The 72089-nt window shown below is 38.7% G+C and overlaps 2 protein-coding genes across 6 annotated transcripts; both read left to right on the top strand.

The window, feature by feature from the left end:
* The first annotated feature begins 13159 nt into the window (after positions 1-13159).
* On the top strand, positions 13160-46543 carry LOC133289018 (uncharacterized). Of its 5 annotated transcripts, none has more exons than XM_061486868.1 (7): positions 13171-13308; positions 13400-13583; positions 14884-14937; positions 15158-15238; positions 27930-27999; positions 28112-28200; positions 46236-46543. In XM_061486868.1, the coding sequence occupies exons 2-7, from the start codon at positions 13404-13406 to the stop codon at positions 46368-46370; spliced, it is 609 nt and encodes a 202-aa protein (XP_061342852.1). In that variant the 5' UTR covers positions 13171-13308; positions 13400-13403; the 3' UTR covers positions 46371-46543. The 5 variants fall into 5 exon arrangements, with proteins under 5 accessions (XP_061342853.1, XP_061342851.1, XP_061342852.1 ...); XM_061486871.1 differs by lacking the exons at positions 13171-13308; positions 13400-13583 and adding exons at positions 13677-13703; positions 14431-14536; XM_061486867.1 differs by having other exon boundaries at positions 13166-13583.
* An 11742-nt stretch (positions 46544-58285) lies between these two features.
* Positions 58286-71767, top strand: LOC133289019 (chloroplast envelope membrane protein). Its single transcript, XM_061486872.1, has 7 exons — positions 58286-59044; positions 59559-59644; positions 60897-61070; positions 61454-61568; positions 69233-69330; positions 70263-70398; positions 71458-71767. Exons 1-7 carry the CDS (start codon positions 58403-58405, stop codon positions 71524-71526), a joined length of 1320 nt encoding a protein of 439 aa, XP_061342856.1. The 5' UTR covers positions 58286-58402; the 3' UTR covers positions 71527-71767.
* Positions 71768-72089: the final 322 nt, after the last annotated feature.

Raw genomic sequence — 72089 nt, forward strand, 5'->3', positions numbered from 1 at the left:
TACATGCGACAAGAATTTGACCAAGGATTCAAAGTTGTTCTTCTTCCTTTGTTTCAAGCCACGTTAATCATCAACCAAAGTCCGGCTGAAGACTATAAAACAAGCGCTTTTGGGAGGCAGCCCAAATCAATTAGGAAATTTCTATACTTTTCTTTAGTTTTATTGCATTTAAATTTCTGAATTTCAATTTTTAGATTAGGATAAATGAGCAAACAGATTCTACACTCATTATTTTTTGTTGATGTAGTTGCAATTTATGGGCAATTAAGGTTCCACTGCTACAGCATTGCAGCAACACTGCTACAACACTGCTACATCATAGCTGTGGCAGAAGGAATAAGGTGCTGAGGGGAAGAAAGTCAAGTTTAATTCCTGAATGAAATCCTGAAAGCACTCAGCAAAAAGCTGAGTTTAGAGTCCCCCAAAGCATTTTTGCAAGAACCCTGTTCTAAAAATTGAGTTTGGAGTCCCAACAACAAAGGGACTCCATCATTCTGAAAATTCAATGATAACCCAAGTTGTCTTGTTTCTTTCTTGTCTATATCTTTTTGTACCTACTGGAAAATATTAGTAAGGAATCTGTATGCTATGTAGGTTTAAATTTTTGTTTTATTTTAGTTTGTTTCTATTTCAAATAAAAGAAGTTAGGCAAAACATAAAAGGAAAATAAGGGACTTAAGAAGCAAACTCAGTACTGATGCTGAGTTAAGAATGAGATGGAAACTCAGTACTGATGTTGAGTTAAGAGTGATAAAGGACTTAGCAAATCATTGAGAAAGTATTATTGTATCTCTGTCTATTCTGTTATGATCTGTATTGTTACAGGATTGCTACAGCATTGGGTAAGCATGAAAGTCAGTGGTTTAAAGCCAAAGTCTAAATGGAAACCTAAGTCAGACTTGAAAAGCAGAACCAACTCAGGGTGAAAGGCCAATGGATGAACCATTCAAGCACAAGGATCAATTCAAGGGAAGAGAAATTAAGGAATGAATAGCGGAAGAGGATTTAGGGTTCAACAATTTGTTAAGTTTGAATCTCATCACATGAAACGGATTTGAGGGCTATAAGGGTGAAAGAAGCCAAGCTACAAAGTGCCAATGCACAAAGAATTCTTCCTCAAGAAAATAGAGTCAAACGAAAGAGAAAAGAGGGGAAAACACCAAAAATAGACTAAGTGCAAAAGCACTAAAAAAAGAGGAAGGCAAAGCTAAAAATGCAAGGTGGATACTCGTTCCTTCAAATCTTGTGCACAAGGATGTGGATTCAATCCTGACAAAGCATGAATCAAGCAACTAGACTCGATGATTTTTAGTTTGAAGTTCCAAGATGGATCAACCTAAGAAGCAAGCTCCTAGCAAACACACATTGAATCACCCAAAAGCTATGAATCCCTGGGAAGATAAAGCCAACAAGAAATACTGAAGTTGAAGTAAGGATGATGGCTGAAGATCAATAATCAACTGCACAATGCTGTAGCAATGCTGCTGCAATCTGGAGAATATCAACAATGGCCTTTGATACAAAAGTTACTGAGTTGATGAATGTTAAACCTGAGGAGTGTTTTGTTGCTCGAGGACGAGCAACGTTTTGAGTTTGGAGTGTGATAACTCTCCAAAAGAGAGTTATTTTAGGGCTTAATTGTGATATTTTGGTGCTATGATTACATATAATTCTCTTGATTTTATATGATTAATGCATGAATTCTATGATTTCATGATTTAATTGAGAATTATGTTAATTATGTGTATTTGGAGATAAACTAAGGTATTGGAAACACTTAAATGCATTTGTTATTTTACTGCAGGTCAATGTTGTAGCATCGGGAAGTAGTGTTGTAGCAATGCAGATGAGGTTAGCAGTGCATATTGTTGACATCATCACCAGCAAGCTATGGATCCAAGCCCAATTTGATGGAAGAAGCTTTTGAACGTGTACACAAAGACCTGATCTGGATACACGCTCAAAAACGTCAAGAAATCACAAGCTAATCTCCATCAAATCAACGATTACAAATCCGATTCAAATCTGAATTACAAATCTGGAAAGAATCTTCAGCGCTGCAGCAATATAGAGCTATATCTTCAATCATATCTGCAGCAAATAAGGAAAGAATCTCCAATCAGCGCTGTAGCAAAACAGAGCTGCATTTTCAATTATAGCTGCAGCAAATAAGGAAAGAATCTTCAATGAAGCGCTGCAGCAAAACACAGCTGTATCTTCAATCATAGCTGCACAAATAAGGAAAGAATGCTCTGTCAGCATTACAGCAAAATAGAGTGTCATCCTTATCCACTCACACGGCAGATTTGAATGAAGATTTACATGGACCTGAAGAGCTGTTTGAGGCCCATAATATCTAGTATATAAAAGAACAAACCCTGCACACAGAAAGGAGGCAAGGAACGCTACACATGCTTTAGACATTCAATCAGATCCTAAAGAGAGAAAGTGGGGGAAACACATAGAGAGAATTTGAGGGTTCGTTGAGAGAGATCCAAGGAATCAAAGGGTGAGGCTAGGGTTTGGTAGAGAGATCATCAAATCCGGTGGATCCCTGCACTATTCCGGCGGCTGAAGCAAGGTTGATGGTGGTGGAGCCTACGGTAGCTGCGGGAACAGTGCTACAGCAACGTCCCTGTTTTCTTTACTTTAGTTTAATGGAATCTTATTCTTTCTTTGTTGTTTCTTCCCACCCAAGTATGGGCTAAATTGTTATGATTGGGTGATAGAGTACCCTTATTGTAATGTAGTCAGTATTGCTTTAACTTTGTTACATGATTTTCCTTTCAGTTGCTTAATAAAGTTCTTATTTTTATTCTTGTTGACTTATCGAGAGAGAGCTGCAAGATAATTAGGGTTTGGGCTATAGAGATATAGGTGAACTCAGAAAGTTATTAAGCATTGTGGTTTAACTAATTTAATTAGTTAATTGTGGGTAGAGAGATCATTCACACCACAAAATCAAATGGAACTTGCACTTAATGATTCATAACTATGTTGGCCATAGAGATGTGGGACTTAGTATACATGTAGAGTTGGTGAGAGTCCTTGCATGCATTAGTGTTCTGGTTACTGAATGGATAATTGTTGTAGCATGGTTACTGCATTCTGGTGAAGTTGCAATAATGGGAAAATTGATCCCAATATATCTTTAATACTTGGAAAACCTATTTTATTACTGCATTCTTTTAGTTAATTATTAGTTTTATTGTTTAATTAGTCATTAACCTCTTCCAAATTATCTTTGTTACCTTGATTACTTCACATTGATCCCTACTTTATAGTTTTCTTCGTGGGAACGATATCTGGACTCACACATCCACTTTATTACTTGTTGACATGTGCACTTGCGTAATGTGTGATTGATAAAGGGGTACACAATTGCACAACAAGCATCGGTCTTTTTTGTTAAGGTAGGATGCCTTACGCCATTACTTTGTCGTGATGGTGCCTTGCTGAGAATGCGAGTTTCTCTTCAGGGAATTTAAATGGGTAACACTTGAACTTTGTGGCAAGGCCACGCGCGATCTTGTATATGCGAGTTTTGTGCATGTACAAGTAGTTTGTGGGTTGAGTGGTCTCCATGACTCTAGGGTCTTATGTTGATTATTAATATGCTTCATAAGTAGTTGGCATGTTAACACCTGGAGTAGTGTAAAGCATGAAATAAGTACGATAAGTTGTAGTAATGTATCAATGTTATTTCACCTTTAGTTGACTCTCGATTTTGCAGATACCAGGGAGATTGAGGTATACCATTGCATTGAGTTTTGATTTAGTATATTATTGAGATTGACAATTTTGCAGGTGTACGTGAACTAAGGTACGTTACTAAGTGAATGAGCATGTAACTAACATGTATTAGTTGAAATGACATGATTATGATTTCGTACTGTAAAATGAATATGAATTTATGTTGAGGATTGTTGTTGCTTTAGCAAGTGTACTAGTCAAACAAGTAATAAAATGATGAGTAAAGATCGTTCCCACGAGGATTTGTGTGATTAACTATATGTACTTAAGTTGAATCAACCAAAAGTTCATTAATTGCATTGATTTCTTGTCACCAGAAATTTAATTTGAATTGCATAAAAACTAGATAAACAAATAGAATGTGATTATAATTTAAACAAGTAGTCAGATGTCAATTTCCCTCAAGCATGAATTTATGGATGAATCAATTTCCATAATGAATTACCTTCCTGAAGCACCACCACAAACGCTACCGCGCGTTCGTCTGCGGTGCGGTAAGGCACCTCCCTGTTGTGCCAGCAGCCAACTCCGGCGTGTCAGCTTAGTTATCCTCATCAAGCCACTTACTTGATGTCTAGCTTGCCAACTGGTAGACGGTTCCTTTTCCCCCAGATCAATGAAGAAGGGAGAAGTCAGTTGATTCTTCCGAAGAACCAGAAGCGAAGCGCTATGCCGGGGCGGGGGGACGGGAAAAGAAACGGCTCCGAAGAAAGAAATGGAGGTTACCAATGCTTCTCCACTATGTGATGTTGATCAACCTTTTTCTTATCATCAAGATGTAATGTCTTACTACCCTGATTGATACATTAATAAGAAACCCCAATGTCTTGGTGATTCCCTTCTTAATACATGCATTAATTACTAAGATCTTAAGATCACATCAGAATCCTAGCATCAATGTCTTGACTACTAGAACACTGATGATGAAGTTGTCAGAAATAGAAACAATGTAAACATGTCTGTTCTACACTATTCCTTTAACATGAAGAATTAATCAAGACAACTTCATACAATCACATAAGAGATAAACAAAATATCTAATTAACCATTCATAAATTCACACTTGAGTTCCATTGAATAAGACTACAAAGGACTCTACTCAGACATAATTGAAATACAAACAAGAGAAGAAGAAAGATCAAACTCCATTGTCATGATGGTTGAGTCTTCAATCTTCAAGTAAAATTACATAAGATGTACTAACTATTACAAAACTACTCCTAAGAATTTGGAAAGTAAGAGAGAGAAGTCAGATCAGAGGATCTGAGAGAGGAGAGATAGATAGGATGGATGATATGTCAGAATGTGAAGGCCCTTGCCTTTTATAGTGTTACAAATTACAATTGAAAACTAACATGGGCGCTAAAACGTTCATTAATGGGTGTTTTAACGTCCATGTTTGACGGATGTCCAACTGCTTTTAACTGATTCCAATGCTAAAACGTTTGACTTGGGCATTTTAGCGTTCGAGACCAGAGACTTTTTCTAACAGTAGAGCGCTAAAACGTTAATGTTGGACGTTTTAGCGCCCAAGACCAGCAACTTTTGTCCTCTGATTGCAGCAGCGCGCTAAAACGTTCTGTGTGAACGTTTTAGCGCTCAACACTTAGGCACTCTCCCTTTCTTCAGAATCTTCTTCCTTCTCTCTGCTGCTCCTTGAGCTTCATTTCCCTACAAGACAATGTAAATTTTCAACAAGGCTTTCAGAACTTGTACTTGAGGGATTTCCAGGAACTTTTTCATCCAATTAATCACACAAATTGATACTAATTCATGCTGAAAAACCTGATGAACTAGGGGTTTATCAAGGATGTTGATTATAAATTGTAAATCTTGTTGAGGCTAGAGTCATGGAATAGGACCAAACTCACTCAAGATTTTGTGGGGTTTAGAGTGTGTGGGGTCAGGTTACCTCTATTGATAGAGTGACCGGCGATCCCAGTGAATCGAATGATGATTCGATGTGATTACTTATGCATCGAGGCAGTTGAAGCCTCATGGAGAGAACTACCCGACTCATGATTTGGAGTTGGCTGCGATTGTTTTTGCTTTCAAGATTTGGAGGCATTACCTGTTTGGCATGAAGTTTGTTGTGTTCAGTGAACACAAGAGCTTGAAATATTTTTTTGATCAGAAAAAGCTGAACATGAGACATAGAAGATGGATGGAGTATCTGAAGGACTACGACTTTGAGTTGAAGTACCATCCTGGCAAGGCCAATGTGGTAGTTGAAGCTTTGAGTCAGAAATTCGTGAGTCTATCCAGTTTTGACCATGGGTGACTATGACATCATTGAGCAGTTTCGAGATCTGACGGTGACTTCCTTGTTTGGGGGTGCATTTCTCGAAATGGAAATCGTGCAAGTTGAGAATGAGCTCATGGAAAAGATCAAAGAGGCGCAGGTGCAGAGAGAGTGCCTAGATTATGTGAAGAACCAGGACGGTGTGTGCTGGAATGAGGATGGACTGTTGACCTTTCAGAAGAGGATTGTGGTTCCTCGAGGTCCGTTGACTGTTGAGGTGATGACAGAGGCTCACAAGGGCCAGTTTACTGTCCACCCTGGTGCTACAAAGATGTACCAAGACTTGAAAAGGAACGATTGGTGGCCGGGCATGAAGAAGGACATAGTTGTGTTTGTGTCTAAGTGCCTGATTTGCCGAAAGGTGAAGATAGAACACCAGAAGTCGTCTGGTAAGCTTCAACCTCTTGAGATTCCGGAATGGAAATGGGATAGCAATTCCATGGACTTCGTTGTGGGTTTGCCGAAGACTCAGGCTGGTTGCGACTCTATTTGGGTCATTGTGGACAGATTGACCAAGTCTGCCCACTTTCTTCCGGTGAAGGTTGAAAGAAAATGGCCTTGAAGGCCGTAGGCATGTGAGGATGAAAACAAAATTTTCAAAGCGAAATTACACATACCATATCAAGAGACATGCTTTAGGACATGGATGTTACCTTATTTGCTTTCCAAAACTTGAAGATGATCAAGGTGAGGCTTGAAGATACAAGCCCTCTAATGTTGATCCACACCACCCTTTGTCAAGACGGAAGAACTCTTCTTCAAGGCCACCAAGGGAGGCAAGCTAGGCGTCCCTAATGGAGAGGTAGGAGGCAAGGTTTCAAGGTGTTTAGTTGAGTGAATTTTCAGCAAGAAAAAACACAAAAGTGGCGCATGGAATTCACTTAGAAAGTGCTAGGTAATTTTCAAAACTCTCTTAAGAGAAACCTCACAAAAGGATGACCAAAGGAGATGAGAGAATGAGTGAATAAAAATCTGATTTCTTCACTCAAAAATCAGCCCTATGTAGCGCACACTAGGAGAGGAATGAGTGGAGTTGTTGCAAATCAAATCTTGCCAACAACCTCCTATCATATCCTCATGATATCAAGTGCATATCTCAACAAAAATCTGACTTAACAACCATCATATGGCCAACCATATGGTGTGCCCCATTTAGCCTCAAAACAGTCCAGATACGTTGAGCAGTTGCATTCAAACTTAAACCAACTCACTCACTTATTCTCTCAACAAACCAAATCTGATTGGAGCTCATTTGGTTGATCCTATGACCATCACAAGACCCCAAAATCAGCGCCCCAAATCAGCCTTGGATGATGCCCAAAGATCTCCTCTTGATACTTGGGATTTGTTCTAACAAGATCTTATCTTATCCTTTTGTTATGAAACAACTTTTCATAGCCAATTCAAATTCAAACTCAAACATTTAAATTCAAACGTTCAAACATTTAAATTCAAAATTCAAATTCAAAATTTAAATTCTAAATTCTAAATTCAAATTCAAAATTTAAATTTCAAATTTCAAATTTCAAATTCAAAATTCGAATTTCAAAATTCAAATTCAAAATTCAAATTTCAAAATTAAAATTCAAAATTCAAATTTCAAATTTCAAATTCAAAACTCAAAATTTAAATATTTGATAATTAATTTAACTAATTAAATTAATTAGTAATGTCTTGGACCATCCAAGCCCATTACATGATCCATGCGCCCTTTTCCCTTTTGGTGGGCTTCCAAACTTCTTCTCGGGCTAACAACCATTATTAGGCCCAATACCTTTAATGCTAAAATTATCATGACAATAAGGTGTTAGTGTGTGACCCATTAGGCCCAACATAGCCACTGACATAAATGGGCTTGGACCCAACAAGCCCACAACCCATCTAATGACAACACAGAGCACTAGCAATGCTTTGTTGCCCCAGAGCTAGTTAGGTTAATGACATAATCATCCTATTACACATATTTGGTTGCCGTATGTATTTCCTTTCGTCTCGGTTACCTTCCCATTAAACTTAGGGTAAGGAAACGCATCAACCCTTGCGGTTTAGGGTAAGCTTTATTCGAAATAGGGAATCTTCAATTTACTGACTCTAACGGTAGATCATCTCATGATCTCTTTTACTATGCATAGATTCTCGAGTCCTTGTAAATGTCATCCTGATCTCTCCGGTTTACAGATAACCTAATCTCTCATAGAGATTTGACGAATTCCTTCAGCTTATCACCCTAGCCCTGTGCTCTTTCAGGACAAGCCCAACAGTGTACCTATGAGTCTCCATGTTTCAGGCAGACGAGGTATACAGTCAAAGCGTGCCTTCTAGAACACAGTCTAGGTAATAACTTCTAGTCTAAGGAAAGACATACCCAAATATAAAGAGACTACTCTAATAATACTCTCTGTGAGATTTCCTCATAGAGTCTCTTTGTGGGTCTGTTCAGTGCGAGCTATACCCTTATAGGTCCACCCATGACTTTAGCTAAGACATCTCCATATCTATAGCAGATGAGGTCTTTACCTTGTATCCAAATACAAGTAGATAAGTCATGCCAGTCTTACCCGAGATCACTGATCCCCATTCTCAGTGTCTCTAGACTAGGAACATAAAATTAGGAATAAACGTGCAGTATCCTTGAATCCTCATAATCGTGATCTCATCACAGATACTCAAGAAATACATGTTCTATTCCAAGGGGTTTATCCAGTTTATTCATAATATATTAACAATAATATCGAGACAAAATATGAAACAGGATAAAAAGTGCTTATTATTTATTTGCGACAAAAAGGTCCACATCTTATGTCCTTATTTAATTAAAAAGATTGTCTCTAGGACACCCATATACTAACAAAGGTGAGCTTTACTACTGAGTAGTTGGCCAGACTATATGTTCGCGAGATTGTGAGACTTCACGGGGTGCCCGAGAGTATCATCAGTGATAGGGACCCGAAGTTCACATCTCGGTTCTGGGAGGCGCTGCATGAGACTTTTGGTACGCAGTTGACACTGAGTACAACCTATCACCCTCAGACTGACGGACAGACTAAGCAGACCATCCAAACATTTGGGGACATGTTAAGGGCTTGCACCTTGGAGCAGGATTCAACATGGGATAGATACCTACCATTGGTTGAATTTTCGTACAACAACAGTTTTCATGCTAGCCTGGGCATGGCACCCTACGAGGCGTTGTATGGTAGGAGGTGTCGGACTCCTACCTGCGGGTCTGAGGTTGGAGATAAGGAGTTGTTTGGCTTGGACTTTGTCCAAGATACTATCCTGCAGATCCAGTTGATCAAGGAAAAGCTGAAGCAGACGCAGAATCGTCAGAAGAGTTACTATGATGTGAGGCATCGTCCACTGGAGTTCAGTGAGGGTGAGCACGTTTTTGTGAGAATTTCACCTATCACCAGTGTTGGTCGGGCACTCGGAGTGAGGAAGCTGAACCCGCGATTTATTGGGCCCTACCAGATCCTTGGTAAAGTAGGACCTGTTGCCTACCGGCTTGCCTTGCCTCCGAACTTGGCCAACATCCATGACGTGTTTCACGTGTCTCAGCTTCGGAAATATGTAACGGATCCTTCGCACGTGGTGCAACCGAATGATGTGGAGGTTCGGGAGAACCTAAAGACTCCCGTCGGACCACTCAAGATTCTCCATCGAGACGAGAAGCAGTTGAGGAGAAGGATCATTCCGATGGTCAAAGTGAAGTGGACTGGGAGAACACCAGAGGAGTGTACTTGGGAGCGAGAGGACGAGCTTCTCCGGCAGTATCCCGACTTCCGAGACAGGTATGTATCTGATTTTGAGGACAAAATCCTTAAAAAAGTGGGGTGAATGTAAGAACCCGCACCGTTAATTAAGGAAGTTAATTAATTAATTATGTGAAATTAGGAAATAATTACATAATTGACCCTAATAATAATTATGAGGCTTAAATAATTATGGTAAGTGAGTAATAATGCTGAAAGTCGTTTTTCTGACGAAAAGTGCAGATACCGGTTCTGCTACTCGGTATAATTGCGTACCGACGAAGTATCACGAAAAATTATGAAAAGTGTGTATATGTCACTAGAATAATATATAGGACTTGTAAAACGAGTTTCAAGTTAAAATAATGAGAATTGATACTATAACTGATACTGGCTATGGAAAAGCGCGTATCGAAAAAAGTGCTGCGAAAAATAAAATAAAAATATGATAAATCTTAGAAAAATGAGTAGGTTCTGAATCCTAAGTTTGGGATTAAAATGCTAAGCGTAGCTATTAATGCTAATACAGTGTGTTTAAGGCTTAATTGGACTATTTAAGGGCATGACACTCACTTCTAGGTCAGATTATTGTGCCTCCTACGTAGAGTTTTCTGTAGAGCTGCTGCCACCCTCTCTTCCATGGTCTCCTTGCATGGAAAACCTCCAAGCCACCTCCTTTCTTTGATTTCTTCACCTCTAAACAAGTAAACACTTGGGTGTGAGCATTGGTGAGGGTGAAAGGTGTCATCTTCTGAGTTGTGAGCACTGTTTTTGGGGGAGTTGTTGGGCTGAGCTTCTTGTTGGGTGTAGTGGGAGCTTTCTCTTGGGTTGTAGAGGCTTCAAGGAGCCATCTTGTGAAGTAAAAGACTCACCTTGATGCCATTTTCGTGTTGTGGTGAAGTCAGTACCTTGGAGGCTGATTGGTGAGCTCCAAGAGCCATAGTTGCTCTGTTTTGAGCTTGGGTAAGTGTCACCTACCTTTGATCATGAGTTTTAATGGTTAAAAGAGGTGTCTTGACATGCTTAATGAGTTAAACAAGTAACCAACTGATATATGAACCTAGAACAAAATAAAAATGCATGCTTTAACGTTGGAATGGGTTAAAAACCCAACCTTTGGAGTGATATCTCGCGAAATGCAGAATCTGCATTCTGTCGCGAAATATGCGGATATGGATATCCGGATATGGTCTTTGAGATATCCATAATATTGATATCCGGATATGATATCCGGATATGCCCCCGACAAATATCCGGATATTCTGGATTTGCGTGAACAGTAATGGTACTGTTCATACAGAACTGAGCTATGGGTGTGTGGACCCTAGATTGATGAAGTTGGACTTCTGTAATGACTTGTTAAGTTAGAATCTAAGTGAGTAAGGGCTTGTGGCTTTGTGAGAAGCCTAAGTCATGAAACGTAAAAGAGAAGCGTTGTCTTTATGTTATATGTTTATGAGCTATAGTTGTTGATATGATTGCTGGTCCAAATCAGATTGTGATTATGCTGTGTTTGGACTTTGAGCTTGATTGGACTATTGGCTTGGATTATTAGCTTGCAAGGTAAGCTTTCGTGTCCTCGGTTTAGCCATTGTATGTTCCCCCATGGGGGGATGGTTTATATGATGATGTGTTTTCATGTACTGTTTTGTTGAAATGCTATGGAGCTGTTAAGTGCAAACTGCTTATGATATGTATGTGGTGTTTCGCCTAGCCAGGAAGCCATGGGGTGATCCTGGGGGCGGGTACAGCATGGGCTGGTACTGTGTGGGTAATAGACGTATTCCTACACTTCTCTGATCAGTAGAATAGTTATAACACACATGACATGATTATCTGCTGCATTGCACTGATTTTGGAACTGATATTGAATTACTGCTTTTAGAACTTATATTGCACATGTAAGTGAGCTTGGGGTGGAAGATCCTTGAGGACCCCTTGTCTTACTGAGATTTCTTTTTAGAGATCTCACCCCACGTTTGGGGCACATATTTCAGGTTCAGGTAATGCGGGGGTTGAGACCTCTAGCGGCAGGAGGCCAGAGCTTAGCTAATTATATGCTGTTATGCTGCTTATATTGGATGCTGGATATTGACTGTTGCCTTTTATGCTTTTAGCTTCATGATGTTATTGTTGAGACTGTTGTGAGGCTTTGTTGCCTTATTTGGTGAGCATGGGGATTGCTCATGCCACATTGACTTGACTTTATGTTTTGTTGTTTCTAGTTGTAATTAATAATGTATCAGGATATTGTCCGGACTACGTGTTGTAGATCCGTGACTTAGATAATCACATCTATGTTATGAGATATTTCAGTTAGTTGTTGGATTGCAATCACATACAGACGATATTTTGTAATCGGATTTTAATAATCAACTTGGCAAGTATAATGATGTCATAATTGAATAGAAAAAGTTATTCCGCATTTTTATATTAAGCGTGACTTAATACGATGACATGTTAACAAACCGGGTTAACACATGGTGTTACACATTGCACTTTGTTTTCCTTTACCAAGTTTTTAACCCATTGTATATTATGCAAAACTTGACAGCATACAATGTACTCTTTTTCCTTTGCTGGTTTTTTTCCTATTAGATTTTTCTTGGAAGGTTTTAATGAGGCATGGGCTTAGCGCAGTAATGTCCATAAGGGAGTGTTATAAATGGACATTACTACATGAGAATGTTGCAAATGTACACTACTAGGCTTTATCACACTTTATGGGAGATCAAATATTGTAACAACAGACTATAAATAGACTAGAAGATGAGAATATATTTTGTAATCTTCCCCCACCTTCATCTATATATTAAGGTGATATGACTTGTATTCTGATACACTGAATAATATAATTTTTGACTTCTTCTCCGTTACTCTCTTTCTCTCTATCTTGTAACTTTCTTTTCTTGAATTGATTCCATTTATTGACCACTCTTTTCACAACAAAAGTAAAATTATAAGAAATTTTTTAAATTTCTTCCTTTGACTAGATATTAAATGGTATAAAAAGTATTTTAACTTTCTCATGTTATAACTTTTTTATTTTTTTTGGTAATCTTCTCGTGTTATAACTTAACTAGTGATGGGTTCAGCACTTATTAAATAAGAAAAAAAATCTCTACACCTAAATTGAAGATCGAAGGATCACGACATAAAAAAATAATTCTCATGTAACATGATACATATTTTCCCCATAAAAAAATAGTTTCTCAATAGTATTTTTGTCAAAAAATTTTTAAAATAAAGAATGAAACAAATTAAATTAATAATCAAAAGGTCGTTTGATACTTTGTTTTTTTATTAGACAAATATTTTGTTTAGGCAATTCATGGTTTTGTCATTTTGAGCCTCACAACCCTTCTTCTCCGATCTACGGGAAGCTTCTGGAAGAGCAATTAATAATTATATCTCGCTGTCCTTTATTTTTTCAGTTGAACGGCTTTCGTCTCTATTACCCTGGAATACAGCACGGCTTTCGTTGAAGAATCTCCGGTTCTGGTGCTTGTTATTCGTTTGTAACGATCCATTGCTGCTTCTTGATTTTCTTTTGATTTTAAGTTTAAAATTGGTTGATTTGTCGAGGAAGTAGTAAAATGGAGTCTGGAGCACTAGCCTCGTCAGAGAAAGAAGAGCAACAAGGAGCCTCATACACGTATTGGGTTAGGAAAATCACCGAAGATGCAGCACCTTTGCCAGTGCCCCACAAGCTAAGCCAAGAAGATGCTCCCCATTCTCAATCTCAGGCTGCCACGCTTGGTTCAGCTTGGAATCGCGTATGACCTTTTTTTTTTTTTTTTTTTTATAACTTATATAAAAAGAAAAATCGGTCATTCGAAATTTTCACTAACCATTGGATCCCGCTCCTGTGCGATGGTTGTTCAAACGATTTTCAGGTGAGCTAAATCAGTGTATGTAATTTATGTTTATACTTAATATTGCTTGGGTGCATTAGTGTTTTCGGAAGTCAGTGGGTTTTGATTCCATAACTGTTACGATTCTGAGTTTTCAGAGTGAGAGATAGGAAAACAGAGAACAGAAATGAAAAGTAAAAAAAAAAAAAGAAAGAAAGAAAAAGAATTGATTTACAAACAATGAACAAAGCGGAGAGTTCTCCTCCAAGCGTTTACCATGTTTTACAAACTAACAAATCTGAATGACCCTCTCCTTCTTTCCCCTCCTTATAGGCCCCTCCTTTTACAACTCTAACCGCCTAACTAATTGTATAAGTACTTTGTCATGGGTCCTATCAGTAACCTATTGAAAGGATTTCAGCATTACTCTTTTTTTTTTTAAAGGGCAAAGAAGAGTCCCTCTTGTATTACTTCTCGAAGGAGTTTGATTTTATTTTATTTTTTAAAATATATTGTATATAATAAAAATATTGATAACTGATTTCAAGAACTGTAGTATGTAATATTTAATATTAAGGGACATAAAAGTTTCAAATCATTGTGAAAGAATATATGAAATTTATTTAGGGAGAAGTACCATTAAATATTACTTTATGGACAACAATGGTTTAAGTAGTTATAAGCAACAGTCAGACAAGCATTCCAGACTTTTTCTGCAATGTCTCAAATTTTAAAGACAACTTTTTTAATGAATTGACGTATGGAACAGATTGTGGCTGTTGCTTTTATAATGCTTGATAATGGACATTGGAAGGATGATAATGGGAAGAATTAGGTTATTGGACCAATATTTTTTTTTGAAGATAAATATAGAGGTAATGAATAATATCTAGCATGTACACAAACTTCCATCAGTTTTCTGTTTGATCCGATGTGGCTGTGTTATGTATTTCTCGAAAAGGAGCTTTTGGAAGAATTAAATTCAGGAATACAAGTAAATTGTGGCTCTTGCCAACTTGCCAAGTTCGCGAGTGTTACAATCTACTTGATGCATTTTTGTTTTTTAGATATTGCAAATTTTCAAGGAAATGAAGATCTACTTATGCATTTTGCTACACTTAGTTTGGGATTATTTGGATTGTTAAGGATATAGAGTATAAACTATGCTTAGTTGTGTGGTTTTCTTATATCAATCAATCTGAATGTTGCAAAACTAATACAGGCTGGGACATGGGAGGAGAAAAGTCTTAACAATTGGGCGACTCCAAGAATTAAGGTTTTTGTCTTGATATATCCATATTATCTTTTCTTCCTCCTTTTATGATTGTCCATGTGTATCTGTGTCTACGTTTTAACCTTGCATGTGGTTTTGCTGAACTATCTTCGTCTTATTGCATCTCATAATCTTACATAAAGGGTCATGAACTTTCACAGCTAATCACATTCAATGTATTTTCTTTTGAGACTATGGTTAGTTATTCTATGCATTTTTTCAGGAATTGCTTATTTCAATAGGCTCCATACAGTTCTCCTTTGGCAGAGCAGAAGTAGAAGATGTAACGAAATGTGTGGGTGATGTAAGTGTATTATATCATATACTTCTAGACTGCATCTATTTTTGTATTCTAGGACACTGACACATACTACTTTGAGTCTTTTCGGTGCCCTTTAAAAATAGAGGCGGAAAATTCTGGGATGAGCTTTATATGAAACATAGTATTGTAAATATAGAATGTATAATTGTGTAATTATTACAGATTTCTTTTTCCCTTTTATTGGATAGATTATGATATGACAAATTATAGGGATGCTATGTGACAAATTATAGGTCTGATTCACTCCTTATTTGTTTCTCACTTTCTCTAGAATCAACTTTTTATTAGGAAACCAATCAGTCATATTGGTTCATATTACATGAACATTCAAGTAAACAATATTCAGATTCAAAATTCCGAATTTTAACTTGATATTAGAGCCCCTGGTCTTGGAGACTTTGCTTTTGCGAAACCCGAATATGCTTTCATCGTGGCAGCCACCTTCGAGGCGGCCTGTTAGAACAGAGTTCTAAGGAAAGAAAGAAACCAACAAATGTATTTTCTTATTCGATGATAAGCCTCAATGGGTCTCTTGAATTCTTATACAAGACTCTGTAACTAACTCCTATTACAAGCAATGACATACAATAGCTAACACGTGACAGTAGCTTACACACACACGTCAACTTGCACTTGCTTAACACTACTTACAAACTAATACACCAAAGCAACTAACTACTAAACTCCTACTTACAAATACAACAGAGCAACTAACTCCTTACGTGTAACATTACCCACCCCTACAAAATGGACCTTGTCCTCAAGGTCCAAATGAGGTAAAAAAAAAAAAATTAACTCATCTATACCCACATGGTGGAGGCAGTACGTCAAGCAGCTTTTTATTCTCCATGGACAACTCAAAATCAGCAATTGTTCCAGACACAGGGGTTTGGAAAATAGGTTTAGTTAAGAAACCATACTTTTCGGTGACCTTGTAAGGGGCTAGTGTAGATTTGCATGTATCCTTTTTTGTAATCTGCTTTCCAAGTTTCTGTTTTTCGTGAGCAATCTTGAGGTTTGCTTTAAGAGCTTCGGTTGATGAGTTGTTATGGCATGATGTGATCTTGCAATCCTTTATTTGTAACAGCATGGTCTCATTGGCAACCGAACTGACTACCACCGGATCATCTACAAATGACTCTACATGATACTCAGAATGTGATTGAGAAATTTTTTTAGAGGCAGAGCTAACTAATTGATGAAACATTGATCTTTCTGATTGATGTGATTGAAACTGATCAACATTCCTGATTGACCTGAGCTCCAATAGACAATTGTGATTGAAGAACTTTTTGAATGTTAATCTCTCATTAGGATTTCGATGTAAAAGGCTTTTGCAAAGATCCAAGCAATCAAAATGTAGCTCTTTTAAAGCCTTTGGTGGAAAGTGCAGTTCAGTACATGCCAAAATATTTTGAAAAAACTGCAATTGACTATTTCCATCAAATGGCGGCTTCCCAATCACTAGCTGATACAATATTGCACCAACACTCCATAAATTAGCCTTGGCATCATACTTTTGAATTTGAATTATCTCTGAAGCCATGTAATAAGGTGAATCACACAGTGTATCTGCCAACCCCTGGGGTGTGAGAGACCTTGCAAAATCAATATCCCCTATTTTTAGAAAAGAAAATCCTCCAGGGTCCCAATAGAACAAGGGGTCAGATAGCATTATGGACCAAGATCTTGTATTTAGGCTAGGCATTTCATCAAACAAGTGCCTGGCATACTCATTCTTGGCAAGATTGGACAGCAAGGGAATGTTGAAGATCCTCCCAAATTTGGGTTTCATCATTTTCTTCTCAAAGCCAACCTTCGCAAGTGCATACTCAACTAGCTCCATAGAAGGAACAGAGAGGCAAGAAACTAGGACTTAACGACACAAAGAAAATAAAGAAATAGAGAGGCAAAAGACCATATGAAAGAAAAAAGGCCCTTGATATTATTGGCATTGTAAATGAAAAGAAATCCTCCAGGATCCCAAAAGAACAAAGGGTCAGATATCATTACCTTACCAAATAGAAAACATGCATTATTTTTCTTGCAGCATTTATCTGAGGCAAAAAATATGACTTTGAAGTGAGATGTATCATCATGGTCCGTCATTTCAGCAAACACCTGGTGTGCATAACCAGATAATTTCTGCTCATGTGCACTGGATGCTATTGCTTCATGCGCTAAGCGGCTCAACTGAATGAATTGCTCCTTTGTTTTTTTATATCTTCTTGAGCAAGATTCAACTGGTTCTGCAATTCTGAACTCTTTTCAAACCTTGGGGTTTGTGTATCTGGTGGAGAGGAGGTGGGTCTCGGTGAATTCCGCTCAATCGCGGACTCTGAATTCAAAAATCGCGGTGATCGTCCCACAGAGAGATGCAAATTTTGCAAGGGAGATGGTGATTCTGATTCTGAATTCCATAGCTCTTTCTCCAAAAATGAATTCTTTTCCTTCGATTCAGCCATTTTATTATTGGCTTCTTCATTTTCTTCCTCATTCACCTTACTTTCTCCTCCCATTGTGTCCACCATCCGCACCAAAATGCCATTGCCGAAGGACGACTGCTGCAGATCCATCAAATCAAGCGAGTCCACAGCATCAACCGACACCTTCTTGGGAGCATGGTGGATTTTCTTGAAGCAATTTTGATCTTGCGTTGCACTTGCTGTCACAACATCAATACCCAAAATTGCAGCATGAATTTGCTGCAACAGATTATTGATCTTGGAGAACAAAGCTCGATCTTGAATAAGACCTTTTTCCATTCTCGTTAAAAAATATGACAAGTTCACAATGGTGAAAGCACCAATGTTAGAACAGAGTTCTAAGGAAAGAAAGAAACCAACAAATGTATTTTCTTATTCGATGATAAGCCTCAATGGGTCTCTTGAATTCTTATACAAGACTCTGTAACTAACTCCTATTACAAGCAATGACATACAATAGCTAACACGTAACAATACATGTGACAGTAGCTTACACACACACACCCGTCAACTTGAACTTGCTTAACACTACTTACAAACTAATACACCAAAGCAACTAACTACTAAACTCCTACTTACAAATACAACAGAGCAACTAACTCCTTACACGTAACACGACCCATCACTCGAATTATATTCTGGGCATACATTATGCTCGAAGACCCTATTTTTGGGCTTATACAAACTTTAGTCGCTGCCTCCAATGTCTTTCGTTGGCCACCTTCTTTGGCCAGTGACCCCACTGTCACACTTGTTGTCCTTGGAGCATTCATCAATTGAAAGCTAATTGTCGGCAGCCTAGCCACGTGCGTTCACCTGCGCTCCATTCTCCAGCACTTCAATTCCATGAGTTGTGACCAAAACCACTTGTAGATGCGCTTCTAGCCACCATTTTGATCCCCACAAGTGCTCTCTCCTACACTCCATGGTCGAGCCACCTATTGCACCTCCGACAACCTTGTTTGACACTCAAGCTACTCATAGTTTTTCTAAGATCAACTAGCCCATACTTCTCAATCTATCATCCATCTTGACTCACAACACACTCTTAATGACATCCTGATTATGCATCAGACCAACCATCTCATTGGAAAATATTAATTATACTCGTCCAGGTTGTTTTGACTACCCTTTAAGTGTGCTTTAAGTTGAATCATATCGAAGGGCAACCTCCTAACAAGACATATCCCAAGTTCATCGAATGGGATAGTGAAAAATCTCTTATCATGACTTGGCTATGGAACATTCTGTAGAGATATAATAGTTTAACTTTCTAGGTTGAATTGGTTCTTTACACATTCCAAAGGTTAGTTTGGACTACATGTTCTTGCCCATTGCCCAAAATATTTGGGATTTCTTTTGGAAGATTTATTCTATTTAATAGGCATTGCCACTTAATACGAATTGAAAACTAAGATTTTTTCTACCAATCAAGGAACCCTTTATGTGATTGACTATTATGACATTCTCAATGGCTTGTGGATCGAGTTGGACTATTATCATAATCTCAAAATGGAGTGTAGCAAGGATGGTGCCACATTGTACAACTTTGTTGAATAGGATTAGATATTTGAATCTCTCTTCGGGGTAAATTTTGAGTATGACATTACTAGGGTTCAAATTCTTGGGAGAGGAAAAATCTTGACACTTTCTGAAGTGCTTTTGTGGGAATTTCATGTAACTTAGGAGTTATGGGCTTAACCCATATAGCTTTTGTTGTTTTATTCTTTTACCCTTATGTCTTTGTTATATTTGTAAACTCATTCCATTTGTCAAATGATGAATAAAACATAGTTTTCACATGGTATCAAGAGCTCTCATGTCCTGAGAAAGCCCTGTAAATAACCTTGAGATACACCACCCCAAAAGCTAGCTCAAAGGGTGGGAGTGCTCAAGGCCTTATAAACTCCACATTAGTTGCACATACAACCAATGTGGGACTATATATCTCAACACGCCCCCTCACACAAGAGCCCATTGGGCTTGAAGAGTGGATGATGCAACCGGCCCAGCCTACCTGTGCTAAGAAGTTCCACAAGAGAAAGTGGGGGACGGCGAGGCTCTGATACCATGTAAAGAACCTTGAGATACACCACCCCAAAAGCTAGCTCAAAGGGTGGGAGTGCTCAAAGCCTTATAAACTCCACATTAGTTGCACATACAACCAATATGAGACTATATATCTCAACAAGCCCAACCACCATCAAAACAAAAAAACCAGCCGGAAAACTGAAAAAACAGCACTGTCAAGGCTTTTTTTCTTTCATTCAAAGCCCTAAAGACAAAGTAAGGCTACCAATCACTGTATAAGTCCACAACCGGTTGAATCCCATCCTGTCACCACCGTCAGCTGCCACTGGAAAATTTTTCCGGTGACTTTTCCAGCAAAACCAGTACCATCAAAATCAGAAAGAGCTGATCCATAGGTTCCAAGAAGGCCCACCAGATTCTAACCACCCAGGTGTCGCCATGCGCCGGAAGCAGATCGGCACGTCAGCCCCACGCGCAGCTTTCCTTTGGTGCGTGAAAGCCATGCGCCACCCTGTCCGGTCCTGTTCCGGTTCGAACTGGTCTCGTTCGGTTCGTCTTCCTCTTTCCTATCTGTTTGAGGGTTCGAATTAGTGTTTGGAGACACTTTTTTCTGGGTATCCCATAGATGAAAATAGTGGAGCTTTAGCGCACTATACTGCATCAATAGCGGGTAGGGGCACTCAGCCGCAACATGACACTACGATTTACAATGGTGGCCATAGCGGCTGCAATTTAAAGTAGCGTTTCGCAGTCGTAGTGGCCCAATTTCCACCCAACAAGGGAGGGAGAGGGTTTTTTTTATGTTATGTGTATTATTGACTAATAATTTAATTTTAACAGTAGAATGGACTCTCATCCTTTTTTATTTCTGAACCCTATCTCTCTTATGATCTATTTACTTCAAATCTCGATCTACAAAGGTGCAACGGTGTCTCTGTTTCATTTCTCTTTTTCTCTCATTTTCCAACTTTGATATCTCTTTCCTACCTATTTTCTGGCAAGCCCACAACAACATAATCTCTCTGACTACGACACAATGTTGATCTCTCACTGATTTTTTTTTTTACCTATGACATATTCCTTGTCTCTCTTGCTATGTTTGCTTGAAGAAAGAATAGTCCCATCTGTCCCTCTCACTCATTTTGTGGCAAGTCAAGCCCAAAAACCATCTGCAGTTGTTCCCTTCTCCAATAGTCCAATGTGTATTATTTATATATATTAATATGAGTATATGATTAATCTGATTTGATTTCTTTCTTTGCTAATTTTTTTGAATAAGTCAAATTAATAATTAATGTATTATTATTTTATATTAAATAATATATATTTTATATTGTATTTCACATAATTGAACTTCACAGTAGCGGCTATATCAGCTACCTGCTTTACCACTATAGCATTTTTAAGGTTGCCTACTACTGGCCACTACGTGCAACTGATAAGTATGGGGTATCCTTTTCTCTCATGGCTTTTTCCATCGACTCTATCGGCAACTCTTTAGCTCCCAACTCGCAGGTCTATGGTGAAAGTCAATCCTTACGGATAACTAATCACAAGTTGAATGGAAAAATCTTCCTCCAATGGTCTCAATCACTTCAATTGGTTATTAGAGGAAGGGGCAAGATGGGTTATCTCACGGGAAAGGTTAAAGAATCTCCTGAAAATGATCCAAAATATGAAGATTGGGAGATCAGCAACTCTATTGTCATGGCTTGGCCGACTAATTCTATGGAGCCTTAAATTAGCCGCACTTATTTGTTCCTTAAGACAGCTAAGGAGATTTGGGATGCTGTAAAAAGGAATTATTCGGACCTAGAAAATGCCTCTCAAGTGTTTTGAGATCAAGAATAAACTATAAGAGTTGCGTCAATGAGGCATGTTTGTCATTGAATATTATATTGAACTGCGGAATTTGTGGCATGAACTTGATCTTCACTATGAGACTGATCTTGGAGACTTGGTAGCTGACACCAAGTTTCAGAAACATATGGCAAAGGAGAGACTTTATGAATCCTTAGCTGACCTCAATCGAACATTTGTTCTTGGCTCTTATTAAGGGGAAGTTATTTTAATTACAACATGTTTGATCAATGGTAACACCTTTTGACCTCTCTTTTTTCCATCTATTCTTATTATACAAAATCTTCCATCTCATGTTTTAACCACAACATGTTTGATCAATCGGTAACACCTCGAGTTGTTGAGTGTTTCCTTTGTTCATATTTAGTAACAACACTGTAGCAAACTTGATCCTTGAGTTTGGTAAGTGATTCTTCTTGAATTACACCCCTGATAGAAAGGGATAAAATGCTACCGTCCTTTAATTCACCATTTCCTTGTTTCCCTGGTAGATACCTTTTTTGAAGATAAGTCCTCTCATCCTCACTTTTAGGAGGAAAGCATTTCAGAAGTTTCGTTTGAGTCCTAGTCTACTATATTTGTGACAAGTTTGGTGCCTATGACATAGATGCACCAGCTTGAGGGGGAGTGCTAGGATATTATCTAATTAATATATAATTGTATTTGATTTGTATTTGGTTGTGTCTGTTAGAATAGATATGATTAGATATGATTAGATTACTTCCTATATATAAATATTTTTTTGGATTAGTTCTGGGCTTCTCACTTAAGTCCATTAGGGTCTCTATATATTGTAACTCTTTGTATCAGATTAATTTACAACATATTATTTCATATTCAAGTTGGTATCAGAGCTCTATTGTTTTGGGGACCCTCGCTTTCGCTTAAAACTTCGTTCTCGCTTTAAAACCTAAGCCCATTACTTAGGAATTCTCTTTTCTTTGTCGTGCGTCCTTCTGGCAAGCCATACAGGGCTGTAAGCTCCTTTTGAATAATTTCCGAACGCGTCAGCACCTTTGACAGCCACCGGAACCGCCGTCCAGCACTGTTCAGGCCGCCAGAGAAGTTTTCCGACGAGTTTTCGAACCAAACCACACGTGATCGAGAGCCTCTCCTCCCGGCGACCAAGTCTGTGGAAGTCCGATCACCATCGCAGCCGTCACGCGCCGTCTTTCTCCTCTGCGTGTGGTGCTCATGCGCCACCTTCTGCCGACGCGTGTGCACTGTTCCGGTGGAATTTTTCGGCCGTTCTTTGACAGAAAAGCTCGTCCTCTCCTCCCCTTTCCAGATCTGTGATTGGATCTTTGTGGGTCTAACTTTTTGTGCGCGCCTCTTCTTCTTCTTGATTTGTGATCAGGTTCGTTCCTATTTACTCGGTTTATACCCTTGTGATTTAATATAATGGCAGCAACTTCTCCTGTTCATTCAGAGGTCAATTCTCCCTCTTGTCCTGTCAAAAGTTCTCCTAATATCATCTCCACCAATGTTGGGCCCATTACCTCTTCAAAGTTGAAGGGTTCTGTTAATTACAATAACTGGGCCACCTCTGTTCGAGTTTGGTTCTTTGGACAGGGACATGGGAACCATCTCATGACTAAATCTACTGATGTTCCTAATGAAGAAAAATCTTATTAGGAAAAGATTGACAACCAGCTTCTGAGTATCCTTTGGCAGTCTAGTGATCCAGTCGTCTTGGACATTTTCTATTCTTTTCAAACTTGCACTGAAGTGTGGGAGGAAGCAAAACACCTCTACACTAATGATGTTCAGCAGCTCTATTCCATCATGTCTCAGTTTATGGATCTGCGCAAATCATCTGACACTCAGATGGAGACATATGTTGGCAAAAGTCGATCTTTGATGCAGGCATATTTGGATATGTTGCCCTACCTTACTGATGCTTCTGCATATCGAAAACGGGTGGAACGTCTCTTTATGGTTGCCACACTTTCTGGTCTCCCCGAAGAATATGATAATGTTCGGGATACTATCTTGACTAGTGGGGATCCTGATCTATCAATGACGTATCAGCGTCTTCTGAATCTTAATAAGAAATCTGCTCCTGCATCGTCTGCTGTTGTTGATTCCACCGCTCTATTTTTTCGTACTGACTTTCGCGGGAACATTGGAGGTGGACGTGGTCGTGGTAGAGGCCAGGGAGGACGTGGCCCAGGAGGACGTGGTCAGCGAACTCGTTGTCATTATTGTCAGCAACTTGGTCATTATGAGGAACGTTGCTACATAAAGTATCCTCACCTGCAACCTTCACATGCTGCTAATATAGTTCGATCGGATATTGCTTCAAATGGTATAGTCTCTCTCCCCTCTGAAAACTATGCAGCACTCCAGACCCTTCTCAGGAAGGCCTCTGCTTCAGAAACTGGTAATCCCGTTGCTTGTGTTTCTTATTCTGCATCACTTGGTCCTTGGATATTTGACTCAGGTGCTACTGATCACCTCTGTGGTAATAAGGAACTCTTTTCATCCCTTACATATTCTGATAATTTACCCTCTTTTACTCTTGCTGATGGAACTAAGGCCTCTGTTCATGGGATTGGACAAATCTGTCCAACCTTCTCATTGACCTTGACATCTGTCTATTACATTCCTGACATCCCTTATAATTTAATATCTGTTAGTAAATTGATAAACTCTCTTAACTATATTGTCACCTTCTCAAACCATTCTGTTTCTGTGCAGGATTTGGGTACGGGGAAGACGATTGGAGTGGGCCGTGAGTCACGGGGTTTGTTCTACCTGGTTGTGCCGAGTCCTTCAGTTGCTTGTTCTCTCATAGAATCTCCACAACTCATCCACAGTCGCCTCGGGCATCCTAGTCTTTCAAAATTGCAGAAGATGGTTCCTCTGTTATCCGGTCTTCAGACTTTAGATTGTCAGTCATGTCAGCAAGGGAAGCACATACGCTCCTCCTTTGCTAATCGAGTCAATAAACGAGTTGATGCTCATTTTTCAATTATTCATTCAGATATTTGGGGTCCTAGTCGTAGTGTGTCTGTTTTAGGTTTTCGGTATTTTGTTACCTTTATTGATGATTTTTCACGTTGTACTTGGATTTATTTAATGAAAAACCGTTCTGAGTTATTTTCTATTTATCAAAAATTTTCTGCTGAAATTCATACTCAATTTGGTGCTTCTATTCGTATTATACGTAGTGATAATGCTAAGGAATATGTTTCTGTTGACTTTTCTAATTTCTTAGCCACACAGGGTACTTTACACCAAACTACTTGTCCTCACACTCCACAACAAAATGGAGTAGCTGAACGTAAAAATAGACATCTCATTGAGACTGCACGAACTCTTCTTATTCACATGCATGTTCCTCTTCACTTCTGGGCTGATGCAGTCCTTGCCTCTTGTTTTCTCATCAACCGTATGCCTTCATCTGTGCTTAATAATGACATTCCTTATAACTTATTGCTTCCAGATGTTCCTCTCTATCCTCTATCCCCACATGTCTTTGGTTATACCTGTTTTGTTCATGATCTCACTCCTGGTAAGGACAAGTTAACATCCAAAGCCTTTAAATGTATTTTTCTTGGTTATTCTCGTCTTCAAAAGGGTTATCGTTGTTATTCTCCCGATCTTAAGCGTTACTTTGTTTCCGCTGATGTCACTTTGTTTCCGCTGATGTCACTTTGTTTCCGCTGATGTCACTTTTCTTGATCAACATCCCTTTAATACTATCCCATCTCAATTGTCACAGGTTGATCATGTTCTTCCTGTTCCTTTTTTTGACTTGTCTTTGCCAGCTGCAGGTGCTTCTATTCCAGATGAGCAACCTATTGCTTCCATACCTGAGGACTGTCCACTTCTCACCTATCAGCATCGCAAAACTGTGCCTCCTGTCAACTCGCCTCTTGCTGACTCATCGCCCACTGCTGTTGATTCTTCCCCTCCGGCTCCTTCACCAGAGGCTCTTCCCATTGCTCAAAGAAAAGGTACATGTACTACTCGTAACCCTTATCCTCTTTATACCTTTTTGAGCTATGACCGTCTTTCTCCACCTCATTTCACCTTTGTTTCTAGTCTTTCTTCTGTTTCTATTCCTAAGACCACAGGTGAAGCACTTTCCCATCCAGGGTGGTGCCAAGCGATGCTTGATGAGATGACTGCACTTCATTCCAATGGCACTTGGGACCTTGTTTCTGCTCCTCCAGAGAAGTCTACAGTTGGTTGTCGCTGGGTTTTTCCTGTGAAAGTTGGACCTGATGGCCATGTTGATCGACTCAAGGCACGTCTAGTTGCAAAGACTTTTACTCAAATCTTTGGCCTTGATTATAGCGATACATTCTCTTCGGTCGCTAAGATGGCGTCAGTTCGTTTATTTCTTGCTCTTGTTGTTGTTCGTCACTAGCCACTCCTTCAACTTGACATCAAAAATGTCTTTCTTCATGGTGATTTACATGAAGTTTATATGGAGCAACCACCTGGTTTTGTTGCTCAGGGGGAGTCTGGGAAGGTGTGTCGTCTTCGCAAATCTTTATATGGTCTCAAGCAGTCTTCTCGGGCATGGTTCAGTCGCTTCAGTTCTGCTTTTCAAGCGTTTGGCTTAATTCACAGTAAAGTTGACCATTATGTATTTTATAGGATCACATCTCTTGATAAGTGCATCTATTTGTTAGTCTATATTGATGACATCATTCTCACCGGGAGTGATCAAGCTGGAATTCGTCAGTTAAAACAATATTTATTCAGTCAATTTCAAACAAAGGACCTCGGGAAGCTGCGTAAATTCTTGGGAATTGAGGTAGCACAATCTAGACAGGACATTTCTATCTGTCAAAAGAAGTATGCCTTGGATATCCTAGAAGAGACTGGTATGTTGGGGTGTAAACCAATTGATACACCCATGGATCCCAATGTCAAGTTATTGCCCGGACAGGGGGAGCCGTTATCTAATCCTGGTCGTTATCGGAGGCTGATTGGGAAGCTCAATTATCTTACTGTGACTAGGCTAGACATTTCTTTCGCTGTTAGTACGGCTAGTCAGTTCCTTGATTTCCCTTGTGATTCTCATTGGGATGCAGCTGTGAGGATCCTCCGATACATCAAAGGAGCACCAGGAAAATGTTTGTTGTATTCGGATCAGGGAAATACAGAAATTTGTGGTTATTCAGATGCTGATTGGGCAGGATCACCCTCAGACAGACGCTCTACTTCTGACTATTGTGTCTTCTTTGGAGGAAACTTAATCTCTTGGAAGAGCAAGAAACAACCTGTTGTTGCTCGATCTAGTGCAGAAGCTGAGTATCGTGCAATGGCAATTACTACATGTGAGTTAATCTGGTTAAAGCAGTTGATTTAGGAGCTTCATCTTTGTGAACAGAAACAACCCTTGACACTCATTTGTGATAATCACAACCCATGACACTCATTTGTGATAATCAAGCTGCGCTACATAATCCTGTATTTCATGAGAGAACCAAACATATAGAGATTGATTGTCACTTCATTCAAGAAAGGATTCAGTCAGGAGAAATCAAGATAGTTTTTTTCAACTCTAATGATCAACTAGCGGATGTCTTCACTAAAGCTCTTAGAGGTCCTCGGGTTGAATACATTTGTAGCAAGCTTGGTGCTTATAATATATAGGCACCAGCTTGAGGGGGAGTGTTAGAATAGATATGATTAGATTACTTCCTATCTGTAAATATTCTTTCGGATTAGTTCTGGGCTTCTCACTTAAGCCCATTAGGGTCTCTATATATTGTAACTCTTTATATCAGATTAATACACAACATATTATTTCATATTCAAGTGATTCTTCTTGAATTACACCCGGGATAAAATGCTACCGTCCTTCAATTCACCATTTCCTTGTTTCCCTGGGAGATACCTTTTTTGAAGATAAGTCCTCTCCTCCTCACTCTTAGGAGGAAAGCATTTCAGAAGTTTCGTTTGAGTCCTAGTCTACTATATTTGTGACAAGTTTGGTGCCTATGACATAGATGCACCAGCTTGAGGGGGAGTGTTAGGATATTATCTAATTAATATATAACTGTATTTGATTAGGATCTGGTTGTGTCTAATTCGGATGTAATTATTGTAATTGATTCTCACATCAATCTATAGAGGGCGTGTGGTTACTGGTTTGATTAGACACACGACTATTTTCACCAGCTTAGATTTCTTAGTTACATAGTTGTGTACCTGCTCTTTACAAGTTTATGTGCCAAAAAGAAAATGAAAGGAAAGGGATTTTGAATACTTTTTGCCAAAACAATCATACATGTATATGATGGATTGATATTTCATGATTGTAAATTTCTTAGGCATTCATGGTGATAGTTCGGAACAAGAAACGTGTCGGTTACACATATGAATTGACCTTAAAAGTCAAAGGTAAATCACTATCAACCATTTCTGTTCAGCGCTTCAATACAACTGTCTGTTTTTATTTTGCAGTTCAATCTATTACTTTGTATAAGCCATGCTGATTCGCAAATGGTAGCAGGGGAATGGATTATTCTAGGAGAGAAGAAGTTGGTTGGGGGTAACATAGATGTCCAAGAGTTCTCATTTGGTGAACTGGATGACTTGCAGGTATTTCTTAACATATTCATTTAAATATTTTTGAGGCAGAATAAATCGAAAAGGGCTTAATGGGAATTAGACCAAAATATGTGTAAAGAACCTTGGTAGTTGCACATACAACCAATGTGGGACTATATATCTCCACAATATGGCATTTTCTTTTTTTTTGAATATCAGAAAGTTTAAGTGGGATTAGACACTGGTATCCCACTAGGGTCAGGGAAGACCCCCCAACCTCTTTGAGGATTTCTGGGAGAGATTACATATTACCCACCAACAAAGTCCTCACATCGACTAGCGGGGTTTGAACCCACGCCCTTGAGAGGTATGGACCAAACCCTTAGCCAACTGTGTCCATCTTTGTTGGCAAATATGGCATTTTCTTTTTATTCTTTTATATGACATTTCAATTTTCTATGGGAGTTAGACCAAGTTACACTTGAGTATGGGAAGAGTTTAGTTGATTGATACTTTACTTTCTTCAAATAATTTAGTTGATTAATACAGTAATTCTTCAATTTTTCCGGTCATAGGCCATATTTTGGAATTTTGTTATTTACAGGGATGTGATGAATAAACTTTTGAATATGTTAAGCAATTAAAAGAATAATAATTAAATAAATATTATGGAAACAACTTCTATTGGAGACCTTCTGGAGTTTCCTAGCACACTTGGCTAAGTTAAAGAAGTTTTTCTCACCTCCGCAAAGTCAAAATTTTGTCATCATGGCTAATTTGATTATTCCCTTGTTTGGGTTTCAATCCATGATAAAAAAGTAATTGAAAAAGATAAATTAAGACAACTAATAACCAAGCAAAAAGGTTTAAAATTAACACCAAACAATAAAACTCATAAAAAAAAAAATCATAAGAATGAATTAAGTAATAGTATTAAATCCCAGGCTACCTCTCATTTTCTTTCTAAACGAAAAAAAGGAAACTGAGGTAAAGAGAATGAAAGCTCTTTTATATATATATATATATGTATATATATATATATATATGCTTTTATTGCAGACAAATTTTTTCTGCAACTCACATAAAAGTGAGTTGGTCCCATTATAATAGGAGAAAGAAAAATATAATGTGACCAACTCACTTTTATGTGAGTGTAGCACAAAAAAAATTTAACTACCCCTCAAGCCGAGGAATGTATATTCAAGACATCAGCTAGTTGGTGACTAGAAGGAATATATGAAGTAATGAACAATCCACTATCTAGCTTCTCTTTGATGAAGTGGCGGTTGATCTCAATATACTTCATTTGGTCTTGTTGGACAGGATTATGTACTATAGTGATGATGGATTAATTATTTCAGAGTAACTTCATAGTTCTTTCAAATTTTATACTGAGATCATCTAGAATAATTTTCAGTCGTAGCAGTTTACAAATACCTTGGGTCATGGCTCGAAATTCTGCCTCTGCACTAGATCTAGCAACCACATTTTGCTTTTTACTTCTCCATGTTATTAGGTTTCCACAAAGAAACATACAATAGCCCGAGGTAGGTTGTCAATCAGTCACTTATCTAGCATAATCAACGTTAATCAACCAGAGGCAGCCCGTGTTACTATAGCGTTAACTTGCTTGTGAGCAACGATTGAGACAATGCTGCACACGTCGTCAAAAACAACAGTTGAAACTTTCCGGTGTGTATGCAGACGCGTTGAGCAGTTTTGCTATGCAAGGGTGTTGTAGAAATGTAGATCTAGAAATTCTAAGTGAAAAAGTTGCTTTCTTGACCAAAAATGTCGGGGGTAAAGTTTTCCGGTGGCGGTCAGTGACAGTTAGTGATAAGAAGTTGAGGCACGATAGTTGCGCTAGAGGATCTGCCCTAAAGGCATAAAGAAGGATCCGCAGAAAAGGCGGTGGCTACAGAAGCAAAAGGCTCCCAGATCGAGATCTCTTATATCAAATTGAAAAGAGAAAAATTGGAAAATAATATTCAAAAAATTGCACAAAGGAATACGATATATAGAGATACTAATGGGCCTAAAGGAATAAAACAAAATCCTAAAAAATAAGGAAACAAATCATAACAGATATTTTTCATATTTACAATTATATATATATATATATATAATAATTAAAAGGAAAGAATTGTATATTATTAAATTGTGTGTATAACTGTACAAGAATTCTCTATTTAAAGTGACTAAAAAGATCTAATGGGCTAAGCCTAAATAAGCTTCTAGAGTATTCTAACAAAATAGTGATACAAAATAATGATCAGATAAATAATTCTAATATTTACTATATTCCCCCTGAAGCTGATGAATGAATATTTATCATTCTCAGCTTGTTAGTAAGAATTATTTTCAATTTACCAAAAAATTTGAACTGAGATAAATACTCAATTTGGTGCTTCTATTCAAATTTTGCGCAGAGATAATGCAAAAGAATATGTGTCCTTGAGTTTTCTAATTTTTTGGAGAAACGTGGAACGTTACACCAGACCACTTGTCCACACACACCACAACAAAATGGAGTGGCCGAACGTAAGAATCGACATTTGGTTGAAACTGTTTGTACCCTACTAATACATATAAATGTTTCACTTTGTTTTTGGGCAGATGCTATAATCACCTCTTGCTTTCTCATCAATCGCATGCCCTCTTCCGTACTCAATAACGAAGTTCCACGTAGTGTTTTATTTCCAGGAGCACCTTCCTATCCTCTACCTCCACATGTATTTGGATGTACCTGCTTTGTTCATGATCTTACTCCAGAAAAAGATAAATTACATCCAAAGCCTTCAAGTGTATTCTCCTTGGATATACTCGTTTTCAAAAAGGGTATCGTTCTACTCTCCTGATCTCAAGCGTTATATTGTCTCGGCTGATGTCACTTTCCTTGATTAACAACCTTTTCATTCTATCCCATCTCAGATAACACAAGTTGATCAAGTTCTTTATGTTCCTTGTCTTAATTTGTCTTTACCAGTTGCAGGATACTCTATCCCGGAGGAGCGGCCCCTTGTCTCCATCCCTGAGGACCGTCCTTTTCTCACCTATCAGCGTCGTCAGACTGCGCCTCCTGCGGATTTGACCCTTACTAACTCACCGCCTGCTGCTGTCGACTCTTCCCCTCCGGATCCTCCATCAGAAATTACTCCCATTGCCCTTCGCAAAGGTATTCGATCCACTCATAACCCTTATCCACTTTATAGTTTCTTGAGTTATGATAGACTTTCTTCACCACATTTTACTTTTGTTTCTAGTATTTTGTCTGTTTCTATTCCTAAAACCACAGGTGAAGCACTCTCTCATCCGGGTTGGCGTCAAGCAATGATTGATGAAATGCAAGCACTTCACTCCAATGGCACATGAGATCTTGTTCATGCTACTCCTGGAAAGTCAGTTGTCGGTTGTCGATGGGTATTCACTGTCAAAGTTGGTCCTGATGACACTGTTGATCGCCTCAAAGCTCGTTTGGTGGCCAAGGGATACACTCAGATATTTGGTCTTGACTATGAGGATACTTTTTTTCCTGTTGCCAAGAGGGCATCTGTTCGCCTATTTCTTGCACTTGCTGCCATTCATCAATGGCCTCTTCTACAGCTTGATATCAAAAATGCATTCTTACATGGTGACTTGCAAGAGGGAGTATATATAGAGCAATCACCAGGTTTTGTTGCTCAGGGGGAGAATTCTGGAATGGTATGTAAGCTTCGTAAATCTTTATATGGCCTGAAGCAGTCCCCTCGGGCTTGGTTTAGTCGCTTTAGTTCTGCTGTTCAATCCTTTGGCTTAACCAAAAGTAAAGCTGATCATTCTGTCTTCTATAGGCATAGCTCTTCTGGCCAGTGCATCTATCTTCTGGTCTATGTTGATGACATCATTACTACTGACAGCGATCAAGTTGGGATTGATCAGTTAAAGAAGTACTTATTCAATCAGTTTCAGACCAAAGATCTTGGCAAACTTCGATATTTCTTGGGATCGAAGTGGCACAGTCTAGGCAGGGCATCTCCATTTGTCAGAGGAAGTATGCACTGGATATCCTATATGAGACTGGTATGTTGGGATGTAAACCTATTGATACACCTATGGATCCTAATGTTAAGCTGTTACCCGGACAAGGGGAGCCATTGGCAGACCCTGGTCGTTATCGCCGATTAGTTGGAAAGTTGAATTATCTTACTGTGACAAGACCAGACATCTTTTTTGCAGTTAGTGTGGCAAGTTAATTCCTCGACTCTCCTTGTGACTCCCATTGGGATGCAGTTATCAGGATTCTTCGATATATTAAAAGAGCACCAGGAAAAGATTTATTATACACAAATAAAGGGAAAGGTATCTAGTTATTCAGATGTTGACTGGGCAGGTTCTCCTTCAGACAGACGATCTACCTCGGGGTATTGTGTTTGTAAAGAACTAATTCAACTCAAAAGCTTAAGCTAGTGGGTGAGGGCTTTTTAATGGTTTTATATATCTCAACACGCCTTCTCACACAAGACCCCACTGGGTTTGAAGGGTGGACAATGCACAGGCCCACCTACCTGTGCGAACAAAGAAATTCCACTTGAAAGAAAGTGAGAGGCGGCGAGGATCGAACCCGGGACACGAGGCTCTGATACTATGTAAAGAACCTTGAGATACACCACCCCAAAAGCTAGCTCAAAGGGTAGGAGTGCCCAAGGCCTTATAAACTCCACATTAGTTGCACATACAACTAATATGGGAGTATATATCTCAACACGCCCCCTCACGCAAGAGCCCTTTGGGCTAGAAGCGTGGAATTGCAAAGGCCCAATTTTTGGTTTACCTTTTTGTGCTTTTTATTTTAATTCCACTTTAAAGTGGGGGGCGGTGAGGATCGAACTTGTGACCTTGTAGTCACTCAAGCTCTGATACCATGTAAAGAACTAATTCAACCCAAAAGCTTAAGCTAGTGAGTGTGGGCTTTTTAATGGTTTTATATATCTCAACAGTGTTCTCCTCGGAGGAAACTTGATCTCTTAGAAAAGTAAGAAGCAAACTGTGGTCGCAAGGTCAAGTGCAGAGGCAGAATATCGGGCAATGGGAAATGCAACATGTGAGCTCATCTGGCTAAAACAATTGCTTAAGGAACTACATCTCTGTGAACAGCAGCCCATGAAGCTCATTTGTGACAATCAAGCAGCATTGCATATATCCTCTAACCCAGTCTTTCATGAGAGGACCAAACATATAGAAATTGACTGTCACTTTGTTAGAGAGAAGATTCAATTAGGAGAGATAGAAACAACATTTGTCAATTCCAGTGATCAACTTGCAGATATTTTCACTAAGGCTCTGAGAGGTCTCCGAATAGATCGTATATGTAACAAGCTGGGAGCTTATGATATATACGCACTTGCTTGAGAGGGAGTGTTAGAAATAATATAATATTAAATAGCATTGTATTATTTATTATTCTGTTATTCTAGCAGGTTATTTGGGCTTGGCCCATTAGGTCATTTAACCTCTTTAAATAAAGGTCTTTTGTACAGTTCTATACACAATTGAATACAATATATTAATACATTCTAATTCTTACCTTCCTGAGAATGTTTAAAGAAAAGTGTATGATTCCCTTGACTTTGCTTGTACCCCAATGAAAGCATAACTTTGGTAAATCTTCCAAACCAAACATGCAGTGATTGCTTCAAGCCATACAATGCCTTCTTTAACTTGCAAACTTTGTTATCTCCATTTGTAGAGTTAAATCTTGGTGGATCTCCATTAAACCTCCTCTTCTAATTCGCCATTGAGGAAGACATTTTTCACATCAAATTGTTTCAAATCCCAATTAAAATGAGCAGTGAGGGACAATAGAACTCTTACAGTTTTCATTTTGGCCACTGGAGCAAATGTTTCTTCGTAATCAATGCCTAGGTCTGTGTGTACCCCTTGGCAACCAGTTGAGCTTTATACCTTTCAAGAGTTACATCAGAATTATACTTCGAAGTATACACCCATCTGCTCTCTACTGCCTTTTTTCCATTTGGCCTGCCAACAACTTCCCATGTATTATTCTTCTCCAATGCATTCATCTCGTCATGCATGGCTTGAACCCAATTATTATCTTTTAATGCTTCATGGACTGATTTTGGAATTGAAATGGAGTCAAGTGCTATAATAAAACTTCTATGCTTCATAGAGAGATTCTTAGATGAGACAAAATGAGAAATAGGGTGTTGGGTAGACCTTTTCCCTTTTCTTACAGCAATGGGTAAGTCAATAGAATTAATATCAGGCTCAGGAATAAAAGAAGTAGTATATTCAGTACTTATCAGTGGTTCAGGCAATTGCAGTTGCTGGTGGGGCAGTTTGGGTTGTTTCTTCCTTTGGTACAATAGTTTGGGTGTCCCAGCTTTGCGTACTTTCTATCTATCGATTGGAGGCATGTCACATGAGGAGTCAGATGAATTTTCAACCTCAGCAACTAAGTCTTCCTTCTCATTGTCAGGTAGTGTAACTACTGGGGTAGGAAATGATGTAGGTAACGAAAAGAGAGCCTCAGACTCGAAGAAAATGGATGAAGCTTCTATCTTGTTCTCCCCTTGAAGATGAGGGTGTAGAAAGTAGGACTCAGATTCATGGAAGCTAACATCTATAGAGACGAAGAATTTACGACCTGAAGGGTGGTAATATTTGTATCCTTTCTTGTTGGGAGCATAACCAAGGAAGACACACTTAAGGGCTCTAGGCTCTAATTTACTTCGATGTTGTTTATGGATATGGACAAAGGCAACACATCCAAAACGAGACTGGAGACTCTACATAATTGGAACAAAAGAAAAAAAAGAGGTCATGAGATCCACAGGACTTACGTGGCCACGCATTCTGGAAGGTAAGCAATTGATCAAATAGGTTGTGGTTAATACAGTTTCTCCCCAATAAGAGTTGGGTACAAATGTCTGAAACAATAATGCTCTGGTGACTTCAAACAAATGTTGATTTTTTCTTTGAGCAACTCCATTTTGTTGAGGGGTATCCACGCATGTGAGTTCATGAACCATTCTTTTATCTTTAATAAACTGGGAAAGACGCTGATTAACATATTCGGTACCATTGTCTGATCTCAAGCGTTTAATACTTTTACCAAACTGGGTTTCAATCATATGATAAAACTGGATAACAATTGTTACCTCTGTTTTTTCATCAAGAATATCCATGTTATCCGAGTATAATCATTAATAAAAGAGACAAACCACTTAGCACCAGAAACATTAGGGACGTTGGAAGGTCTCCAAACATCAGAATGAATAATAGACTAGAATATAAAATAATAGAAGAATAATATGTTGTGTATTGATCTGTGTCAGAGAGTTACAATATATAGAGACCTTAATGGGCTTAAGTGAAAGGCCCAAACCTAATCCTAATACAGTCAGGATACAGTCAGAATATTTACGGATAAGACGGAATCCAATCATATCTAATCATATCTAATCATATCATATCTAATATTCTAACACTCCCCCTCAAGCTGGTGCGTATATATTATGAGCACCAAGCTTGTTACAAATGTATTCAACCCGAGGACCTCTAAGAGCTTTAGTGAAAACATCCGCTAGTTGATCAGAGGAGTTGACGAAAGCAGTCTTGATTTCTCCTGACTGAATCTTTTCTCGAATGAAGTGACAATCAATCTCTATATGTTTGGTCCTCTCATGAAAGACAGGATTAGAGGATATATGTAGTGCAGCTTGATTATCACAGATGAGTGTCATGGGTTGTTTCTGTTCACAGAGATGAAGCTCCTGAATCAACTGCTTTAACCAGACTAACTCACAGGTAGCATTTGCCATTGCACGATACTCAGCTTCTGCACTAGATCGAGCAACAACAGGTTGTTTCTTGCTCTTCCACGAAATTAAGTTTCCTCCAAAGAAGACACAATAGCCAGAAGTAGAGCGCCTGTCCGAGGGTGATCCTGCCCAATCAGCATCTGAATAACCACAAATTTCTGTATTTCCCTGATCTGAATACAACAAACCTTTTCCTGGTGCTCCTTTGATGTATTGGAGGATCCTCACAGCAGCATCCCAATGTGAATCACAAGGGGAATCAAGAAACTGACTAGCCGTACTAACAGCGAAAGAAATATCTGGCCTAGTCACAGTAAGATAGTTGAGCTTCCCAATTAGCCTCCGATAACGTCCAGGATCAGATAACGGCTCCCCCTGTCCGTGCAATAACTTGACATTAGGATCCATAGGTGTATCAACTGGTTTACTCCCCAACATACCAGTTTCTTCTAGGATATCCAGGGCATATTTCCTTTGACAGATAGAAATGCCCTGTCTGGATTGCGCCACCTCAATTCCCAAGAAGTAACGCAGCTTCCCAAGGTCCTTTGTTTGAAATGTACTAAACAAATGCTGTTTTAACTGACGAATTCCGTCTTGATCACTTCCGGTGAGAATAATGTCGTCAACATAGACTAACAAATAGATACACTTATCAGGAGATGTAATCCTATAAAACACAGAACGGTCAACTTTACTGCGGATTAAGCCAAACGCCTGAACAGCAGAACTGAAGCGACTGAACCATGCTCGAGGAGACTGCTTGAGACCATATAAGGATTTCCGAAGACGACACACCTTTCCAGACTCCCCCTGAGCAACAAAACCAGGTGGTTGCTCCATGTAAACTTCTTCTTGTAAATCACCATGAAGAAATGCATTTTTGATGTCAAGTTGAAGGAGTGGCCAGTGACGAACAGCAGCAAGGGCAAGAAAGAGGCGGACTGACGCCATCTTAGCGACCGGAGAAAATGTATCGCTATAATCAAGGCCAAAGATTTGAGTAAAACCCTTGGCAACTAAACGTGCCTTGAGACGATCAATATGGCCATGAGGTCCAACTTTCACAGTAAAAACCCAGCGACAACCAACTATAGACTTCTCTGGAGGAGCAGAAACAAGGTCCCAAGTGCCATTGGAATGAAGTGCAGTCATCTCATCAAGCATTGCTTGGCGCCACCCTGGATGGGAAAGTGCTTCACCTGTGGTCTTAGGAATAGAAATAGAGGAAAGACTAGAAACAAAGGTGAAATGAGGTGAAGAAAGACGGTCATAACTCAAAAAGGTATAAAGAGGATAAGGGTTACGAGTAGTACGTGTACCTTTTCTTTGAGCAATGGGAAGAGTCTCTGATGAAGGATCCGGAGGGGAAGAAGCAACAGCAGTGGGTGATGAGTCAGCAAGAGTTGAGTCGACAGGAGGCACAGTTTTGCGACGCTGATAGGTGAGAAGTGGACGGTCCTCAGGTATAGAAGTAATAGGTTGCTCATTTGGAATAGAAGCACCTGCAGCTGGCAAAGACAAGTCAAGAAAAGGGACAGGAAGTACATGATCAACCTGTGACATCTGAGATGGGATAGAATTAAAGGGTTGTTGATCAAGAAAAGTGACATTAGCGGAAACTAAGTAACGCTTAAGGTCGGGAGAATAACAACGATAACCCTTTTGAAGACGAGAATAACCAAGAAAGATACACTGAAAGGCCTTGGATGTTAACTTATCCTTACCAGGAGTGAGATCATGAACAAAACAAGTACAACCAAAGACATGTGGAGTTAGAGGATAAAGAGGAACATCTGGAAGCAATAGATTATGAGGAATGTCATTGTGGAGCACAGATGAAGGCATGCGATTGATGAGAAAACAAGAGATGAGCACAGCATCTGCCCAGAAGTGAAGGGGAACCTGCATATGAATAAGAAGGGTACGGGCAGTTTCAATGAGATGTCTGTTTTTACGTTCAGCCACCCCATTTTGTTGTGGAGTGTGAGGACAAGTAGTTTCATGTAAAGTACCTTGTATGGCCAAGAAATTAGAAAAATCAATAGAAACATATTCCTTAGCATTATCACTACGTAGAATACGAATAGAAACACCAAATTGAGTATGGATCTCAGTAGAAAACTTTTTATAAATGGAAAATAGCTCGGAACGATTTTTCATTAAATAGGTCCAAGTGCAACGGGAAAAATCATCAATAAAGGTAACGAAATACCGAAAACCTAAGACAGACAAGGTACGACTTGGACCCCAGATATCTGAATGAACAAGAGAGAAAGGGGCATCAGCTCGTTTATTGACTCGACTGGCAAAAGAGGAGCGTGTATGCTTCCCTTGTTGACATGACACACAATCTAAAGACTGAAGACCGGACAAAAGAGGAACCATTTTCTGCAACTTTGAAAGACTTGGATGACCAAGGCGACTGTGGATAAGTTGTGGAGATTCTGTGAGAAAGCATGCTACTGAAGGACGAGGCACATCCAGATAATAAAGCCCCCGTGACTCACGACCCACTCCAATCATTTTCCCCGTACCCGGATCCTGCACAGAAACAGAATGGTTAGAGAAAGTAATGGTGCAAGTGAGGGAGTGGATCAACTTACTAATAGGAATTAAGTTATAAGGGATGCCAGGAATGTAATAGACAGATGTCAGGGCCAAGGTAGGGGTCAGACGAGCTTGTCCAATCCCACGAACTGGGGCTTTGGTTCCATCCGCAAGGGTAAAAGACGGTAAATGATCAGAATAAGTAAGAGATGTAAAGAGTTCCTTATTACCACATAGATGATCGGTAGCACCGGAGTCAAATATCCAAGTGCCAAGTGATGTAGAATGAGAAACACAAGCAACAGGATTACCAGTATAAGGCTGAGACTGAGGAGAAGCCTTCCTGAGAGGGGTTTGGAGTGCAGCATAGTCCGAACCTGAACCAAATGATGCATTGTCTGACTGAGCTATTTTTGCAACAATAGAAGGAGAGTTAACCTTCGAGAGATCAAGAGATGCTGCTGCCATTTAAAGATAAAATATAAAAGCCGTAAACGAAGGCAAACAATATCCAATCAAGAAGAACCACGCGTCTAAGGTCAAACCCACAGAGAAACAATCACAGATCCAGAAAGGGGAGGAGAAGGCGAGCTTCTCTGTCCAAGACCGGCCAGAAAAAACCGCCGGAATAGTGCTCACGCGCCGGCAGAAGGTGGCGCGTGAAGCCCACGCGCAGAGAAGACAGGTGGCGCGTGACGGTGCGTGGGAGATGCGTTGCTGACCGGACCACCACAGACCTGGTCGCGGGGAAGAGAGGGTCCTGATCGCGTGAAGTTTGGTCGGAAAAGTCGCCGGAAAAAGTCTCCGGTTGCCTGAACAGTGATTCTGACGGCGGGCGGTGGTTCCGGTGGCCGTCGGAGGTGCTGACACGTTTGGAAAAATCACTCAGAGGCTGTTTACAACCCTAGAAGGCTTGCCGGAAGGACGCACGGCAAGAAAGAGGACTCCTAAGCAGTGGGCTTAGGTTTTAAAGCAAAAAACAAGGTTTCTAAGCGGAAGCGAGGGTTCCCAGAACGAAAGAGCTCTGATACCAACTTGAATATAAAATAATAGAAGAATAATATGTTGTGTATTGATCTGTGTCAGAGAGTTACAATATATAGAGACCTTAATGGGCTTAAGTGAAAGGCCCAAACCTAATCCTAATACAGTCAGAATATTTACGGATAAGACGGAATCCAATCATATCTAATCATATCTAATCATATCATATCTAATATTCTAACAAATAGTTAAAGGAGCATTAGCTCCTTTATTGACTCGACTGGCAAAGGAGGAGCATGTGTGCTTCCCTTGCTGACATGATAGACAATCTAAAGACTGAAAACCAGATAAAAGAGGAACCATCTTGTGCAATTTTGAAAGACTGGGATAACCGAGGCGACTGTGGATAAGTTGTGGAGATTCTGTGAGAGAACAAGCCACTGAAGGACGAGGCACAACCTGGTAGAACAGACCTCGTGACTCACGGCCCACTCCCCTCGTCTTCCCCGTACCCGGATCCTGCACAGAAACAGAATGGTTTGAGAAGGTAATGTAAAGAACCAATTCAACTCAAAAGCTTAAGCTATTGGGTGAGGTTACATTAATGATTTTATATATCTCAACACGCCCCCTCACACAAGAGCCCACTGGGCTTGAAGCGTGAACAATGCACAAGTCCACCTACCTGTGCGAAGAAAGAAATACCACTAGAAAGAAAGTGGTGGGCGATGAGGATCGAACCCGGGACACAAGGCTCTGATACCATGTAAAGAACCAATTCAATCCAAAAGCTTAAGCTATTGGGTGAGGTTACATTAATGATTTTATATATCTCAATAGGTAACAATGCAAGTAAGAGAGTTGATCAATTTACTAAAAGAAATTAAGTTATAAGGGATGTCAGGAATGTAATAGACAGATGTCAAGGTCAAAGAAGAGGTTGGACAAACTTGTCCAATCCCCTGAACAGGGGCTTTAGTGCCATCAGCAAGAGTGAAAAAAGGTAAATGATCAGAATAAGTAAGATGTAAAGAGTTCCATATTACCAGTTTTCCACAAAGGTGATCAATAGCACCTGAGTAAAATATCCAAGGACTAAGTGGTGTAGAATGAGAAACACAAGCAACAGGATTACCAGTATCTGGAGCAGAAGACTGAGACTGAGGAAAAGCCTTCCTGAGAAGAGTCTGGAGTGCTTCCTAGTCTGCAGAAGAGAGAGAGACTGTACCAGATGAAGCTGTATCTGACTGAGCTATATTCGCAGCATGAGAGGGTTGCAAGTGAGGATACTTTGTGTAACAACGCTCCTCGTAATGACAAAGTTGTTGACAATAATGACAACGGGGTCGCTGACCACGTCCGCCCTGGCCCCTATCACGACCACCTCCACTATTCCCGCGAAAGTCAGTACGAGAAACAAGAGCAGTGGAATCAACAATAGAAGATGATGTAGGAGCAGATTTCTTGTTGAGATTCAGAAGGCGCTGATAAGTCAGTGATAGATCAGGATCTCCACTAGTCAAGATAGTATCACGGACATTATCATACTCCCCGGGAAGACCAAAAAGTGTTGCAACCATAAAGAGACGCTCCACCTGTTTCCTATATGCAGAAGCATCAATAGGGTAGGGCAACATATCTAAGTATCCCTGCATCAAAGATCGACTTTTGCCAACATACGTCTTCATCTGAGTGTTAGATGATTTACGCAAATCCGTAAGTTGAGACATGATAGAATAGAGCTGCTAAACATCATTAGTGTAGAGGTGTTTTGCTTCCTCCTACACTTCATTGCATTTTGAAAAGAATGGAAAATATCCAAAACGATTGGATCAATAGACTGCCAAAAAATACTCAGAAGCTGGTTGTCAATCCTTTCCCAATTAGATTTTTCTTCCTTAGGAATATCAGTAGATTTAACTGTGAGATGTCGCCCATGCCCCTGTCCAAAAGACCAGACTCGAACAGAGGTGACCCAATTCTTGTAATTAATAGAACCCTTCAGTTTGGAGGAGGTAATGCGCCCAATATTAGTGGAGATGATACTCTAGAAACTTTTGGCAGGAGGAGGAAGAGAATTAACCTTCGAGTGAACAGGAGAAGTTTCTGCCATTAAAATAAATCACAAAGGTACAGAAGCAAGTGAATAAAAACAAACCGATAGCCAATCAAGAAGAGACACGCCTAAAGTGAGACCCATGAAGAACCAAGGGCAGATCTGGAAAAGGGAGGAGAAATCGATCTATTCTGTCCTGGAATGGCCGGAAAAGGGCGTTGGAACAGTGCACACGCACTGGTGAGAGGTGGCAAGTGAGCACCACGCGTAGAGGGAAGAAGCTGTGCGTGGAGGCTTCGACAGTGATGAGTCTTCCACTAAACAGGTCGCTGGAGAGAGGAGGTTCTGATCGCAGGTTTTCCGGTTGAAATCGTCACCGGGAAAGTTCTCCTGTGACTGTGAACAGTGATGGACAGTGATTCTGGCGGCGAACGAAGGTGCTGACAGGTATAGAAAGCGATCTGAAGGGGCACATGACTTAGATGACTTGCTGTAAGGACACACAGAAGGAAAAGAGAACACCTAAGCAGCGGGCTTAGGGTTTTAAGCGAAAGTGAGGGTCCCCAGAACAAAAGAGCTCTGGTACCAACTTGAGAATATGGAAATATGAAATAATAATATGTTGTGTATTAAACTATACAATATATGTGAACCCTAATGATTTTAAGTGAAAAGCCCAGACCTGACCCAACTCCTATATAAGGGGAAAATATTTACAAATAAGGACGTAATTTATACAAATCTATACGTAAGATATTTCCTATTCTAACAGTTTTAATGTAATGGGTACTCTTCCATCATTTAGAATCCCAGGAAAGAGATTCAGAAATTCATTTTAACAGTAAACACAGAAAAAAAAAATCATAAAGCAGTAAACTCATTTATAGCTATGTAAGGTTCGAATGTAACAGAGCTCAGGATCAAGAATACAGACCAGTCACAAGGAAAAGAAAATGTTCAGAATCCTACATGGTACTTGTAATTACAGATCGAAGGCTCACATGCAACTGGGTTTCTTGGATTCCTCCAAGATCAGTGCCTCACATGCACTGGTACAGATAGAAGCTTGAAAAACTAAAGAAAATGAAAACTAGAAACTGAAACTAAACTAGTGTCTCTTCTCTAAGAGGACTCAGATTCTTAATAAAACTAAACTAAACAGCTCCAAGCTTTGCTAGCCATCCATTCCACATCTTCATCCACAGTTTAGATCTCTCCACTTAAGCAAAACAGTCACGTGACTTTGTATCTGCAGTAAAGTGGTAACAAAGGTAAGTGAAAACATCAAATTGCCTCTCTTTTTACCTTTTACTGTAGTGGGATATATTTTTACTTCTGTTAAAGTGAGTAAAATTCGATGCTAACAGACAGCAGCATCCTTCCTTGGGAAAGATGCTTGACTTCAATGTCAGGGAAATATTACAAATTACCCAGTAGCTTCAGTACAAATTTGGAGTTCAATTGACCAATGAGCTGCTGAATGAGAATAGAATAACTACCAGTAATTATTATGTCATCTAAATACACAAAGATATAGGTGCAATGGCCATTAGCCTGGAGAGTGAAAGAGAGAGATCACATTTGCTAGACGTGAACCCAAGTTGTTTGTGTCCATAAAGAGCTTTTTGCAACCTGCACGCCAGTGATTTATCGATCACCTCAAATCTTGGTGGTTGGAACATACAAACTTCTTCAACAAGGTCGCAATTCACGAAGGCATTGTTAACATCAAGTTGTTGTACGGTCCAGGCACTTGTGAGTTCTAATGTTAGCATTAGTAGACTACATGAGAAAATGTCTCATTGTAGTCAAAGTCTTATTGCTGATGAAATCCCTTTCCCACTGGTCTGACCTTATATTTATTTACAGTGCCATTTGAGTTCTCCTTAATAAACACCTATTTGCAGCCAATAGGTGTCCGAGAAGGAGTTAGAGGAACCAAGAACCAGGTACCATTTTCCTGGAGGGCTGTGTACTCCTACTGCATGGCCTAAAGCCTGTGTAGGTCGGCAAAGGCCTGTTTGACGCTGGTTGGCTCTATATGAGCTGTAAAAATAGAGGGATCAACCAATGGAGGAGGGAATGTATTCAGAACCTGAAGAGGAATAGGATAAAGTGTTTGAGCAAGGTGTATCAAGTTGAGGTCCGATAAAGAGCAGTTTGACTTGGGGAAGGGGAAGATTGACTTTGAGTGGGAGAAGACTGATTCTGTGTAGGAGGTGAAGACATAAAAGGTGAAGGCTTACCTTGTGTGGAGTTAGACTGACCTTGAAGGGAGTAGGAGGTGGAAGTACTGACTTTGTGTGGAGTTAGACTTGGAGGAAGAGTTAGCTGATGTATTAGAATTAGAAGACTCAACTCACTATATGGTGAGGAAGAGTGTGAAGTAGATGGGATTGGTTGAGATGCTGAGCGGAAGAGATTGGCAGGAATGGAGAGGATGGAATATGAAGGGGAGAGTTGGAAGGGACACTCTTTAAGTTGGGAAAAAGAGAAGGAAAAATTAGTGCTGGAAACGGAGTAAGTGTTTGTGGAATTATCAGATGACTTATGGTGGAAACAGGGAGGGAAAAAGAAACCTGGATTCATTGAACACATCTTTGGGTACATAGATTCGGCCATCTAGGCTTAGGCACTTATAGCCCTTGTGATTGGGTGAGTAATAAGAAAATATACTCCTTTGATCTATAGTTTAATTTGTATTTATTTTAAGGTTGCACTGATAGCCCTTCTGAATGGGTGAGTAAATAAGAAAATGCTCTCCTTTGATTGTGTTTATCGTAAGGTCTAAGGAGAGGGTAGCAAGCACTCCCCAAAATACATAGAAAACTGTAATCTGGTAGAGTTTTATTGAGTTGATAGTAGGAAATTCGACAATTATGAGCAGCAGTAGGTAATTTATTGATGAGACAGACTGTTGTGAGAAAAGCATGGTCCCACTACTTGAATGGAAGAGAAGCATGGGCTAGAAGGGCTAAGCCCATTTCAACAATTTGACAACGCTTCCTTTTTCTATCAAACCATTTTGGTGGGGTGTGTGAGGAAAAATTAGTCTGTGAATTGCACCTAGTTCTTTAAGGAATTGAGTGAATGGGCGAAATTCACCCCCTGGTTTGTATGAACAGACTCGATGGCAGGTTAAATCGAGTGAGAAAAAGGCAATGAAAATGTTTGAACATAGTGTGTTTCATATTTTTGTTTTAGAGGATAAATCCATGTAAAGCGTGTTGTGCCATCAGCGAGGGTTATTTATATGTAAATCCTTGCAATGATAAAACAGGTGTTGGGACCCACAGGTGATGGTTATATGTAGACAGTAGAGGAAGGGGAAGAGGGTAATAAATGGATTTTACCCAAATGCAAGCTTTAGAAAATATTCGTTGTTTTATTAATATATGTTAGAATATACGTAGGAGGATATTTATGTAATTGTATAATATCATCTAGAGTATCATGTAGATAAGGAAAGGCCAAGCCCAGGGTTGGCAAAAACGAGCCAACCAGTCGAGTTGGCTCGTAACCTGTAAAAAATGAGCCGGTTTGGGTTGGCAAAAATGAACTGTCAACCCGAGTCAACTCGATCCGAGCCAGCTCGTGAAAAAACAAGTCAACCCGCGGGTCAAACGAGCCAGCTCGCGGGTTGAGTTTTTTTTTTTTTTTTTTAAAAATACAAAATATAATATACAAAAATGGACAAAATTCACACATGTTGTCATCATTTTTCTTCCTTCTCTAAACCTAAGCCCTTCATCTTCTCACATCTCTGCCATTTTTATATTGTTAGCTGTGCTGGTTCTGTTTGGTTCAAATATCTTATCCACTTGGTAGCAAATGGTTCTGATTGTTCTTGATGTTGATGCAAATTTGTTGTGAAGAAAATTCGAAACTAAAATATTTTGTTTTTATTTCTCATTTTGTAACCCTTTGTTTAAGATGGAAGTCACGTAGCTGGTGCATTAATACTATAGGGTCGTTTAAATAGGCTGAAAATGAGTCAACTTGCGAGCAATTTTCGAGCCAACTTGCGAGCCAATTTTCGAGCTAACTCGCGAGCTACTTTTTCAAGCCAACCCACGAGCCATATTTTTGAGCCATCCCTAACCCGACTCGGGTCGGGTTGGGTTTTCTGGCTCGTTTTTTGTTTCGAGTCAATCCTAACCCGACTCTTTTTTTCGGGTTGAATGCGGGTTGGGTCGGGTTAGCCCGTTTTGCCAACCCTAACCAAGCCCAACATGTAATTACTGTTTCACCATTATAAATAAACCCTCTGTGTGGTCTGATGCGATCCAATTTTGCATATTCAATTTGATACCAGTGGGAGACTTCGCAGCAGGCGTCTTCATTGCTGAGCCTCATACCTACTTGTCCTTTGACTTTGACTTGGTCGGTTGCAGTGCTATGCCGTCCAACGAATTTCCTGGCAACTTTTCTGGCCAGAGTTTTTTTTTATCGGCACTATCGCTTCCTAGCAACCCTTTCTGTGTTGATCCCATTCCAATCGGATCGAGGACTTTTTTTTTTTTTTTTGGTAAAATATCGAGGACCGTTTTAATTGTTACGATATTGGTTTTGATTATTTTTTGCATGTATAATTCACCTCTCTGTTTAATTAAAATTATGATTAGTGATTTGCTTAGATGATCTGTATGTTACTTGTGGCAAATTTTCTTGTGTAGATGGAGGTGAGACTAAGTGAAGCAGGGGATATCTTGCATCAAGAAAAGATAGACATATGCAACGATTTGAAGCTATTTTTAGAGCCTGTTCGGGAAAAGTTGCTTCAATTCGAAGAGGAACTCAAATATAGATAGAAACTGGTTGATTTCGTTTTTAATTTTTGTTCTCAATTTGACTGGGTACTAGTATTTCCAGTACAATCTCTTCAGAAATAAAGTTTTTCTATCTATCTCTATCTGGACCAAGACTAAATATTGGAATCCTCCAAACGAACGTTAGGCCTAAGCATTATACATTTAATAATATGGCGTGGTTTTGCTGAGAAATCTCAATTTAATAATATTTAGATCTGAACTCACGAAAATCTTGTAAAGTGTTTAGATCTTTTGCTTATTTTATGCTTGTCCGATAGACCGCGTAAGACCAACTCACAGAAACCATGTTAACCCACTGCCCAGCTGGTTTGACAGGTTACACTTAACAATTGATTAGTTTGATGATTGACAGTTTTACTATTAATTTTATGGGAAATATAACTTTGCTGTTGTTGCAAAAAAAAATAAAAATTCTCTAGCGACACATAGAAAAGCTCGGATATGCTGGGGAATCTTGAGTTTTTTTTTTCTTTTTCAAAACGAGTGAGTCCTGATTTTGTTATAAAAAAAAAACAAAAAACAAAAATCTGTAGTAACTACAAAAAAGTGGATCCTGATTTTGTACCCAGAGTTTGGAAATTTAGAGTTTAATTACTGTGCTTCGTATAAAGTTTTTAACGTTATTATTCAATCATGTATTGCCATATTAAAATTTTGTAATTTGGAGTAATCATTGAGCTCTTATATTGTAAGTGCACATATTAAGTAATATAAGACTTTGAGTTCCAGAGTTCAAGGAAGTTAATTGAAACAATAATTAATATGAACAGATTCATGGAACAATTGTTACTAAATCGAGAGTAGAGTGAATTAAGCTGTAAATTGCAATAATGTAAATGCTTTTGAGCTTTTATTTATGGAAAAAATATTTTTGCAGTTAATGCAAATAATTTATCTGCATTTATACCCAAAACGACGTCGTTTTAGTATTAAAATCTTAAAAAATTATAAATATAAAGATTATTATAACCTTGAAATAAATTAAAATTATAAAAATACCATCATTTTCATTTTAAAACGACGTCATATTTAGCTTATTGCAGATAATTTATATGCAGTAACTGCATAAAAAACAAACTCTTTATTTATTCAAAAAGTTAAGCAAATAACAATTGTAATCAAATTAAAATGAGTTGAGATGATACAATTAGAGAGAAACTAGTCGGAACATATGTTTTCTGCTCTTGGAACACGGTAACGAAATGTTACTCATTTGCTTTAGTATTAGCACAGATTCTTTTCGTACTAATCTAGCTACTTAGAGTTCTGCCTTATGTATTTTTAAGTAAGATCCAGCTTTCAAAACCTTTCAATCGAGTATATGATAACCTTAATTCTTGGAGTGACTTATGAGAAATTGTTAAGGAGCAATACCACAACATATGATCTAGATCCGAATTTGAGAATTTGCTCCGGAGATAATTCCTATAGTAACCAATTGAGATCAGTTACATAAGCAATTTTAAAGTGAAAATATATCCACGTTTTATTACTAAGGTACTTAAATCACAAATGTCAACTACACAAAATCACAAATGTCAACTACACATGTTGTGACAGTTATGTAGCATGTTTGAGTCTATAACAAAAGAAAAGGAATCCAAAGACAGAAACATCATAAATCCTAGCATAGAAACTAAATTCCCGAAAATGAAAATTAAGAAGAAATTATTTTTGCAGAATGGATCGAGACTCCTGAGCAATGTTGTGAAAACCGCACCGGACCAGCCGGGTCGACCCGAAATCCGGTGAATCGGTTATTTGACCGGTCCGGTTATTATATTGGATCAGCCAAGTATCAAACCCGATCTGACCCGACCGGTTTTGGTGAAAACCGGTGACCCAGCCCGATTTTTTTAAAAAAAAATTCCAAAAAAAATTAATAATTGATATATTTGAGTGATTTGTTGCTTATTGAGTTACATAAGTTATGTTTCTAAAATATTAATATTATCTCAGTTATGACTATGCAGGGAATTTTAATTTGATTTATAGTTAGAGATATCATTTACTGAACCTGAAACACTAGTATTACAAATATTATATGTTTGTTTGATCCTTTATTGGACAATAATGTATAATTTATTATTTTTTATATTAAAAAATTTAAATTTATATTAATTTTTTTAGCTATTTGAGTATGTTTATAATTTTTTAATATAAATTATAGATTTACATATAAGCATCGGGTCATGCGGTTCAACCAGTGACCCAGTGATCCGGTACCTCGACCAGATCAATAACCGGGACGATTTTAATAACATTGCTCCTGAGCTAATGGAGGGAAATTTTTAAGGTACTCCAATCGCACCACTGACTCGGTGTGACGGGCCAATCAACGCATGAGAGAGAACAAAGGTGTTGTATGGAGAAGACAGAAAAAATATAATTTTAATCCAGTGTAATTTTTGAATGGAGATTGCATGTGCAACCGTTGCACAGAAAGACCTCTCTTAATGTAGAGAATAAAAAATCATGATGATTGGTGTGCCTTTATACTAGATAGAGACCTAAAATCCTTTCATTCTCTTTTGCATTCATTGGCTTAGACTGATTTCATTCAATAGAAGTTATTAGCTCAGCTTGAAATTTACTTTTCTCATGAGAAGGCATTTCCTTTGTGACCAGCTTTTTTGGTTAACCTTTTTTTTCTCTCTTGTCCAAGTGATTTCTTTTTGCCTATGTTGCCTTGCTTTTTCTGGTTTGTTAAGAGCTTTTGTCTTCTGTGGCTTAATCACTTTTGCACCTTGCTCTTTATCCTTTTTGTCTTGTTATCTGCATTAAAAAAATTACACAAGTTATCTTGTTCGCTTTGGAGCCCATTGAAAAAATTTAAAAAGTTGTTGTTCCTTTATGCCAATTTTAGCTCTTTATGCAGAAATTGTCATATGCTCCAGGTCCAACAACAAACCTTGCTTTTTTATTTAAAATAGAGTTAAATCAGGTTATTTATCAATAATAATAGACGATTTTATCACAATTCAGTCCAGATAGATCTCAAAAATTAAAATCGATCGCGTAGCTTTCGACACTTGGCGCATTTCTTCAAAAAGTGCAGCTTCTTTTTTGTGTCGCCCACCGGTATCAACAATTATAAGTTCACAATTTTCTTGAGTCTATCCACACCTTCAACAACAACTTTCAAGTATCTCATTTCATATAGCTGTAGAGGAATAGAGACACAGCAATATAATAACTACTTAAGCGTTGAAATCATAGACAATGAAATGCAATCGAAATAAAAGGCGCCTCCAACAAATGATAATAAGAACAACATATCATAACTTATTTGCAAGGACTTATAACAAGAAATAAAAGCGATTGAATATGGATGCCCCCTCCCAAAAATTAAAGAAAGAAAAAAGATGTCATAAGACAATACTAAACGGATATCCTCTGAGAAAAGGAAAAAAACAAAGGATAATGCTTTTTGTTATTGGTTTCATGTTTTCTTTATGTTGGTTAGATGATATCTTTCGAATTACCACATATTTATAATGTCCCAACAATTTTCTTTTTCCATACTTTCCCCCCTTCTTTTCCCTTAGCCTCATTATCTTTCTCTAACAAGAAAAATAAATGAAGGAAAAATAAGAGAAAATGATATTACTTTTGTGGAAATTAGAACCCAAACAAGGAAATCAAGGAGTAGGATTCAAAGAGTTTATAAGCTAGAATATAATTTCTAATGCAATAAACATCCAAAGTGTTGTGACACAGAGCCTGACAGTCTTTAGCCTGCGTCGATATCATGTTGGAACCGTCTTGGTCATCATGTCTGACTAGATGAAGTCAGTATGGACTTTGTCAAGATGCAGAAATTTCTCTTCCATCACATCTCAAATCCAATGGTACCGCACATCTATGTGCTTTGACCGTGCATGGAATGTTGAGTTATTCGCAAACTGTATAGCACTCTTATTATCACACTTTAGCACATACTTTTCCTGACTATGGCCGAGCTCCTGTAGAAAACTCTTTATCCACATTAGCTCCTTGCATGCCTCAGTTGCGGCAATATACTCGACCTTGGTAGTGGATAAGGAAACACACTTCTGGAGTTTAGACTGCCAATAAATATCTCCCCCTACAAAGGTAGTCAGGCAACTGTGGTCAACTTTCTCGAGTCGTCATCTTCACCCAGGTCGGCATCCAAGTAGGCTCCTATCTTGGGTTTTCCTCTCCCAAAGCACAAACATCTGTTAACCATGCCTTTGAGATATTTGAATATCCATCTAACGGCGTCCCAATACTCCCTATGCAGGTTCGACAGAAACCAGCTTACAACCCCGACTGCATGAACAAGGTCGGGCCTTGCGCATATCATGACATACATAAGATCGCCTATAGCTGACTAATGTGGGACCTTGACATCTGGTCTCTTTCTTTATCACTGGTTGGACCTTGTTTCTGACTCAATTTGAAGTGTCCAGCCAGAGGAGTACTGACCGTCTTGGATTGGTCCATGTTGAACCTCTTAAGAATTTTCTCTATGTACTTCTCACGAGATAGCCACAACAGCTTCTTTGAGCGATATTGGACAATCTTCATCCCGAGAATCTGTCTTGTTGGGCCGAGATCCTTCATATCGAATGACTTGTTCAAGGATTTTTTGAGGGCATTAATCTTCCTCGTGTCTTTCCCTACTATTAGCATGTCATCTACGTAGAGCAAGAGGATGATGAAGTCGACATCATACCTCTTGATAAAAACACAGTGATCTGCATGAGTCTTCTTGAATTCGTGCTGAGTCATGAAGAACTCAAACTTTATGTACCACTGCCGGAGTGCTTGCTTCAGGCTGTATAGGCTCTCCTAAGTGTCCACGAAGAAAGGTCTTCTTCCCATCCAGCTGTTTGACCCCAAGTCTTGAGTGCCAGCAATGCCTAGAGCAGTTCTTATTGATGTCATCTTCATCATGATGAGAATATCTCCTTAAAGTCTATGCCTCTCTTCTGATTTCACCTTTTTACCATAATTTGGGCTTTATACCTCGACTTCGAGTTGTTCCTCCACCTTGAGTTTGTATACCTATTTGTTCTTCAAAGCCCGTCTGCCTTTTGGTAGCTCGACCAGATCAAAGGTGTATTCTCATGTAAGGATTTCATATTGTCTTACATGGATTTCTCCTGTTCTTCTTTTTCAGCACTAGTCACTACCTCTTCATAACTCTAAGGCTCTCTTTCTTCTGCAATAATAGTGTACTTGTCTGCAGGATATCTGGTGGAAAGGCATCGAACTCGGCCAGATTGCCGAGTTTATGGTTGCACCTCGGTACCTAATTCTGTTTTATCTCGGTGTTGCAGATGTTTTGGTACTACCTCACCTTCAATTGGTGGTTCTTCCTGTTGTCTACCCTCTTCAATGTTCTGCTGATTGAATTCTCCCATTGTTTCAACTCGGATATGGGATATGGAGTCTTCATGACGAACAACAGTTCAGATCTTAGGCTTTTGTATGTCTTCAATAGTCTGACTCTCCAAGAACACTACTTCTTGGCTTCTCACAACCTTCTCGTTGACTGGGTCCCAAAGACGATAGCCAAACTCGTCCTTTGGTTAGCGAGATAAACACACTCATTGGTCTTAGCATCCAGCTTTGCTCATTCATCCTTGGGAATGTGCATAAATGACCGACATCTGAATACCTTCAGATGCTCATACTTTACCTTCCTACCCGCCTAGACTTCTTTTGGGATGTCTCCTTCCAAAGGGCTTAAGGGTGATAGATTGATCAGGTCAACTGCAGTCTTGACGGATTCTCCTTAGAACGCCTTAGGAAGCTTGGCATATGACAATATACTTCGGACTCGTTCTTCAATGGTTCGGTTCATTCTTTCTGTTACACCATTCAGCTAAGGTGTCTTCTCTAGCTTTATACCTGCTGCCCTGCAGTACATCTCAAATAGACCTCGGTATTCTCCGCCCTTGTCAACTCGGATGACCTTCAGTTTTATGTCGGTCTCCCTTTCAACCCTTGCATAGAACTCCTTGAATGCTTGAAGTACCTGATCTTTCATATTAAGTAAGGTTACCCACACTCTTCTGATGTGATCATCAATGAATATGACGATGTAATATGCACCACCTAGATATTTTTATGACGTAGAACATATGTCAGTATGAACAAGATCAATAGCATACCTCTTTCTTCTAGGTTGGTCCGATCTCTTGAATGAAACTCAGCATTACTTGCCGGCTAAACAATATGTGCATGTCTCTAATAGTTGACCTTTCAAGTTCGACAAAAATTCCTTCTTGGTTAGAATTTGCAGACCCTTCTTATTCATATGTCCGAGTCATCTATGCTAGAGCTCCAAACTTGATTTATCTTACTACTAAGCTATCTTTGGTGAGACTCCCTTTTTTGAGAGAAAAGTGAGACCTATTCCACGGTTTTGTTGGAGAAACTTGGTGTTCTTAGTGTTGGTTGCTCAAGTCATTGCTTGGGTATTGTATGGAGGAGTCTTAGGCCTTGATTCTTGGTAAGTTTCAACACTTTTCATTGGATAAATTGGTGGATTGAATTTATGAACCCTAAAGCATATGTGGATGAATTGATGTGGTTGGGGACCTCAAATTGAATTTGTGTATTAGATAAATGTGTCTTAGAATGATGTTTTATGATGATTGAGCTCATAAAATTTATTGAGAAAACATAATTTAACTTAGGCAAATTTTGTGTTCATGAACAAGACTTTGTCAATGGAGATGGTTGTGTGATTGGAAAATTGAGTTGTGGAGTAGTTGTATTGGTTAATTATAAGTTGTATGGTGTGTTTGAAGTGTGGAATTAGATTGAATGTCCTTTGGTGTCCATGCATGTACAATTCGGCCTAAGAGGGAAAAATGAGAAAGGATGTTGAAAAAATTCATATAATTGGTGTTGTGAAGATTTGAGCTAAGTTTAAATGGGTTGTATGATGGTGTGATGCATGTGAATTGGAAGAAAAATCATTTGATGTGTGTGGCTTGTGATTTCGACCTAGAAGAGAAAGTTCAGGAAAAATGGGGCTGAGTTGTAATTGAATGATGTTGTGGACTTGAATTGGTGTTGTCATGAGCTTGGGAAGCCATTGGGATGTTGAAATAAAATTAACAACATGACTATGTACTTGGGGCCTAAATGGCCAAACCTAGGTGTGGGAGTGGGAAGTGTAATATGTTGTATTTCAATTTGATACACTATTGAATTGATGATCCTATTTGTCATCATTGTAGGGTTCCTCCCACAAACGTGATCCTTGAGGATTGAGCTTGGTGGATTGCCTTTGGTCCTTGACCAAAAGGATTATGGTAAGTATTTATGTCAAAATTGCACGAATGCTTGAATAATCAAGTGGTCTTTATGTGATGCTAATGTATATAGGAATGACCTGTTGTGTAGGCATTTCTGGTTGGATCAAGTTCAGGTGTAACGTGCATTGAAGCTACCTAGTTGGGATCTTCAATAAGGTAATCTCTTGGTACTGGGATTAATCCGCGTGTGTACTCCACCATGCCCATTGGGATAGTGGTTGGAGGTTGTATGTCAATGATGTGATTATAACATGATCATGCATATGTATATATATTGGGTACATAGGATATACCGTATCTCAGCCAGTAGATAGATTGCCTTATGGCGTTACGGACTTCCACTTGATAGGTCTCCGTAAGGGAGTTCCAGTTAGCCTGGGGCTATAGAGCTGTTATACGTTGAGGAGCACTCTAGGAATGTCTCGGGTGTATTGGGTGGAGGGTGCCTTGAATGATGTTCTGGGAGCATACCCGTTGGCTATATGCCGAGGCCAATAGACCGAATGTTGCGTGATTTTGGGTATGACCATTCCAGCTTTATCGTATGTTTTCTCCCTATGCATCCCTACTTCTCTAAATCCCTTGCTATATCCCTTTTTGGTTGTTATGATTCATTGTTGTACATTTACATCTGAGTGAGCCATTGGGCGGAGTGATCTCCAGAACCTCTGGGTTACTGAGATATATTCGTATATCTCATCCCGCGTTTGGGGCATTATTTCAGGTGGTTGTAGCGGGACAGGAGCCATGGGCAAGAGGCCCACAAGATGAAGTTATGGAGTTAGAGAGCATTTTGCGTTTTGAGTCCATTTTTTGCATAGGCTAGACTTAGAGCATGAATATTGTATATTGTATTAGAGATATGCATCATGTCATATTTGTTCATGCTATATTTTGGCTAAGTCTAGTTGATTATTTATCTTGTTGTATTTTGAGGATTCCCTTGTATTTATGTTTACCATTTGGAGAATTGTAATTTGATAATTATGGACTTTGTGCAATATTTTAAAGCATGTATGTGATGAAAGGGCAATAGACTTATTCTACGTTATGATTTATATGTCTATTGAAAATTGCATGCAATTGGATAATGTGATTGTAATGAGTTTAAGTTTTGATAAAGTTAAGGAATGGATTGTAAATTGATGAACATATTGTTAATTGTTATGGATTGTAAGAGCACCAAGGCATTGTTGGTCCTTGTGTGCCACCCTTTTCTATTAGGTACCCTAGAGGCTTAAAAACACAATTTTGATAAAGTGGGATAGGTTGGATAAACAAAGGAGATGCCGTCAAATTTATACTAAAATTGCAGTTTTTAGGCTGACTTTGGGAGAGCATATCTCCCTCTACAGAGGTCTAATAGGGACTTTCCATACGTCATTTTTAATCTTAGGATGTCAGCTATGTTGTGTCAAAATTTGATAGCAATTAAACCTGTGTAGCGACCTGTAGACACATTTGAGTGGAGACTGCCCAGATGGCCCTGCACAGGGGGCTGTTCGGGTCCCTGTCTTGTACAAATTGTTTCTCCCTCAATTTTTACTCAAATTAGGCTCATGATATGTAACATTAAAGCTTAAGGTGTCTAGTTTACTATATAAAAATTTGAGAGCAATTGGTTGAGTGGTTTGTTCAGAATTGTAGAAATGATGATGTATGTTTGGTGCCCTGTTTGGGGTTGACTGACAGCTTTGCTTGTCTAATTTCAAACGGATAACCGAAGCAAATGAGAACTTTATGAGGCATGTGATACCTTGTTGAAAAGGTAATTGAGTCTAGAATGACATACTAAAAGATGAGAGGTTAGTAACGTGAATATTTCACACAGTGTCCAAAAGATTGAAGCATGTTCAGTTATAAAAAAAATCGTAAAAGTGAATTTTATGCTATGTGGATTTATGGGAACCCCTTAGTGTCTTAAAATAAGTAATGTATGATTGTTAGGCTTTTATTTTAATTATTCTGCGTTTAGAATTCAGTTATGATCACAGCTTATGTCATTACATTTTATTATTGCTTTTAAAAGATGACGTAATGAAAAGGAAAAAGTTTACTCGCATTTTTAAATGAACTGTTATGATTGTAACTGCGCTTAATACCGTAATCAATGTTAATAATACCGGTGTACAACGAACTGTTACAAACAAGGTGTTACAAAGGGGGCTCGAAAATGTAGTTAAAATGGAGCGAGTAGGATTCCTAATAGAACATTGTCTAAGCCAAATCTTTAGCCTGACTTGTAATGAAATGAAATTTGCATTAGAGAAGGTTAATACACCAGAAACACAACTTAATTTGATTTATGTTTTCTGTAGGTTTATCTATTTTAATTTGTGTTATTATTCCCAGAATAACTAATCTGTTTCATATAGGAAAATGAAGGGAAGCACAAGGCTTGGAACATCTTCTAATAAGCTTCTGCTTATGAGGATTCCTTATTTTTCTCCCAGATGTACCTTCTCTCCTTTCTTGCTACTAAAATATTCTTCTTTTATAAAAATAAAATTGATTTACATGATTCTTCTTTTATATGATTGCTTAGGACAACTGTACAAGACTAAGTTGGTAGAAATCAGAAAAGAGATAAAATATTATCTGTAACATGAAAGCTAAAGTCATGGCTTTTAGCGTTATGCATACGTAGATAAGTAACAGAAGTAACACAATAGCTGTAGATAAGTTCCAACTTAAGGAGAGGGAGCAACCCTAGCCCTTAACTCCGTCCCTGATTACATTTAGGAGTATTTTTATTGATCATGTATATTCACTACCTATGATGCACGGACACTGACACGGGACACGAGACACGACACGACACGCCGACACGTTAATTTTAGAAAATGACATTTTTTGACACGTTAAGACACGTTTTGATATTAAATAATATTTTTAATATATATAATATAATTTATATTTAATACATATAATAGTATATAATGAGTCATATAACCAATCAAATATTCAAATTTTATAACATAAATATAAAAAAAAAAATTCGAACCTTGTTAATTTTTCATGTCAAATTTCATAACAAAAAAAAAATTGATTTAAAAATGATTTTTTTTAGTTAATAAAAAAAAACGTGTCCGAGCATTGATCACGTGTCGGAAAAAGTTGACTGTGTGTCAAAAAACGTGTTAGAGCGTGTCGAAGAGTTGACCACGTGTCCCAAAATATTGACCGCGTGTCAAACACGTGTCAAAACGTGTCAAAATATATCTGTGTCAGACACACGTGTCCGATACGCAGATTTTCAAAAAAATATCCTGTGTCCTGTTATCAGAGTTCACTACTCTAGTGTCCATAATAAATAAAGTAAACAATAGTACTTGTAAACAGCTTAACTTCATTTAGATCAATTCCAATTTTATATTACACTATATTCTTATAGAACATCATTGTTCCTCGAGAAGGTAACAATGTCACTTCACATTGTTTTATGAAATATCTAAGCAGCAATTTTGATTATTTAGAGAGAAGTTTTTTCTCATAATTGTACTATGATAGATATGATTAAAAAAAATCTTCAAAATCATGAAACTAAAAAGACACTAGTAAGCATCCCTTCCAATATATTTGTACTAAAATAAATTATTCCTTATTTCCCTCTCTAACTGGATTTGAGAATATTCACGGTCTTGATGACATGGAGAGAGTATCTATATCTAATCCATCTACATCTGTAGAGTAAGAGATTCATGAGAAACTTGTACAGAAGACAATAAATAAGATTAGCAGCGAAGAGTATATTCATCATCTATCTAATAGAGGTAATATAATCAAGGAAGTGGTATTAGTCTTTTAAAAAGGCAGAGTACACATATTTTAGTCTTTTTCTTGAATTCATGTGTAATATATGGCCATATATTGAAACTGCTAAAAGACTATTAATAAAACTTAAAGTCTGGTTTGATTTTCTTAATTTTACTGTGCATAAACCAAAATAAACTTCGGTATATGCATAGTAGAATTGAAAAAAAAAACAAAAAAAGAGATAATGGTTATTGTTTTTTATTTTTTATATTGTAAATAAAATTTTATAATAAAATTTTGGTGGAAGATTATAGTTACTACCTCTTTTTCTTACTACTTCTTACTATTAAATCTCAACCGTTGATTTCTGTCAATCTAACTGTTATAATTTATTAGGTCTCTCCCATAATTTTATGATAAAAAAATCAGAAAAATATTTTTACAGTTAATGTATATAAGTTATCTGTATTTACTTTCAAAACGACGTCGTTTTGAAATTGAAATATTAAAAAATTATAATTATAAAAACTATAATAACCTTGAAATAAATTAAAAATACAAAAACATCATGATTTTCACCCAAAACAGCTTACTGTGAGAAAAAGCGAACCGTAAAAAAATTTATATTTTGGTTAATTTACTTTTCATTCAATGTCTATATTAATTTTAAAATATATATATATATATTCTTTTTCTAGAAAGTGTAAATTAATCTTGGAACGTGGCGGAACAATAGCCATGCCCATGACTGGGCTGGGCTGGGGTAATGTCACCCTCAAAAGCTGAGGTGTAATGTAATGTGAAGTCCTTTTGCTGTATTTTACGGACACATAAATAAATAGTGAGGCAGTAAGGCGCAAATTGGATAATATGGATTGAAGATGCGTAGTTTGGTGCAGAATGTGCATTCAATTGGGTTTGGGTGTTTGAGAAGCTGAAAAATGTGGGCATATATTCATGTTCTTGATGAGCTCTTCATTTGTGTTATGCGATAACTTAATCTTGTATAATCAGAAACTGCTTTTGAACTCTTTCGTCCCGCATGGTTCATCCAATTTTGTGATTCAGTTGGGCAGCAAGTCGAGGAGGCTTAATAATAGGTTCATTTCTAAAGCGGAAAAGCATAATAATAGTGGCCATTCAAGGAAAAACAGTTGGTGGCAGAATTTTTTTTTCCAAGACGATGGGAATTGGCTTGGTTTGAAGGACGATGATATGCTTGAGGGTGAGGGTGAGTCAGAGAGGTCGAGCACACAAGAGTTATCTGAGGATGAAAAGTTTGAGGCATGGAAGCAGAGAGCTGAAGCAATTATAGAGTTAAGGGAAGCCCAAGAAGATAGGAGGAACGAAGACCACAGAAAATGGGAAGATTGGCTTTTGGATGGGACTGATGTGGAGGATAATAGTTCTTCTTGGAGTCAAGACTGGGAGAAGGGTATGAAGGATTATAGGGAAAATGTGCGAGCTGATTCCGCTGATGTTGCCCCCGAAAATGAAAAGGGGCTCGTAGAGTCTGTTAGGTATTTGATTTTTGGAGGGGAAGATGATGATGACATGCTTTATGAAGACCGTGTTTTCCAGTATGCATCATCGAATTCGGTATGTGCATGTTTCTTGTCATAAAATGGTTGTCATTTATGTAAAATTTTTTCATATTATTGTTACCTTATAGCTTTACTTCTGCGGCATCTTCTACCCTTGTACAACAAGGGTGAGGGGAATCAGGGATTTTAAGCTCGGCAGCTGCAACTCGAGTTGCAATGTCATAATCGCCAACTCTAAATGCATGAACTTACAATAAAAATTGTTGTTACTCAGCATTATATCCCTGGTGTTTGAAGATATATGGATTGTGTGTATGTGTATGCGTATGCGTATGTTCTATGCTTTAGATGCAGAAATTAACTCTCACAATTCAAATATTTAATCATAATATTGAACTTATTCTTTATGGCAGCATTTAAACCTATGATGTCAAATTTTCAGTTGAATCATCCAAACATCACCCAGCCTCCAAAACTTGTCATAATACCAAGTGAATGATGTGCTAGTGCTTGCTTAATATATTCTCTAATCAGTAACTCCATTCCATGTACCAAAATTGTTATTACAGGCTAAATTTTTGGCAGTGTTGATTATTATACCTTGGGCAATGGACTTTCTGGTTCATGACTATATACTTATGCCTTTTTTAGACAGGTAATTATTGGAAACCAAATCTATTACTCAAATCTAATATTTTTCTTCTGAATTCGTGAAATGTTTTTCTATTGGCAGAATTTTATTCTGCTTTGCTAGATTGCTTGAAGGTATGTACACAAACTGATATACATGTGATTTTGTAGAGGTATGATATGTTTGGCGAACAAGGAGGATGACTAGTAGCTAGGCTTGGAATGGCTTGCATATTATGTGAAACTCTAGTGGGTAAAGCCAGAGTTTTAGTCCATGGAATGAGGCGGAGTGCTGAAGTGATGAGATCAATCTGACATGCAATGGGTTGCTCAATGCCCATGCTAAGGAACCTCAGTGTGTAAAGGACTATCATGTGTCATTGAATCACCTACCAAGTAGGAACCTATAAGTACAATCTGAGAAAAAAGGCCAAGATATTAGATATAGCTAATCTCATAATACTCTGCCAAAGAATATAGCATCAACAGAAATTAGTCATATGCCTGAATATGATTTTTTCCTTTCAAACGTTGCATAATTTAATAAAAGAAAAAACATTTTATAATAGCAGAGCAGCACATGATGTAGTATTGCTTGTACCATCTCAAATGTATTTGTGTTAAAGACCAATTCTCCCAATAGCATAAGCTGTTAAGTGGAGGTCTACAAATGCTTTTATATCTCTAACACGTCCATTTAGGCCTTCACGCAAGGGATCTTTGGTCTTGAACATTAAGTTAATTATGAAGAAGGCAGATAAGGATCAAACTCATGATCACTTGGCTATAAGAGCCTTGATACCATTGTTAAATATGTTCATTCGTAGGAAGCCTCTATGACTAAGTTATTGGGAGTTTGATTCTTTATGTCCCCAGGACAAGTTATAGTGTACCTGTGCATTGTCTACATTTCGAAGTGGCTTTTGCATGATGGGGCATGTCAGAGATATAAAACTATTCATGGGATTTTATCTAATAGCTTAAGCTTCTGGATGAGTTGGTATAACAATAAGAAAGTTGACAATAGATATATATATTATCATTTTCACATTGAATATCCAGTATCAGTGCCTTGTGGTTTTGATGATTTTATATGCTGCTACTGTTTTTGTTTTATTTTAGAAAGAAAACTATGACTTTTATCATTTCTTTTTTTTCTTTATTTGATTTTGAGTTAAATATTTTCAGATTGTTCATCTTTTACTTATGTGTTAGTTTAAACTTCTTGACTTGAACTTTTTCTTTTGACTGGTCAATTAACTTTTTGCTATTGACAGATATGTGAAGACAGTACCACTTGCAGCACAAGTGCTTGATGTGAGAAGATATCAAAAACTTAAAATAATCGAGGAATTAAGAACTGAGAAAGGGCGATTTGAGCTTGAGGTAGAGATTGGTAAATCTCCACCACTTTCTGATGATGAGATTTGGTGGGAATTAAGGCATAAAGCGTAAGATTAATCCTTCTTTCCTTTGCCCGATTATCTTAAATGGTGCTCTTTCTTTTCCCCGTTCCAGGTACTATAGTTGTTGCCAGAATATAAGCATTAAATGGAACTTTAAATTCAGTATGAAAGTCCAGAAAGCCAATCATGCTAAAGAGTGTGCACTATAACTTCCTGTCCTTTAATATATGCCCTCATTAATCTTCTAAATTTGCATGGCATTTTCACCTGCATTCTGTGTTATAAAAGACCCTGTGAAATGGTGAAGGCTTTGAGCAAAAGGAGATTCGTTTGTTGTTATGCTACTTTGTAAGAGTCATTATTTAAGATGACCTTTGGTTGATGTATACTTGTTATCCTTATTGCCCTTCTATTTGTTTCTTCAACAGATTAGAGTTGAGAGATGACTGGAGACTGGAGAATCGAAGAGCTTTTGCCAACATATGGTCAGATATGGTTTACGGGATCTCTTTATTTATTCTTTTATACTTCAATAAGAGTAAAGTAAGTTTACCATTTTTCTTTCTGCTAAATGTCTTAATGCATTTCCTGTTTTGTTGGACTTATTTTCTACCGTAAACATCACTGTTACTTTGCAATATATTTCTATTAACTACAATGAATACCCAAGACACAATTATACTTTCTATATTAGATGAAGAAATTTTCTTTTCTTATAAGAGAATAATTCCTTAAGAGAAAGAAATGTCAAGAAGTGAAAGAAGGTCAAGGAGCTTATATACAGAGCTTTGCTAGATATAGTTATGTTTCAGGAGATCAAACTAGAGGATACAGACGGTTTTTCAGTTACAATCATTTGTGATTCTTGGTTCGAGCATTTGACATGCTTTTTAGGTTTGTTGTTCAGAAGTATTTGAGATCTTAGCCTTGCACTATGACATTTATTTTCGCAAAGAGAAAAAAATGTCTAAGTCTCATTTTTCTCAAGAGTCAGCATTTCCTCCTGCATAATTTCTTACCTCTCACCATGAGCTATAGCACCTTTAACAGACTTACAAACCGGCAGAGTCTAAGGAAACAATGAAGCACTTAGAAGCAGATAAGCCATCATATGAGTCAAATGAGGTAATAAGTTAGTAGCAAGATCATTTACCTTCACAGAGATCAATAAGGAGGTCAACAAAATGGTCTGGCATGGGATAATTACGAGTTATGACCTTTAGGTGTGAAGTGGCCATAGATGGGAGCTGGTGAAACTTGCGGGGTGTCATATGCTATGGGGAACCACAATACACTGTTGCACTCAGTCAGTGTAATAGTGGGTTAAGGGAGTCAGCTAGGTCTTTGCAGGTGGAATGGTTTAGTGCACATGGTACATTGGAAAGCTATCCTGATAATCACTAGGAGAGAGATTACACTAGAAAGTGTTGAGATATATAGTCCCACATTGGTTGTATGTGCAACTAATGTGGAGTTTATAAGATCCTGGGCACTCCCACCCTTTGAGCTAGCTTTTGGGGTGGTGTATCCCAAGGTTCTTTACATGGTATCAGAGCCTCGCCGCCCCCCACTTTCTCTTGTGGCGTTTCTTAGCACAGGTAGGCTGGGCCTGTTGTATTGTCCACTCTTCAAGCCCAATGGGCTCTTGTGTGAGGGGGCGTGTTGAGATATATAGTCTCACATTGGTTGTATGTGCAACTAATGTGGAGTTTATAAGGCCCTGGGCACTCCCACCCTTTGAGCTAGCTTTTGGGGTGGTGTATCCCAAGGTTCTTTACAGAAAGAAATGTGTAGATTAAAAGAAGGTACCCTGTGAAAACAATCAGAAGAGAAACAACAGTACTCTTTGTGTTTGGAACTATCCTATGAATTCACAATTCAGAGATTGGGGTTCGAATTTGTCACCTAGGACCCTAGGTTGTCAGTAGCAGCTAGGTTGTCAGTAGCAGCCCGTAGCGCCGGTAAACCGCTAGAGTAAAAGGTAGCGGCGGCCGACCGCTACAACCGCGACGCAATGCTGGCCTGTAGTGATGTAGCGTAGCAGCGTCTACAAGTATGCAACACGACACTACTCGTTATTTGACATTGATTGTGGAATTATGTGTTTGATTTTGTGGAATTCATTGTTCATTTGTGTTTAATTTTGGATCCTTCCTTTATGTTCCTTGTATTTGACATTGATTGTGGAATTATGTGTTTGATTTTGTGTGACTTCTTATGTTTGAGCATTTATATTTGTGTAGTATGTTAGAAATAATATTAATTTATTATTATTAGAATAGTCTAGATTGTGGGCTTGGCCCATTAGGTCTTTTAGTCTCTATAAATAGAGAGCCTCCTTGTACAGACTTACACACTTGAATATACAATATATTTCAGATTCAATTTGGTATTAGAGCTCTCGATCTGAGGGCTCTGCTTCCGCATATATATCTTTTCCTTTCTTTTTACTGCCGTGCATCACACCGGCAACCATCCTTTCACACCTAACCCTTATTTAGTCACAAATTTTTTGTCCTCAACCTCGTTTCATTAGGAAAAAGATCGTCAGCCTCCGTTCATCGCCGGAAACCGCCACAAAACCACCGTCCGCCACTGTTCACCGCCGTCAGACTGCTTTTCCGGCGACTTTTCCGACCAACCACCACGCGATCAGGAGCGGCTCAGGGAGGCGACCCTGCCTGTCCAAGCCGCGTGTTGATCGGAGCATCCACGCGCCGCCACACGCCGGTGGAAGTCTCTGGCGGCCGAACCACTGTTCCGGCGCGTGAGCCACCGTCCGGCCACCGTTCCAGGCCGGACCACCACCATCTTGCTCGCCTCCTCACCCTCTTTCCAGATCTGGTCTCTGTTCGTTGTGGGTCCCATCCGTTTGAAAGATATCAGTGAAAAACCCGCTGTTTGGACAATTTTGTGCAATGTTTTTGCACGATTTCTTGCTTTCTTGTAGTTCTTTGCTATTTTCTGGTCATCTCCTTTTATTTTGTGATGGAGGGCTCAAATAATGCGTCCAAAAACACGACTGGCATCATCTCCAGTACTACCCCATCTCCATTCTTTTCTCGGGCCACTGATTCCAATTGGAACAGTGTACGCGGTCGCAGACGTGGCCGCAGACAGAGGCCTCGTTGCAATTATTGCCAGAATCTTGGGCATTTTGAAGAACGCTGCTATAGGAAGTACCCTCATTTGAAGCCACCGACTGCCAACTTTGCTCAAACTGATGTTACGCCACCTTCAACTGGATTAGTAACTCTTTCATGTGCCGACTATGAGGCACTTCTCAAGAAGGTTTCTTCTCAGCATCCTACTCAAGACACTGGTAATCATGTTGCTTGTTTTTATCAATCATCTCTTGGACCCTGGATAATAGACTCAGGTGCTACTCATCATCTTTGTGGTAATAAAGATCTCTTCACTTCACTTTCTTATTCTAATAACCTACCACCTGTCACTCTTGCTGATGGCACTAAGGCTCCTGCTCGTGGAATTGGGGAAGCCAACCCAACTCCCCTTTTAACTTTGAGTTCTTTTTATTATATACCTGGCATTCCTTTTAATTTAATCTCTGTTAGCCAGTTGATTCATTCTCTTTCATGTACTATTACCTTCTCTAAACAATCCTTTTCTATGCAGGATTCGGGTACGGGGAAGACGATTGGAGCAGGCGTTGAGTCACGAGGTCTCTACTATCTGATTGCACCACCTTCTCCAGTAGCCTGTTCTCTCACAGAGTCTCCTGAGCTAATTCACAGTCGTCTGGGTCATCCAAACCTCTCCAAGCTTCAGCATACGGTTCCCTTTTTATCCAATCTTAAGTCTTTAAACTGTCATTCTTGTCAGCAAGGAAAACACACTCGCTCCTCCTTTGCTAATAGAGTCAATAAAAGAGCTCATGCTCCTTTTTCTATTGTTCATTCTGATATTTGGGGTTCGAGTCGAACAACTTCTGTCTTGGGTTTTCAGTATTTTGTCACCTTTATTGATGATTTCTCCCGTTGCACTTGGGTTTATTTAATGAAAAATCGTTCTGAGTTATTTTCAATTTATCAAAAGTTTTGTGCAGAAATAAAAACTCAATTTGATGCTTCTATTCAAATCTTGCGCAGTGATAATGCAAAAGAGTATGTGTCTCTTGAATTTTCTAAATTTCTGGATACACAAGGGACGATACACCAGACTACCTGTCCCCACACTCCACAACAAAATGGAGTTGCTGAACGTAAAAATAGACATCTAGTTGAAACTGCACGTACCCTTCTCATTCATATGAACGTCCCACTCCGTTTTTGGGCAGATGCTATTATCACCTCATGTTTCCTTATCAACTGCATGCCCTCTTCTGTGCTAAATAATGATGTTCCCCACAGTATTTTGTTTTCCGGAGCACCTTCTTATCCTCTGCCTTTACATATTTTTGGCTGTACTTGTTTTGTTCATGATCTTACTCCAGGTAAAGACAAGTTGACATCCAAGGCCTTCAAATGTATTTTCCTTGGGTATACACGTTTTCAAAAAAGGTATCGTTGCTATTCTCCTGATCTCAAGCGTTATATCGTTTCTGCTGATGTCACTTTCCTTGATCAGCAGCCTTTTCACTCTACTCCGTCTCCAGTGTCCCAAGTTAATCAGGTACTTCCTGTTCCTTTTCTTGACTTGTCTTTACCAGCTGCAGGTGACCCTATTCCAGAGGAGCAACCAATTACCTCCATACCTGCAGATCGTCCTCTCCTCACATACCAGCGTCGTCAGCCTGCACCTCCTCCGACTTTGCCTCTTGATGACTCATCGCCCTTTCCCGTCGGCTTTTCTCCTCCGGATCCTCCATCAGAGACTCCTCCCATTTCCCTTCGGAAAGGTATTCGATCCACTCGAAATCCTCATCCCTTTTTTTCTTTCTTGAGTTATGACAGACTTTCTTCACAACATTTTACTTTTGTTTCTAGTCTCTCTTCTGTTTCCATCCCTAAAACCACAGGTGAAGCACTATCTCATCCAGGGTGGCGCCAGGCGATGCTTGATGAAATGCAGGCACTTTACTCCAATGGCACTTGGGATCTTGTTCGTGCTCCTCCCGGGAAGTCTGTTGTTGGTTGTCGATGGGTGTTCACAGTTAAAGTTGGTCCTGATGGCACTGTTGATCGCCTTAAAGCTCGCTTAGTGGCCAAGGGATACACACAGATCTTTGGTCTTGATTATGGGGATACCTTTTCTCCTGTTGCTAAGATGGCTCCTGTTCGCCTGTTTCTTGCCCTTGCCGCCATTCATCACTGGCCCCTTCTCCAACTTGATATTAAAAATGCTTTTCTACATGGTGACTTGCAGGAGGAAGTTTATATGGAGCAACCACCAGGTTTTGTTGCTCAGGGGGAGAGTTCTGGAATGATATGTAAACTTCGAAAATCTTTATATGGCCTGAAGCAATCTCCTCGGGCCTGGTTTAGCCGCTTTAGTTCAGTTGTTGAATCCTTTGGCTTAATCAGAAGCAAAGCCGATCATTCTGTCTTTTACCGGCATAGCTCTTCTGGCCAGTGCGTTTATCTCCTGGTCTATGTTGATGACATTATCATTACAGGCAGTGATCAGACCGGGATTGATCAGTTGAAAGAACATTTATTCAATCAATTTTTCAGACCAAAGATCTTGGCAGACTTCGATATTTCTTGGGGATCGAAGTTTCACAGTCTAGGCGGGGCATTTCCATCTGTCAGAGGAAGTATGCACTGGATATCCTAGATGAGACTGGCATGTTAGGCTGTAAACCCATTGATACACCTATGGACCCCAATGTTAAGTTATTACCAGGACAGGGGGAGCCACTGCCAGATCCTAGTCGCTACCGCCGACTAGTTGGAAAATTGAATTATCTTACTGTGACAAGGCCAGATATCTCCTTGGCAGTCAGTGTTGCAAGCCAATTTCTTGATTCTCCCTGTGACTCCCATTGGGATGCAGTTATTAGAATTCTCCGATATATTAAAAATGCGCCAGGAAGAGGTTTATTATATACAAATAAAGGGAGTTCAGAGATCTCTAGTTATTCAGATGCTGACTGGGCAGGTTCTCCTTCAGATAGACGATCCACCTCAGGGTATTGTGTTCTCTTCGGAGGAAATTTGATCTCTTGGAAGAGTAAGAAGCAAACTGTTATCGCCAAATCCAGTGCGGAGGCAGAATATCGGGCAATGACAAATGCAACCTGTGAGCTCATCTGGCTGAGACAATTGCTGAAGGAACTCCATCTCTGTGAACAAAAGCCTATGAAGCTCATTTGTGACAACCAAGCCGTTTTGCATATATCCTCTAACTCAGTCTTTCATGAGAGGACCAAGCATATAGAAATTGACTGTCATTTTGTTAGAGAAAAGATCCAGTCAAGGGAGATCGAGACAACATTTGTCAATTCCAATGATCAACTTGCGGATGTATTCACTAAAGCTCTTAGAGGTCCCCGAATAGATCATATTTGTAACAAGCTGGGAGCTTTTGATATATACGCACCAGCTTGAGGGGGAGTGTTAGAAATAATATTAATTTATTATTATTAGAATAGTCTAGATTGTGGGCTTGGCCCATTAGGTCTTTTAGTCTCTATAAATAGAGAGCCTCCTTGTACAGACTTACACACTTGAATATACAATATATTTCAGATTCAATTTAGTACTAGATTGTTAGTATAATATATGTGGAATTAATACACCGTAGCAGCAATACCGCTTCCCGCTACACCGCTATACCATTTTTGAGGTCGGCCGCTACCTGCTACTGACAAGTATGCTAGGACTACGTATTTTGTACAAAACAAGGACAACCAAATATGATAGTGTAAGGAACCTTGGGATACACCACCCCAAAAGCTAGCTCAAAGGGTGGGAGTGTCCAAGGTCTTATAAACTCCCACATTGGTTGCTCTTCAACCAATGTGGGACTATATATCTCAACACGCCCCCTCACGCAAGAGCCCTCTTGGCTTGAAGCGTGGATTATGCAACAGGCCCAATATTTGGTTTACCTTTTTTTGTGCTTCCACTTTAAAGTGGGGGGCGGTGAGGATCGAACCTCAAGCTCTAATACCATGTAAGGAACCTTGAGATACACCACCCCAAAAGCTAGCTCAAAGGATGGGAATGCCCAAGGTCTTATAAACTCCCACATTGGTTGCTCTTCAACCAATGTGGGACTATATATCTCAACAGATAGGAATGCAGACTCAAGGTCCAATCCAAAGAGTAAATGGGCCAACCCAATTATACAATACCAACGTAGAGGACCCAAGAAGGGAAAAGGAGGGAACGACGCTGAGGTGGCAAGTTAGTTATTCAGTAGTGGGAGGGATGTGCTGTCTGGGGAGTGAGTTTGTTGTAATTAGCTTTATAGTGCTGCGAGGCACCTTCTTTCATTTTTTATGCTTGTTTTCACTTATTCTACACTTTGTAGAGGGTGTGGAGAGTCTCCATTGCTCGGAGCTTAGGCTCTGAACCATTTCCTTGTATTTCCTTTTACATTTGAAAACAGAAATATACAGGATTCCTCTCTCTCTTTCGATAGGAGGAGATTTATCCTATCAAAATACCTGAGAGGGATATTGAGAACAGTTAAGATCAAGTGCGTAAAGAGAAAAGAGGGAGAATCTATTTCCATCTTCATAAACCCATTTGGAAGTTCAAATCTCCCTCTAAGGTCAAGTTTTTCTTTTGGACTGTGGTTCTTAATTGAATCATCGCCAGTGGATGTATTGCAAGTTTGTTGGCCATGTGAAGTTCTTTTCCTAATTATGTTTGCTATGTGTAGTGATTGTTCAGGATTTGTTCCTAATCCATTCTTAACATTGTTATGCTGCTGTTTCTTTAGGGAATAAATTGTTCATCCTTTTTGGTGAATTTGGGTGCGCCGTAGGTTCTTGGACCGTGTTTCAGTGACTAATTTTAATGGTTTTGGTAGAATTGAGGACGCTAATTTTTTTGGCAATGTGTACGTGCTATTATTTTGTGCATTTGGTTGAAGCATAACATTCTTATCTTTAAGGAGGCTTCGGTAGCACAGCAGCAGATTTGGGCTATGTTTAGGCATTTGCATTTTGAATATATCCATTTCCTAATTTATTTCCCAAATTCGGTTGTTGATATTTGCTAATATTTTATTTTGTACTTTTATCTGAAATACCTATTAATTATCCTTTTTTTTGCTTCTTTGCTCCTGTTGTGCAGGTAGCACTGCTCAAATTTACTGGTTATAAAATAATAAATAATATTTCAGATACTGGGAAGGCGTTTCTGATTATACTTATCACAGATATCTTCCTAGGGTAATTTCCTTTTACAGCTTGGTAATTGATTTCCATTCAGCATAACTTTCCTTCTAATGAATTATTGATGCTGCTTATGATATCACCTGCACCAATTACTAAAGCATTCAAAAGAAGTATTATAGCATTAGAAAATATACCAATAATTTCAAGAAGTGAGAGAAAAAACTTTTTTTAATTATTTGGAAAGGGAATGTCTTGTGTTAATGGTTAGCTTTCTACATTGCCAGAAGAGATAGGAATTCATTAAAAACAGGCTGTGGGCTTGAAGTCATTATCAGCCTTGAAGTTTCTTCGAATCTGTGAAGTTTAAGCCACAGAAAGATATTCATGAGAAGAGTGAATTTGCGTTTCATATGAATTTAAATTTAATGTTCTTTCTGTTTCGTGTGTGTGGATTAGCTTATTTTCGGTTCAAAATAACTTATAATCACAAATCTTACGAAAGCTTTTTTTCTAAATATAAAGGTAACTTTTCCCTAAAAATTAAGCAAATCGAAACAAGCTATTAGTGTAAAAGAATCTATGTTGACATTGGCTTAAAAAAGGTTCAAATCAAGGTGCAAAATGACTGAGAAATTCTTCTATTAGCAAATGTGTCCTGTTACTGTTCAAAACTTCATCTGGCTATTAAACAGAAAAATGACATCTGAAAAGGAAATTTGCTATCCCGAATTTCCATTTTAGAGCATGACTTTTGAATCAGGCCTAATGAAAAACTTATAGCTTTAAGCAAGATCTTCACAGCTGAGTTAACACTTGATGTTTTCATGTAAAAGAACTATGTCTTCAATATGGTTTAAATAGCCTGTTTTGTCTTGCCATTTTTTCCTTTTCTTATCTTTTTATCTTTCTTTTTTTTGTTGGCACCGGGGGAGGGACGAGGTTACATATGTTGTTGACCGCTTTTGTTGCATACTGAACGTCTGCAGGTATCATTCTGAATCTGGTTGGCAAACTTTGCTAGAGATAATTGTTGAGCACTATGGGCTTGAAGCTGATCAGTCTGCTATAACTATTTTTGTCTGCCTGGTCCCAGTTATCATTGATGCATGCGTGAAACTTTGGGTATGTTCTTTTCTTTAGTGACTGCTAAATGCTCCTGATTCCATGTCCTTTTTTATTTTTTGTATTTGTTAATATTAGAAATATAAATTCATTCTTTGGCCTCTACCTAACAACTTGGACTTTCAGAATTCACCACCATTGACCAGTACCCAGACCAGCAATCACCATTTCCATCGCTTCTATGCAATCTCTAGTGGATTGCAATCCCACAAACAATAATCCTTATTGGTTGTTATTTTTACTGGTAGCAGCTACCAGTCATAGGTAACATTAGGGTGAAAGATGAGGTAATCAAAGCAATGAACCCTCTGATACGGGAAAGCTAGACACACAGAGAGAAGTTTGTATACCATGATTATAATGTGTGACGAACTCATTTATAGATAGTATGTACGAAGCAGTTGCAGGATCAGAGTAATTACAAGAAGCAATCAAATGAGTAATTGCATAGGTAATTAGAGGAGCAATCAAAAAATGGGAAACGTATAATTCTTAGTATTGGAAACTTGTGCTGTAATTCTTAACATGGGATCTCCCAGACTAAATTTGGAGTCAGCAATATTGCTTATTCCTCACATGGGATACCTTCGTATGTCATCCATTAACCCAAACTTCGGATTCCTCTCATCCCTGATATTTCGAAATTTCCTAACTTCATAGGACTCTCACCTGATATTGTTAACCGCTCATACTGCAAATTATGGTGGTTCAATGCATGAAGCTCTCACCATTGTGGGGTTTGGCGAGCATTAAATATGCACCACCTTACCCTTGTAAGTGGGGAGGATGTTTACACAACTATAATCCATAGATTACAAAAACCTTACTGTTGAGCCAAACTCACCGTAAAAGAAACTTTAAATGGAAGTCTTTGGCAGGATAGACTGTTTTGTTTGTGATATCTGATACAGCAATCTGCTAAACACGCTGCCTTTGTCTTGAATGCTATTAATAGGATTTTGAAAACTTATATTCTGCATACAACTATTGGAATTTGTCCCGTTTCAATCACTTTGTAGATGTTAATACGTATCCCCCTTTGTTGTTTTTGTGATACAGCTGTTTAAATTCCTCCCACGATTATCGCCAAAGGTGACGAATATATTCCAGGAAATGAAACGTCACTAGTTGAAAATTTATGTCTGTGAAAGCCGTGTGCACTGGTTTTGTCAACTGACACATTTTTCAGTCTTTCGCTCTATAACCACGTATTCTTGTACCCATTTCTTTATATTGCAATGTCCAGCATTTTGTGTAATAATGACTGTTCAATGAGTTCAGCTACCAGTTTATGTTTCTCATTTGCTAAGAATGGTGACAAGTATTAATTCTCAATAAATTATAACCGTTAGATTGGTTATATTCACAAAAATCATGACGTCAAAGGATATTTATGTGGGCAGATTCATCTGAGTTAGTGTTTGAAGGAGCTTCTGTTCAAGTTTAAATTGGCTTTTTTTGTTTGAAATAGATCTTTAAAAATGGAACTTAGTGTTTGAACGTTAAAAACTTGTGAAAAAATTTGGGATCGGGTGGCCTGCCGTTCATTACAGATGCCATTAGTTAACCAATAAATAATTTTTTCTCAATTCCGTCCTCTTCACATCTGGGGAACTTGAGCATATATTTACGTTGTGATCAATATCTCACGAAATTGGAAATAATATAATATTATCTCATGTAATAAAAAA

The sequence above is a fragment of the Gastrolobium bilobum genome, unplaced genomic scaffold (assembly GCF_033153095.1).
Source record: "Gastrolobium bilobum isolate Gb01-03AN ecotype WA unplaced genomic scaffold, APGP_CSIRO_Gbil_v1 utg123074, whole genome shotgun sequence".
Lineage (NCBI taxonomy): Eukaryota > Viridiplantae > Streptophyta > Magnoliopsida > Fabales > Fabaceae > Gastrolobium > Gastrolobium bilobum.

Bases quoted from the DNA above. Each gene is read 5' to 3' on its own strand.
- LOC133289018 (XM_061486867.1), top strand. From the start codon at position 13,404: ATGGAGTCTGGAGCACTAGCCTCGTCAGAGAAAGAAGAGCAACAAGGA. The intron at 13,584-14,883 runs GTATGACCTTTT...AAACTAATACAG, and splicing joins TTGGTTCAGCTTGGAATCGC to GCTGGGACATGGGAGGAGAA. The intron at 28,201-46,235 runs GTATTTCTTAAC...TTTCTTGTGTAG, and splicing joins GTGAACTGGATGACTTGCAG to ATGGAGGTGAGACTAAGTGA.
- LOC133289019 (XM_061486872.1), top strand. From the start codon at position 58,403: ATGTTCTTGATGAGCTCTTCATTTGTGTTATGCGATAACTTAATCTTG. The intron at 59,645-60,896 runs GTAATTATTGGA...TGCTATTGACAG, and splicing joins CTTATGCCTTTTTTAGACAG to ATATGTGAAGACAGTACCAC. The intron at 69,331-70,262 runs GTAATTTCCTTT...GAACGTCTGCAG, and splicing joins ATCACAGATATCTTCCTAGG to GTATCATTCTGAATCTGGTT.